The 72089-nt window shown below is 37.5% G+C and overlaps 3 protein-coding genes across 3 annotated transcripts; 2 read left to right on the forward strand and 1 right to left on the reverse strand.

Annotated features, from left to right (window-relative positions):
• The first annotated feature begins 9158 nt into the window (after positions 1 to 9158).
• LOC125238063 lies at positions 9159 to 22292 on the forward strand. The gene is made up of 4 exons (XM_048145352.1): positions 9159 to 9407; positions 14353 to 14542; positions 21246 to 21348; positions 22281 to 22292. The coding sequence occupies exons 1-4, from the start codon at positions 9278 to 9280 to the stop codon at positions 22290 to 22292; spliced, it is 435 nt and encodes a 144-aa protein (XP_048001309.1). The 5' UTR covers positions 9159 to 9277.
• Positions 22293 to 23095: 803 nt separating this feature from the next.
• LOC125238064 lies at positions 23096 to 29415 on the reverse strand. Its single transcript, XM_048145353.1, has 3 exons — positions 28909 to 29415; positions 27198 to 28437; positions 23096 to 23263 (listed from the first exon to the last, which is right to left on the reverse strand). Exons 2-3 carry the CDS (start codon positions 28251 to 28253, stop codon positions 23096 to 23098), a joined length of 1224 nt encoding a protein of 407 aa, XP_048001310.1. The 5' UTR covers positions 28254 to 28437; positions 28909 to 29415.
• A 36326-nt stretch (positions 29416 to 65741) lies between these two features.
• Positions 65742 to 67897, forward strand: LOC125237655 (leech-derived tryptase inhibitor C-like). The gene is made up of 3 exons (XM_048144784.1): positions 65742 to 65843; positions 66531 to 66651; positions 67760 to 67897. The coding sequence occupies exons 1-3, from the start codon at positions 65828 to 65830 to the stop codon at positions 67830 to 67832; spliced, it is 210 nt and encodes a 69-aa protein (XP_048000741.1). The 5' UTR covers positions 65742 to 65827; the 3' UTR covers positions 67833 to 67897.
• The last annotated feature ends 4192 nt before the right edge of the window (positions 67898 to 72089 follow it).

Raw genomic sequence — 72089 nt, forward strand, 5'->3', positions numbered from 1 at the left:
AAATTGATTAAAACACCATCTTTTGACAGATCCAACCCATATCGTACCCTTAGCCAATGTTTGTGGTGAATCAAAGTAAGAATCAGGCCCTTAGTTAAATATCCAATATTTGCGTCCGTATTTCCCTCGGAACTTGCGTTCGGCAAATACCGCCTTTTTGTTGACATTGTTTGACGTGACCCATATTCAACCGCGTTGCCGATCCAATTACCGAGGCGCTACCACGAGAATTTGACGTTTTAAAATATGTTATGCCAAAGAAGATCTAGTATTGGTATAGAGAATTACTGTCAAAGTAAATGTCACAGTGAATTGACTGCGATATCTCGACACAGGATTAAAACTCTTCAACCTCAGTTTAGACATGGGCCCTAGTAGTTTAAGTAACATACAGGTGTAGACTTTTCTTTTTTTATATTATTATGAATGGGCTTACTCTTGACCACAGACTAGCCAGACAAAGACGTGGCCTACGATGGAGTGAGCTCCTCCAGAAGATGCCTGTTCACCCTTGATTTGAAGGTCGCCTGGTTATATGAGCTCAGAAATGTAGCCGGCAAGGAATTCCACTCCTTGGCAGTGCGCTTAAGATAAGAAGAAGCAAAGCGCTTCGTGCGAATTCGCGGAATATCTACCAAGAAAGGATGGAAACCGGCCGTGCGTCTAAGAGTCCGATGGTAGAATGGGGACGGTGAAATAAGCTCGTGTAGCTCTTGAGCACACTCCCCGAAGTGCAACCTGTAAAACACCGACAGACTGGCGACTTTCCGCCGATGAGCCAAAGACTGTAGCTTAGCCGTTAGCTTGAACACCGAAGTTTTGCGGAGAGCCAAAGTAGGTGGGATCGAAGTTTATATTATGCGACGACAACTTCGTTGGGGCGGCCACGTTTCAAGAATGGCTGAGGGTCGGGTGGCTAAGCGCATCTTTTACTCGGAGCTAGAGGAGGGCAAGCGAAAGCATGGCGGGCAACTTCTCAGGTATAAAGATGTGCTTAAACGCCACATGAAGAGCTGTGACATTGACCCGTTTCTCTGGGAGAAGCAAGCCGCCGACCGCCCTGGGTGGAGATCTTTTGTCGCTAAGAAAACAAATGACTTTGAGTCCCGTCGACTTTTAGAACTGGATATCCGACGGGATGAGCTGAAGGCCCGCCCACCTGCGGTTATTCCATATAATTATTTTAACGGTGTGCTGTCATGCCCGTCGTGTGCACGGGTTTTCGCAAATAAAATCGGCTACGTGAGCCACATGCGAGCACATCAGCGTAATCAACAAAGGAGTTGAAAACAGTCACCATGGTCGGATACGGCCGGGAGAGATATATCGCCAATCATCCTCCTGGCTCTGCGCTCCACTGAGTCCAAAGCAGCGAGTTGGTATTTAGCTGTGCCGTCCCACAGGTGGCTGCAATACTGCATACAGGACGGACGTTAAACTTTCGTGAGACATGAGTCTGTTTCCACATGAGTACAATCCAGGTCTCTTTAAAGCAAGAGTAAATAGGTATCTCATAGGTAAGCGTGCTCCACCGTAGACCGCATCATCACTTACCATCAGGTGTGATCGTGGTCAAACGTCTACCTATTCATACTAAAATCATATTTGATCATACAGGATGATTTTGTAAGTACTTATTACTTATCAATAAATATTTGATCATACAGGATGATTTTGTAAGTACTTATTAGCCAAACTTTGTAATAGTGACTTTTGCGGTCATAATGAACAACTTTTAATAGGACCAATGATAAAATCGCGAAAAAAAATGTACTGTTTCATAGTACTTATAAAATACGCCTTTATAATTAAAGTCGTTTTCCGTGACCTGTACACTATCGTGTAAGGTACAGCGGGGCAAAACTCGACTGGGGGGCAATTATAACTGATCCTTTTTTCTATTATTACACTATGATGTTGAGTTCTACATAATATATCCACTGAACACGCCTACCATATATAACCGGCGGACACTCTATTTAATAATGCAAACATTGTAAAACATGGAAAAAATAGACCAGTTACATTTGCCCCCCAGTCGAGGTTTGCCCTGCTGTACCTTATCCAATTTCAAAACATGACAAACTAATCATCTGCAAGCTGCGGAAACTTTCCAAAAATTTCATGAAAAATTCACGAAACTTTCACGAAAAATAAAGGGAATTTAAATTTATGAAATGGAAAGTTTCCATCCATACAATTGTCCATACAAAGTATGGAATGTTTCCGAAGTTTTCCTATCTGAAAATTTCAGAATTTTTTAAACTTTCCGTCGGCACATCAGCACATCACCACAGTATAATAAAGAGTACTATTGTACAGTATGGCCACTCCGGCTCCCCGCTGAAAGTGTCAAAAACGCGAACAGTCGCCCTGTCATATTTCACTCATACAAGCATAGCACGCGTTCGCCTACACGAGCTTAGACTGTGTGCTAGGAACGCGCCTCTTTCATATATTTGATCTCCAGTGTCCGAGGTATGACATCAGAATGACAAACTCATGGTAGGACCTCTAGGGTAGGCTCACATAAACACTTCCCCTGATATTGGGAGTCGGGGTGTAAACTGATTCGCAAGGACATCGGATATCAGATATTGAGATTTTTATTTCAGAAAAATTCGTATTTCCATGTCAAAAGCTGGCGACGCACTTACAACCCTAGTTTTGAGTGTCCATGGGTAGCGGTAACCACTTGCCATCAGGGGAAACGACTGTTTATTATTTTAAAAATTCTAAGACGAAAATATTAACAATTATGTAATTTAATGACCATTAATTGTGAAAAAATACTGAAAATGTATGAAAAACTTCCGTTTCGATTTAAGATAATAATGTATAAGTATACTCTCAGTTTTTAAGTCTCTTAATATTGATATCTTTTCACAGATAAAAAAAAAATAGGAAGAAAAAAAATATACAGTGCCTTTGGCTAGTCTGTGGCCAAGAGAAAGCCAATTAAAAAAAATCTACGGCGGCTTAACTGGTAAATAATTATGTATACAAGAAAACAATACAAGAAAGGAGTCTTAAAAAAACATTTCAAGAAAAGCATGAGAGTACTTACTGAATGACTCAAAAATTAACGTCTAACCCCGGAGGATACAATTATACTTGAACTTCGACATCAAAGCTCTTGAGGATATAAAAGACTAGCAAGTTGCCACGGTACTATAATTCAATGTATAACATAGCCATAATATGCCGTACAGTGGAACTTTTAATTATTACAAAAATTAGGAGCAAAATGACGTTTTCATGCAATTTCTAAAATTACTTATACTAGCTTTTAAAATAATAAAATCGAAAAATAATAACGGTTGGGAGCGTATCTGGGGCGTATCTCATCTAATTGTTTCAAAATATTTCCATAAATATTATTTCCAGAGAAAAATGACGATTAGTGAGGATTTTCATGGGGTTTCGGACGTGGAATTCCTTGCCGGCGGCTATATTTCCGAGCTCATATAACCCCGCAACTTTAAAATCAAGAGTGAACAGGCATCTTCTGGGCGAGGTCACTCCATCGTAGGCCACGTCTTTGCCTTTGGCTAGTCTGTGGCTAAGAGTAAGCTCATTTATAATAAGTAATAAAAAAAATGCAAAATCGAAAAGATAGAACTCTCGTGGACTTTTTGTCGACCATTTGTTAAATCTCAAACGGTATAGGCAGTGTAATCGATTAAAGCTCTCAGCCAGCTTAAAATTTTCGACTTGATTAGTAAATTCTTTGTACATCAAAACAAAACCTTACTCAAGAATCACTCTTCCGATTAGTACAAATCCGTTAGGAAGTTTTTGAATTTATAACGAATAAACAAACAGACATGCAGACAAACGCATGGTTCTATTCGATAGACACCCAACTAGGTACTACATTTTGTGGTTTTTTCTTTGTTAAATCCTTTAGACTTGAATTAGTTCCGACGGACGGACGCCGCAAGCATTAATGTTGATCATGGGCATTTTCAGAATTTGGGTCCCCCCAATTAGCGTAATTTGTTAACAAAAACCGGCCAAGAGCGTGTCGGGCCACGCTCAGTGTAGGGTTCCGTAGTTTTCCGTAATTTTCTCAAAAACTACTGAACCTATCAAGTTCAAAACAATTTTCCTAGAAAGTCTTTATAAAGTTCTACTTTTGTGATTTTTTTCATATTTTTTAAACTTATGGTTCAAAAGTTAGAGGGGGGGGGACGCACTTTTTTTTCCTTTAGGAGCGATTATTTCCGAAAATATTCATATTATCAAAAAACGATCTTAGTAAACCCTTATTCATTTTTAAATACCTATCCAACAATATATCACACGTTGGGGTTGGAATGAAAAAAAAATCAGCCCCCACTTTACATGTAAGAGGGGTACCCTAAAAAAACATTTTTTTCCATTTTTTATTTTTGCACTTTATTGGCGTGATTGATATACATATTGGTACCAAATTTCAACTTTCTAGTGCTTACGGTTACTGAGATTATCCGCGGACGGACGGACGGACGGACGGACGGACGGACGGACAGACAGACATGGCGAAACTATAAGGGTTCCTAGTTGACTACGGAACCCTAAAAATTAACTCACTGTCAGTTTTGTGACGACAATCAAGCATAAAATCTGTCTAAAAATTTACTTTTTTCACATTCTGAATGCAGGTACATTATCGCTTAAAGTTTATGTTATTAACACAAAAACAATATTTTGATTGAAATTTCATGCTTAATTATCGTCACAAAACTGACAGTGAGTTAATTTTTGTTAACAACTTACGCTAATAGGGGGGTCCTAAATTCTGAAATTGCCCTCGTGCCCTTAAAATTACATTGTACTTGTGACAATTAGCTCCAGTCTTTCACGCACGTTGCCATTATTAGTATGTGTAGGTACATAGATATACATATATAGATGTCGTAGTAATAAAGAGTAGAGATGTATAAACAGATAGATAAAGATAAAAATGATAAGACGGACACGGTCCTTGCTTCCGGACATCGATCACGGGTGAAATTGAGTAGGAGAAAAAATGGACACCGAAAGTGTATGATAGATTATGAGATGGGATGGGAAAAACTAATTTACTGGAGCGCTAGTGCTAAAGATTGAGGGCTGGCTAGACTGTTAATAATCTAGATTAGGCCTTTGGGATAATTAGAACTAAAGATGAGAGATCAACTTACCTACTTCTAAGATTATACCTACCAAATTATTTTTACAACTAATTAACATAGGTCTAGATACCTTTTTTTTTTGAGACCTGAGGAAAACATAGGGGGTGAGGGCATTGATATAGGGTAGTTTTTATTAATCATAATAACGACGAAATGTCACTCTCGGACGACAATTGTACGGTCGATGTGGTGAAACAGGCCACTTGAATCGTAATATCGTGTCGCCTATATCACATTCGAATTATCAGTGTCTGGTCAATGTCACTGCGGAGAAATAGCCCAGTGACTGTTGTAAATAACCTAACAGCAAAATTAAAATTTTGAAAAAATCCCCGACCGTGACATAGTAGGCCGATTTTCATGAAACATGGCTAAGAACACTCCCGACTAACAGCTTTCAGACAAAAAAAAAACTAAATCTAAATTGGTTCATCCGTTCGGGAGCTACGATTCTACAGACAGACACACACACAGACAGACAGACACGTCAAACTTGTAACACCCCGTCGTTTTTGCGTCGGGGGTTAAAAATGAAATTTGACAAATCAACGCGTATTCGTGAATACGAAACTAACGTTATAAACTTTACAAATTAGGTATTCAAGAGAGCGATGTAACAGATTCGCTAAAGGATCCAATTCCACTGATTACTTACCGAAAATTATCAAACTTTGTTTAACTTTGACTTGCGAATGTCTTTATCATCGCTAATGGGTCTGAAAATTAAATTTATTGCTGAATCGAAGCATAGATCAAATAATAAGAAGATCCCATACACTATTACCATCACACACTACTACCACCACACTAATACCATCCCATACACTATTAAAAAAATAAAATTTTGAAAAAAAAAACCCCCGACCGCGACATACTGGACCGATTTCATGAAACATGACTAAGAACACTCCCGACTAACTCAGCTATCAAATAAAAAAAAACTAAATCGAAATCGATTGATCCGTTCGGGAGCTACGATGCCACAGACAGACATACACACAGACAGACAGACAAACAGACAGACAGACACGTCAAACTTATATAACACCCCGTCGTTTTTGCGTCGGTTGCGTTAAAAATGCGACCGTCTAAGAACACGCATACCTACACTACACAACACATAGATGGCGCCACAAAAAAAATGTCTTGCAGCTTTCGATTATACTTGTAGATGGCGTTAAGTGTCACTTTTGACATAGATTTATGGCTCGAAAGTGACACTTCACGCCAAACTACAAATAATCGATGGCAACAAGGCATTTTTTTGTGGCGCCATCTATGTGTGGTGTAGTGTATGCGCGTTCTTAGGCGGTCGCATTTTAATGTATGGGATGGTATGATCTTCTTATACACCGTGTTTTTTTGTTTTCCGTTAAATTCAACACGTCGCTAGGTTCATTATCAGGAACCATCCTGTATATCACTTATAGTTAAATTCGCAAATATTTTTTTTTCATAATTTTCATACATAATAAATGAATTTATTAGTGTGTGAGACCCTTAAGAATAACATTCAAGTTAGTGTCAAGTGATTGACGGCACATGTCAAAACAATTAACATTAGGAATTGGTAAAGGCTGTGACACACATGTTCAGCAATCATCTTTATTTTTTTAATAACTCGATAACCGTAAGAGTTAAGACGCTAGTTTCTTAGAGAAATTAATTGTGTTTGATGTAATGAATCTTCCCTTAAAGTTAACGGAATTCAATAAAAACGGGTTGTATTTAATCTATGATTGAAGCCGAACGCTGACGTTCAAAACATTTGAATTTATAATGTAGTATTCAGAAATCGACTTATTGATGATGAATGGGTAATGAGAGGGCAGGAGCTTATTGAAATGTTGGATGGATCGTTTGGCTCTGAAATCGTAATGATTGTGTTTTATAATATTAAGAAAAATAATCTAGTAATAGATTTTATTTAACCTTCAATTATTGAAAATGTATTATACATAAAAGAAATCCTTATAAGTATACCTGCACGGGAAGCATGGTCGCGCGATAGACGATAAAATATCAGGCCGTCCCTATCGCACTTACAAATAGTGCGATAGGGACGGCCTGCTATTTTATCGTCTATCGCGCGACCATACTTCCCGTGCTGATATTAAATTTAACACGTTCGCGGACGCTCAGTCACCCCTCTGGGACACTAATATTTTGTATGGGAATTTTTCGACTGCTATAGCATACCTGTCCTTAGACAGCTTATATTAGGGTTATTATGTGACGAGGAACGCTATAGCATTCGGATGCTATAGCATACCTGACAAAATACAGAGGTAAAATGTGATCTTATGTGACACCGTATGCTATAGCATACGATGCTATAGCATACCGTGACACAATACTGAGTCAAAATGTGATCTTATATGACACCGTATGCTATAGCATACGATCCATAGATGGTGATACAGCAGATTCATTCTGTAGAATCATATCAAATAAAACATTTAGTGTTTCTGGCTGCGGGGATGATGCCCACAAATAAAAGTATAAAGCTTGTTCATGAATACAGAGTTTTTTGATACAAGAAGAATTGTCTAAATGTGTATCTCCTACAGACTCTTTTGGAGTACCTAACTTTCGTCAGAACTGTAGTCACCCGTTTCGTCATTGAAACTAGAATAATGTTTGTTCAAACCTGCTGTTGTATAGGTGCTAAAGGCCTTCGTAACTACCTCTCACTACGCGATGATTCGCCCAGCTTTATATACTTTTTTACAAGCATCTAAACCAAGTTCAAGTAGTTAAACACCAAAAAAATTCACTCAAAAAGACTTAATTTAACGTAAACAGTCAGTATCAACCAGAAATAGGGTTTATTTACAATTATATGAGCAAAGCAATGACTAAGTACGAAGGAAATTACTCAAATAATAGGTATAAACATGCCTCGGTTTTCTTAATTTATCGCAACCAAAATCACGGTGTATTATTATAAAACGACGGTGGACATGTTTGTTAATAAAACCGCAACACAAAAATATATAGAAACTGTAAAAATAATTACTTATGATTTTTTAAACAATCCGTAAAATTGCGTTTGCGCTCGAAATTTGGCCACATTTCACGGGCCAACTCCCGGTGACACTCGAGGGGCTACTGAGCAAATTTCCATACAAAGAGGTATTCTATAGCATACGCGTCACAAAAAGGTGAACTCGATTTGTGACGCCACAGCATATTTTTTAACTGCGATAAAACTATGTAATGTTGCAGTATGCATACTATGATTCTAGTGAATGGTAGAGGAAATGTTGGTGAATAATATTATACTGTGAACAAGCAGATTTCTAAGCAAACAGACGCAGAAATTCAAACCAAATAACGTATTCTATAGCATACGCGTCACCAGAAGGAGTACAAAAACGTATGCTATAGAATACGCGTCCGCGAACGTGTTAACGTATTAAAATCCGAAACAGGGGGCCGATTTTTGAGTCTCACTGTCACTAAAATACCGGTTGAAATCGGTGAATTGCCTATTATTTTCAGTGACAATTTTCTGAATTCGAACTCCGTGAGACTCAAAAATCGGCCCCCAGGTCGTAAGTATCATATTTTTTGCACTCTCGCTTTGATTGAGCCATAAATAATAGAAAAAGAAACAGCCGATAACACAATCATAAAATGCTATTGCTAAATTATTTCAAAACCAAATAAAATATTAGTTTAGCAACGACCCGCATAACTCGATCGACATGTTGATATTTACTGTATTATATTTTTCATGTGTTTTTGCTGACAACAATACTTATGTGGAACCGTCCATTAGTAATATAGCTAGTAATTTAGTAGATATACTAGATATCAAAGGAGCAGAAAATCCAAAATTGAATGAGTTAAGAGAAAAACTAAAGACTATAGACAAATATGTTATTGATAAAGACAAGATGGCGGAACTGTTATTAAATGAAAGTAGAGATTACAGTTTAAATGAAACAAATTTCTACGAAGCATTGAATGATAACGATGGCTTCAGACTATTACAAAGCGGAGAACCTAAGAATCTATATTTGAAGTTAAAAGAAAAAATCAATCGTGATGATATACTTAAAATCTTTTCCGATAGAAACTCGGAAAGAATCATACAATCATATAGAAGGTCAATGAATATGAAGGAGGAAGTACCGGGACTTGAAGAGGAACTAATAGAAGAGGTGGCCGATAAAATGTTAGGAGAGAAGCTAACGGATGATCATAAGTTTGATGATAATAATTCAACCAGTATTTACTGGGGTGAGTTTAGTCTTTGATTTGAGGATAAGTCAAATATTATTGGTCGGCAAGAAAAGGCAAAAACTACAGAAAGCTATTGTTTTCTAAAGCAATATTTGTTCGTCCCAGCCGATAGTTTTTGGGATGTTTGCTTAAATATATTAGTTTCCCTCTATTTTTGTATTCATTCTATATACACGAACGCTTTTATGCAAGTACAGTAATTACTGTGGGCTATTTTTAACCCCCGACGCAAAAACGACGGGGTGTTATAAGTTTGACGTGTCTGTCTGTCTGTCTGTCTGTTTGTCTGTTTGTCTGTCTGTGTGTGTGTCTGTCTGTGGCACAATAGCTCCCGAATGGGCGAACCGATTTCTATTTAGTTTTTTTTTGTTTGCAAGCTGAGTTAGTCGGGAGTGTTCTTAGCCATGTTTCATGAAAATCGGCCCACTATGTCGCGATCGGGGGTTTTTTCAAAATTTTATTTTTGTGGTTATACCACAGTGACATTGACACTTGACACTGACAATTATGTGCCTATTTCTGAGTTGATAAGTAACATTGTTACTCAGCGTCAATATTTCCTTGTTGAACAGGCAATGGACGGCAAAGTGTCACTGTCGGGCGACAATTGTCACTATTATCACTATTCTTAAATAGGCCACTGGTGACTGGTAGAAAATGCCATGTAACATTAAGTTCGACCTTTGTAACTGCATATTCTACTATGCATTAAAATTTAAATTTATAAATGCCTTGGTATACGTGAATACAAATATCTGAACACAAATTGATTATTATGAGCATAAAACATGTTCAGATTTTTTTTCACGTAGGTAAGTATGAGTAAGATGTAACTAGTTGAGATTGTAAGTAGGTATGTGTGTACTGAATTACACCGTGTCCAATAAGTTTGAATACAGCACAAATAGCCAATAAAACAAAATGAACAAATAGTTACTACATTATTATTATATTTTATGAATGGCACTCTTATTTACTACATTCACAACAAATGTTTTGGAATAACTCCAGCATTAACTTGTTTACCAGCCTCAAACGCTTCTCAAACGGATTACACGCGGCACGCACCGTTTTCTTCACATTTCATCCCAAATACTCTCAATAATCTTTTTGAAATGATCTAGGTTTATGATTTTATAAAAATTTAGTCTTCAAAGCATGTATGACCATACAAAGTAGTCTAATACGCCTAAACCTGGAGGCCTGGGTGGCCACTCATGTTTCGGATAAAAAACTGCCAAATTAGTCTGAAACTACGCTAGAATACCATTTGCCGAATGTGCTGGAGGTGCGTCTTGTTGGGACACATGATACTCATTCCCAAGCATCCTTTTTAACTTTAAGGCATTTTTTTCTCCAAAACCTTGGTTTTAAAGAAAAAAACGTTGATTTTTAACGCTTTTATCTGTAAGTACTGAAGGTAGTTTACCTCGCTTACATACTGCATCCCACACCTGGGCCGATGGTGAGCTCTGGAACCTAGGCACATTTTTCTAGTTGCCCGGAACGTTATCTATCCTCGGTACCCATAATAGTTTATTTTGGACACGTGGCGTCTGTTTTATCACATACAGATTCTGCTTATAAAAAATAACTCGTCACCTCTGCGTGCCGAGCAAGTATTTTGTTGGCACTTTACCTCTTTGTTTTTCTTAGACACTTCGGAAATTTCATGAACTTTGTGCTTGTATTTTATTAAAAGGAATATACTCTTCAGTTTAAATAAGAATTTGATGGCCTGTGATCCCTATATCTTTAGAACTGAGGTAAAATGTGAGTATTCGGACTTATTGGACACGGTGTATAATAATGATAAAAGTCCATTTAATTTTTTTTGTACCACGTCGCTGGCAAACAGGTACACGGCCCGGCTGATGGAAAGTGGTCACCGTAACCTATCCATTAGAAACTTGTGCACTCCTTTTTTGAAGAACCCCATACTGTAGTTCATCTGGAATACCTCGGCAGGGATCAGTTCGTTCCACAGCCAGAGCGTCCGCGGGAGGAAATTCCTCTGAAACCGCACGGTGCGCGACCATTTAAGTTGCAAGGTGTGTGAATGAGCGCCCTCTCGATGGCGAGCGGTGCGATGATGAAAAGTGGCCGTTGGCATCATGTCAAACAGTTCTTTAAGTTAATTTCATAAAATTTCGTTGAAAGTAACAGTTTTGATTGTTTTCAGTAGAATGTCATGCTTTAGTAACATCAGAATCAGTGACTAATTCCAATTAAAAACTTTATCCAATTAAAAGTTCTACTTGTTATAAAGTTCAGTGTTAGTCAATTTACGTATAAATTTATTTGTCCCATTAAAGTTAATATAGTAATATAAACTATTTGTCTGTTCCTCAGTAACCATTACATTAACCTCTAAATTTAGTTGTCTGGAAGAGATCGCTCTTCAGCGATAAGGCCGCATGTTGTTTACCTCTGTAATAAAATTTATTATGCTGTCGAGTTCATAAACACACATACATTACATGTACATTTTTTCACCATATTGCAACAAATTAAGGTGAAGAAATGTACACATATTTGTGAACTCGACTGTAATGTGTGTTCCTATGTACATTTCTGAGGTTATGCAATAAAGTGTAAATTAAATTTCTCTGGCATATTTATACTTTTTCATCACACCCGCACTTTAAATGTGCTATTGCACGCAGGCGGAGCGCGAGTTATAGAAAAATCGTTCTCCCAAGGGAATAATTAAATTTCTTGTACCGTACTTAACTTTTTTACATCAGTTTACATGTTTTTTACATTGCGAGTGTGATGAAAAACATTGTGTGTAACTCGGGGAGTATGAATATTACAAACTCGAGTCTTTAAATCGCTCCGGCAAGCCGTCGCGATTTAACTTACTATCGTTAGTAATATTCAACTTCCTCCCCTTGTTGCACAATGTACTATTGTCTGCTGAGGAAGTAATGGTGCTCACATGTATTATACTCTATTATAAAATGCTAAAAAGATTAATATAACAGAGAAAACACGATAGTATCTATAGTGTTTTATCACGCTTGACCTAACTTGTCACACATGTTAAGTATGTATAAGGTACAGGGGGACAAATCTCGACTGGGGGGCAATTGTAACTGATCCATTTTTTCCATTATTGCACTATGATGTTGAGTTCTACATGTATCCACTGAACATGCCTACCATATATAACCGGTGGAAACCCTATTTGATAATGCAAACATTGTAAAACATGGAAAAATGTACCAGTTACATTTGCCCCCCAGTCGAGATTTGCCCCGCTGTACCTTATATAAAGCCACATAAAAAGGAATACAGAATTTATTGGTAAATAAGTACATTTACAAGTCATTCAGTTCATTACAAAAAATAAACAATATTGTTAACAATAATAAGTTAGGTATTAAATTATAACAATAATAAGTTAGATATCGTTTCGATATAGTTTTTCATAGACAATATAAATACGTCAATTGAATAAAAAGCCTTTTCGATAAGCAACAAAAATAGGGATATAATTTATTCCAAAAGTAACACAAATCTGCTCAGACAAATTCGTAAGCAAATAACTAAATTAAAAATAATGAATCAAAAAGTATCATCAGAAACTTTCTACAACAGAAGTTACAACTGCCGAGTGCTTGTCTTTGAACTTCTAATTGACAAAGACACATCCATTGGAACTCGATTGGCCAATATTGATGTTACCGAAACTTCTCGCCAATGGATACGACGTATTGTTTTAGGAGTCGTTCATTCTTCGTTTGATTAAGGAGCACTAATAAATAGATGGTTCTGCGAGAAACTTTTAAACGTATAAATTCTTAGGCATATCAATGTGGTGATTAGTATCGGATTGATCATTTAATAAATTCTGTAGAGGAGTGCATTGTGGAGAAACAATGTTTTCCCCTCACTAGCTCGGAAACACGCGTTTTATCCTTTAATGCCAGCGGGTAAAAACGCATTTTATCCACTAGCGGATAAAGTAATTTGACCTTGAATATAGTCAAATTTTATGCTTTAAAATTGATAAAAGTGGGTTAATCTAGTGATGAATATGATTTACAACATGTGGAATTACAGGAAGCAGTGATAAACGCGTTATAATATGCGTTGTACTTTCCTCGCTATAGTGAGGGTAAAAGTTTTGTGTTACACATGGGTGCAAATACTGCAAATCTACAACTAGCACCCTTGTATAACAGATAACTATTACATAATAGCTCTTCAGTCTCTTTATTATTCCACTCAATTTTTTTCCTCTTAGTTTTGAAATATAAACTCATGTATTCTTCTTTGGGAGTATCCCCCTCCCATACTTCATCTATGATAAACTGTTAATAAGCTTTATTGATACCCGTGCCAATATTGATACCCGAGCAAGCGAAATATTCCAATATTGAACCGCGAGCGTAGCGAGTGGTTCAAAAACTGGAATTTTGAGCGTTGCGAGGGTATCAAGGCACGAAGTTTCTTTGCCACCGAGTGAAACATAAAATTTTTCACCACACCAACACGAACAAAATACTGACTATAAAACATCAAAATAAATGAAATACATAAATTTATTTAACATTTATGATTCAAAATCATCATTTATAGGTAAAATCTAGTAGCAAGACTAAGACATCGAGTTGAAATTTGTATGAAATTAATTTGCCCCCTTTTGGATAAGCCTTTACCAGTTGGCGTGGTGAAAAAACACTGGCTGGTAATCAGAACAAATTTTAAATCTTTTTATGTTATGAAAGATAATTAGTAAACGGATCGCCTGATGGTAAAATATTACCACCGATCATAATCACCTTTAAGTTTAAGGCCTCAGTGGACGCTCGAAGCGGAGCGTCAGCAGGACATTTGAATGAGCTTCAATAATTATTTGACGGGCACGCCGCACCCCCCACCCCGCTGTACGCCCAATATAAGCGTGCACTCAGGCCTTACTCTCCGTTTTCAGATCCAAAACCAGAGCTAGAAGACCTCAAAGAGTACCACAGCCGTTCTGGCCGACGGATTTATAAGGGCGAGCGGACGGTTATCCAGAAGTACCCCTTCATGGTCTCCATACACATCATGGGTCGCTTCTGGTGCGGCGGAGTGCTGTATTGGCATGATCTGGTGCTGACGTCCGCGGCTTGTTTGCAACTGTGAGTGCATGATGATATTACACCCGTAAGAAGACCTGGGTTCAATCCCCGGCTAGACCATCGACGGATTTGGTCGCTTTTGGGAATTTTCTCGAAAGATTCGAAACCTTTTTTCATAATAGGTAAATTTAATGTTTTTCCTACTCAGAATCACGAGCCCTTTCGATCCCACTACGTAAAAAAAGCGTCCCAAATTTAATTTTTCCACTTCGTTACCATTTTTCAAACACTTTGTACAGCGGTTACAAAGTGGAAAGTACCTATGCAAAATAATAGAAAATTTTGGGACCATTTTTTCCCCGTTTTTTGTCCTAGATCGAAACGGCTCGTGATTTTGAGTAGGAAAAACATAAAATTTACCGACCTCAGAAAAAATTTTTTTGGTGATTGTTCTCGCGAAAATCTTTTTCGTTTGTGTTTGGTATTTATTTCCGTATATGATACTACAGGTTTAGTGTTTCAAATATAGTATATAGTCTTTGTGGCAACAATTTTATATTTAACGATGAGTATTTGCAATTAAATCAGTGGTATTTAGTTAGCATTATGGGCTAGGGTGACACTTCATAATGCAACATTCTCCCACCTTAATAATGAAATCAGTTCTGCTCACCACAATGCTCTTATTAGCTAAAGCAGTCAATCATAGCTACATACATACATAAACTCATGCCCGTGTACCCAAATGGGGTAGGCAGAGTACATGAAATTCAACCAGTCACCTATACTGTGGAATATAGGTATTTTGTCTTGTAATTGATTTCTAGACTGTATTTATATTCAATTCCATTTGTTTAACGTATTTCAGAAAAACAATAGTATCTGATTCAACCACCGAATGACCAATTCAATTTACGTATGATCCCTTTATTTATTTTCAATCAAACCTCATGTTATTGCCCTTTTATTGAAAACTAGCTTTTACCCGCTGCTTCGCTTGCGTTAGAAAGAGATAAAAAGTAGCCTTTGTCACTCTCCATCCCTTCAACTATCTCCACCTAAAAAATCACGTCAATTCGTCGCTCTGTTTTGCCGTGAAAGACGGCAGACACACACTTTTTTTTATGGGATAGGAGGCAAACGAGCAGACAGGTCGCCTGATGGTAAGCGATCACCGCCGCCCATGGACACCCGAAACACCAGAGGTGTTGGAGGTGCGTTGCCGGCCTTTAAGATGGGTGTACGCTCTTTTTTTGAAGATTTCTTTCGTATCGGTTCGGAAATACCGCAGGCGGCACTTTCCCATTTCTAATATTAGTATGGATTACTGTATGGATAATTCATTCAGAAGACAAGGAGCATGCCATAAAAGTTGATACCGTAGTCCGGTACAAACGTGAAAATTCTGAAAATCGACTGGTGTAAGAGGCTCTGAAATGAAATGAAATGAAATATTTATTTTCCAAGTAGGCATATTACAATGCGCTTATGAACGTCAAATAAAGCTACGCCGGCTCTAACCCTACGCCTCAGCCTCGAGAAGATTTCAGTCTCCCCTCAGTTGGAGGGGGGTATCCACTATGGGACCGGCAAGAAACTCGGCGGGCCACTTCTTTTCAAAACATTACATCTTATAATTAACATGCATTAAAAAACGAGATACAATTTAGTCAGCAAAAGTATTCATCAAAAAAAGAAATATTAAATTAACAGACTAGGTACCTACTCTGTGGAAATTCATTTCAATAGAGTAGGTACCTAGTCTGTTAACCTACTCTCTGGCAAAGCTACTAGGTCACAGGTTCGAGTCCTGCCGGAGGTAGGAATTTTTACATTTTTCCTTTAACAGAAGAGGATCTTTTTCTAAGGAATTGTGAAGAATTGTGCACAGAAAAATGATCGCCTGCTTTAAACTCCGAAATAAAATCGCAAGTCACAAAATATAATGCGTTTGTACGGGACAGTCCATGGAATGCTCCAAAACATTTTAATAAAAAACATTGATTCTATATCCCATGAATACTAACTAGGCTAAAGAACTTTGTCTAAGGAATAAATTCGAACTTAATAAATTCTTTTAATCTGATAAAGTTACAAGTTAATTAAGGTCTAAGCTGAAAAGTTCTTATAGACCGCGTGGCAAGCGAGAATTTCGTCAGTCATCGCGTCTCGCAAGATACTGCGTATAGTCATAGATTAAATATAAGAAAATCATACCATCCGATACATTAAAATGCGACCCTCTAACGCCGTGGCTTGCGTGGGCGACGGTCGCGCGATGGTCGCGCGACGGCGATGCGACGCATACGAAATCAAACCTTATCGATATGGAAGTATGAGACGCGACGGCGACGATCGCGCGACCGTCGCCCACGCAAGACACGGCGTAAGAACGCGCATACACTACACCACACATAGATGGCACCATGAAAAATGCCTTGTTGCCATCGATTATTTGCAGATCGGCGTTAAGTGTAACTTTTGACATAGATTTATGGCTCCAATACAAGACATTTTTTGTGGCGCCATCTATGTGTGGTGTAGTGTATGCGCGTTCTTAGGCGGTCGAATTTTAATGTATTGGATAGTATGATCTCCTTATATTTAATCTGTCATTTTACTGCGTATCCCGTTCAAGGCTCGGGGTCTATTACGTCTTGGACGTGGTTACGTAAAAAGATCCCAAGGGACAGACCAGTCTTATTTCGACTTTGTTAAGTGCTTGGAGACGTCTTCCACGTTTATTAGTTTTTTGCTGACTTTATCTCGACTGCAATAGCTTATATAAGCTTTGAACTAGTTTTATATTCCAGACAACAGAATTTTTACCTGAACTCTGCTATGTCTGTGTCCTTCCACGTCCCTGCGTCAATTTTCTTTTTAAATTATTTAATTATAAATGGGCTTACTCTTATTATTAAATTAAAACGGGACTTAATCGCGTAAAACTTACGTTTTATATTTAACCCGACGTTTCGGACATGACATTACGTCCGTGGTCACGGGTAGACTGGCTGGGAGTTGTATCAACATCTTCTAGCTGTACGAGTTTTTCGAACTACCCGCACTTGATTGTCATCAGTCACTTTTACGCTAGGGTTGCCACTCTGCCTACATACAACACTCACGACATCCGATGGTATGAGACGGGAAGTTTTCTCACGTTTACACTTGCTAATCACTGGATTCCACGAAGATGAAATCCCTTGCCCTTCATTTTGATTGAAATTACGATGTTTCCTGATTTCAATCGCTTCACGTACTTTCCTGCTATAGTAAAGACGTTCAGTTGAAAGGACTTTGGGATTTATTTTGGGCTTACTCTGCCGTGTCACGCCTATCTCATGTAACTCGAAAAACATAGTTTTGAGTAAAATCAGTTTAAAGTTTTTTTTGGTAATTCGATCTGCATTCAATACTGGTGTGGAAATATAAAGAAAAAACTACACAGTTACATTGTAGTAAGTGTAATGCTGATGTAGATGCACAAAAAAAACATATTTTTTGGATATATTTAAAATTATAGGCTATATAGTAGTTAGGCACGACAGGCTCCCCATACAAAGTCTGTTTTGCGACGTCTTGTAACTCAAGTTACAGTAGTTGGGCACGACACGTTAACTAAAATATTTTTCTCAGTTGGCTTAGATACAAGTTTATTAATTAAAACCAACAAGTTTATTGTTGTAGTAATGTTGTAATTCAATCAATTAATAATTATACATCGTGTTTTTTTCGTTTCCCGTTAAATTCAACACATAGTTAGGCCCATTAACAGAAAACACGCAGTATATATAAAATAAATTCTTTTTCGTTTTCATACATAATAAATTAATTAATTCGTGTTAATTGTCTGACGGCACATGTCAAAACAAATAACATTAGAAAGTGGTAAATGTTGAACCACCCGTGTTCAGTAATTTAATTATTTTTTGTGAATAAGAATTAACACAGCAGTTTCTTAAAAAAATGTATTTGACCTAATAAACAAACCTTCCCTTAAAGTTGTCGGAATTCAATAAAAGCACGTTGTACCTATATAGTATTTGAATGTTTGATCAGATAACTATATAGGTATGTAATCTAGATCACATCTAGATCTAGCCTTAATATGATGTTAAATTTATATTTATTACGTTCTTATAAATTACGGCATAAACTTAACAAAGGATTGTACTACTGACCTAAATTGTAGATAAACAATGCACCTTTTTTGTTAGCAGGTTGACCCAAATCTTTTGTTATCTATCCGTACTATTGTTTAGCGAAATATGGGTCAGTGACCTCCTTATTACTACTGGCCTAGTAACCCACATTCAACAATACAATGGGATGGATAGATAATAAAGAAAGGAGCAATGACTCGTAAGCTGTTGCGTTATCTGTTAAACAAAAGCCTTTGTTTCTATTATTCACGTGGCTAAGTCCCTTTTAAACGGCACGCGCTAAAGTCTCAGTGTAGTTAAAAAACAACTACCGTATAGCAATAAGGTTCAAATTTATGGAACAGTTCGCAGTATGCAGGTAACTTTTTTCGAAGATGATGACAAAACGTGTTATCTCCGAAATGACTTTTTATGGATTTGAACCTTATTACTATGATGATAGTTGCTTTTTAACCCCCGACGCAAAAACGAATGTATGTCTGTCTGTCTGTCTATCTGTCTGTCTGTTTGTCTGTGTGTGTGTCTGTCTGTGGCATCGTAGCGCTCGAACGGATGAACCGATTTTGATTTAGTTTTTTTTTGTCTGAAAGCTGAGTTAGTCGGGAGTGTTCTTAGCCATGTTTCCCATGTGGCCCGAACCAGAAACTACAAAAAACGAATAGCAATTAAAATAATTGTATTATATATAGAGGACACAGTTCAGATAAGAAAGCACATCAAATATTTTATATTTTATGTTGTGTAGGTAAATTACATATTTAATGATATTGAGATTCATATTATCTTTTTCTTCTGTGACAATTTGATATGTTTTCTCTGAAGAAGAACGACGTATTATTAAGCAATAATATAATTTATTGAAATTAATTTCCATAGAGTAGGTACCTAGTCTGTTTATATTCTTTGATGAATACTTTTGCATGTTAAATTGTATCTTGTTATTTAATGCATGTTAATTATAAGATGTAATGTTTTGAAAATAAGTTGCCCGCCGAGTTTCTTGCCGGTCCCATAGTGGATACCCCCCTCCCAACTGAGGGGGGACTGAAATCTTCTCGAGGCTGAGGCGTAGGGTTAGAGCCGGCGTAGCTTTATTTGACGTTCATATGCACATTGTAATATGCCTTCTTGAAAAATAAATATTTCATTTTCATTTTTCATTTTTTTTTTCATGAAAATCGGTCCACTAGGTCGCGGTCGGGGGTTTTTTAAAAATTTTAATTTTGTGGTTAGGTTATTAACTACACTGAGACTAAAACCGCGTGCCGTTTACGGTAGCTAGCTTCTTATCATATCGATAATATATTTGTCAATATTAAATTTTTTCAATCACTTTATTTTGCCACAAAAACTTCTATGTCTGCCTATAATATAAGGCAAAGTCTTCTATGACTGCCTATAATATAAGTCTAAGTCTGTCGTGCCTAAGTACTGTAACTGAGTTCCAAATTGCTCGATGCGTAAAAGGCGTGTCGTGGCTATCTACTGTAACTGTTAGTTACGGGAGATAGCCACAGCTCACTAGGGCAAAAACGGAGTTACACGAGTTTAGTGACAAGCTCGTATGAGGAATTGGTAAGATATTTATGATTTTTTTTTCACTTGGTAGGTAAAGACTTTCATAAAAACACGAATTAAACTTGTTACGCGTATATCATGTAACTCAAGTTACATGACATAGGTATGACACGGCAGTACTCTTGGCCACAGACTAGCCAAAGGCAAAGACGTGGCCTACGATGGAGTGAGCTCGCCCAGAAGATGCCTGTTCACTCTCAATTTTGAAGCGTTACTCGTTAACATATTTTATACTATTATATTCCAAATTGCAATTGAATTTTTGGATTTAAAAATGATCACTACAACAGCTTGCAGTTAATTTCATACCTAGTATAATGTAATTAGTTGTGTATATCTGTTTTAATTTCACGATTATCACATTATAAAATATATAATAGAATACTTCGTTGGATTAACGGGTGAATTATTGTCAGAGCTCAATACAAATTAAAACTGCGTATTATGAATGAATGAATGAATATTCCAGGTATAAATAAATAAATATTGGTAAAACTAACCGGTTGGATTTATTTCAACCCCTTTTTGCCAAGAGTGGCACTGAAACTTAGTAGTTCGCGTGCTCTGCCTACCCCTTTATGGGATACAGGCGTGATTATATTTTTTTTAGTATGAATAGGTAGACGTTTGACCACGATCACACCTGATGGTAAGTGAAGATGCGGTCTACCGTGGAGCACGCTTACCTATGACACAGTATAATAAATAGTACTATCGTACAGTATGGCCACTCCCGCTCCCCGCTGAAAGTGACGCCCACCCCCTCTCGGTTACCTCACAGTTACCGCCTGTCAAAAACGCGAACAGTCGACCTGTCATATCTCACTCATACAAGCTTAGTACGCGTTCACCTACACGAGCTAAGACTGTGTGCTAGGAACGCGCCTCTTTCATATATTTGATCGACAGTGTCCGAGATGTGCCTATGAGATACCTATTTACTCTTGCTTTAAAGATACCTAGATTGTATGTATGTATGTATGGTAAAACTAATTATAGTGATCATCGATTTTCCACAGTATGCACAACAATCGATTCTTCCGGGAAAACCCGCGCGTGCTCCAGGTGCGCATAGGCAGCAACCACAGCAGGATCAGCGGAGAACTTGTCGACGCACAAGAGGTAACCAATATAAATATCCTACATATTTATGGCAAGTTCAAATGTGTGTACGTGTATATAGAGTATCATAGGTGTTATAGGACTTATAAGTTATAGGTTAGTACTTGATTATATATATCAGACTATATAGAGGTACCTAACCAATATGGCGCCACTCGATAGTTTAAGACGCTACAGGAGCGAAAATGCTAAAATGGAAAGGAACCATTTCAATTTGGGAATTTTACTTACGTATACTAGTGTTATTAACTAGATTTATTGAAAAAAAAAATGTTCTTTTAGAACAACTCAGTTATAAGATATTGCGAAAAAATCTTTAAAATCGAGGTTCCGCTCTCGACTGTTTCCTCCTTCAAAACTTAATCAATCGTAACGAAATTTGAGAATCTGAATGACAATGAAATTATCTGTGTCGGGCCGTTTAGCTTTTTTGGCTAATTGTTACCAAATTTGAATAACACACCTTTTTTGAGCCATAACCAAGAAGGCCGTTTTTGGAAATTTTTGATGGGCTCTAGCGTCTTTAGAAATAAGAATATAAAAAAAATCAAAACGGTCCGACACAGATAAAAATAATAATAATCTGCGTTGATAAAAATTGTGATCTTCTTCAAAAATCAGAGAGAAAATAGTCGAGAGCGTTTGTATGGAGAATTGACCCCTCCTGTATCGTCTTAAGATTTTATTATTTCAATACTTACAGTTCATGGGTATATATTGTTTGCGTTATAGACTTACCTGCAAAAGAAATATACACGTATATAAGTACACACGTATTAAAATATCGACATTGTGTCAGACAGATTGGAAATTTTGGAAATTGGGTAATCAAAATTTGATTAATAGAAAGAATTTAAATTCTGATCCATTTTATTTAACCTTTGGGAGTCAATTACCGGACGATACTAACTTTTGATGTTGTAATTTCACAGATGATTTTTTAAAATGAATGTAATAAAAATGAAATAAGCCGCATATTTTCAGAATTAAGTATAAATCGATGAACACCAAAAATTTTTAAATTCATCCTGTTAGAAACAAAAATGTTGGAAACAAAGTTTAGTATTTCGTCACTACTTTGAAAAAATCTCGTATCTCTCGCTGCTTCTCAAAGTTAAAACGCAGTAAGTCTATATGCATGCCATACATACTTACTACAATTTTCTTTTCATTGACAGACGAAGATACAAGTTTTTTTAAAAGTAGTGACGATTTGATGCTGTTGCGCATTCAAGTATACTACTTACAAGGCGCTCACTGTCTGCAACTTACTGTCCGTGTCCATAAAGTCCATAATTATCCATAATTTTAAAGTTCGTGTTAAGTATGTATATTTATTCCAGATTTTGCCCGTGGCTTCGCACGCCTTAAATTCGAGCTCCATACAAACTTCCACCCCCCATGTTAGGGAAGCTGGGGGGGGGGGGGGGTAGAAAGAGACAAAAAGTAGCCTAATGTCATTCCATCCCTTCAACTATATCCACTGTCCAAGATGAGACAAACAAAAAGAAGTCGTGGTTTAAACTTGCAACTATTTAATTAAATCTAAATAAAAAATACAAAATTTGTATGACACGCAAAGTTCCGTTATTCGCTCTCGTAGAGACAAGTAGGTATTGACACTTGTACGATGATGTGGAGTAATTTTGACACTTGGTCAGTGACGTCGCTCTACTCGTTCGGGAGTCGGCTTTATACGTTCCGTTAGCGCGAACATACTCCCCGCCCTTGAAAGCTCCTGAAGCTTTCAAGACTCTGCGTCATCTGGGGACGAGAGTAAGCAGATGCGGTTGATGGCTCGACGAACGGTGCCTCGAGCTGTGGAAATATCGGCGACTCGAGGGATGCCATCAGTGCCTGGGAAGATTCGTGCAATCCTGCCGAGACGCCAGTTGAGTGGAGGCGTGAGATCTTCCTTTAACAGGACAAGGTCGTCTGGTTTGAGGGCCCTACACCTGAGCTTCCACTTCGTGCGCTGCTGCAGTTCAGGGACGTATTCAGAGCTCCAGCGTTTCCAAAAATGTTGCCGTATCTGTTCGAGACGCTGGAATCTGTCGAGGCGATTTGTGTTGGAGTCTAGTAGGCACGGCGAAGGTAACGCGGTGAGTGGCCTACCTATCAAAAAGTGTCCCGGGGTGAGAGGAGCGAAATCTTGGGGTGATGAGCTCAAAGGACAAAGGGGACGGCTGTTAAGGATGGCTTCGATCTGACTGAATAAGGAAGATAGTTCTTCGAACGTTAGGTGGGCGTTGCCTAAAACCCTGTTCAAATGAAATTTAGCCGATTTAACACCGGCCTCCCACAGCCCACCGAAGTTAGGAGCGTATGCTGGAGAGAAGCGAAATTCAATGCCCTTATCGGCCGCAAAATCGACAATACCATCCGTATTAAGTTTTAGAAATTCGTTGATTTCTCTAGCGGTTGCAACGAAATTTCTACCATTGTCGCAGAAGATTTGTTTAGGTTTGCCGCGACGGGAAATAAACCTTTGGAGGCATAGAGTGAACGCGTCTTTTGAAAGTTGACTCACTGCTTCAAGATGGATGCACTTATAACGGAAGCAGATGAAAATACAAAGATATGCTTTGGTTATCCTGCATCCTCGGCCTTTACGATCGGTAATTAAGAATGGACCAGCAAAGTCAGTGCCAGTTGTGTAAAATGGGTAGTCGGGAGTAACTCTCTCAGCGGGTAGATTGCCCATTTTATTGGTAAGAGTCTTACCTCTAAAACGCCTACAAATGAAGCAAATGTGATAAGTACGCCTAGCTAAGTTTCTTCCGCCTATAGGCCATATGCGATCCTTTATGGCACCTAGCAATAACTGTGGCGGAGCGTGAAATAATAGCTGATGCTCTTGTTGAAAGAGCAGCTTAGTAAAGTGGTGGTTCGCGTGCAAAATTATAGGGTGCTTTTTATCGAAGGTGTACACCGAAGCACCTGCCAAGCGGCCACCAACTCTAAGGATACCTTGAGTATCAAGGAAGGGATCGAGTGAGAGAATATTTGATCGTCGATTAAGGGTTTGTTTATTCTCTAATAGCTTTATGTCATTACCAAAAGACTCATTTTGAGAGAACTTGACTAGAGCGTCAAATGATTTGTTTAGTTCACTAACTTGGAGCGGACCGGATAGTTTGTTGTTAGGGTCTCGGCAATTGTTAATAAACCTGTAGACGAACGCTAAGGCTCTCTGCAATCGACGCAGTTTCGAAAAGTTGGAGAAGGGAATGAAAGGTTCCGTGATTGTGACGGTATTCACCTTCAATTCTGGCAGCTCTTGCGGATCCTGCTTGGGGGTGGAGTTCAGCGAAGGCCAGGATTCTTCGGAGCCTTGCAAGAAAGTAGGTCCTTGCCACCGAGCGGAGCAGCTGGCAATGCGGTTTGGTTCAACGCCGCGAGATAGCAGATCTGCTGGGTTTTCCAAAGTAGGAACGTGGCGCCAAGCAGTCACATCAGTTAGTTCTCCTATCTCGCTAACCCTGTTAGCCACAAATGTTTTTAATTTGTTTGAGCTTGTGTTTAGCCACGATAACACGACGCTAGAGTCAGTCCAATAGACATGACGCGATATTTGACAACGGAGGGCACCAGTCACTGAGACACTCAATTGAGCTGCAAGAAGGGCGCCGCATAATTCTAGACGCGGGATACTCACTGGGTTTATTGGAGCAACTCGGCTCTTAGCGCATAAAAGACGCACTAAGACTCGACCTTCAGCGTCTAGAGATCGCAGGTAAACAGCTGATCCATACGCCTTTTGAGAGGCGTCGCAGAAGACGTGCATTTCTACCGTTACATGGTTGTCAATCAATACTCGCCTAGGGATCGACAGCTCGGAGATGCTCTTGATATTGTCAGCAAACTTCTGCCAAGTAGTCTGTATGTCTTGAGGAGCAGGATCATCCCAATTTAGCCCCAAGGACCACAAACTTTGAATGATAAGTTTGGGTATGATTGTGCAAGGAGAGACTAGACCAAGCGGGTCAAATTTTTTAAACGTTGATGAAAGTATACTCCGCTTGGTTAGAGTTTCGGCTGGGTTCATTTCAATGGAGAAACGTAGGATGTCCACTGATGGATCCCAGTTAAGACCAAGGGTGTCAGTGGAAGAACTGAGCATCAGATTGCCCTCGGTATTGTTGACTTCCGCAGCGAGTATAGAAGGTAGATTAGACCTATACTTTCTTAAAGGAAAGCATCCTGCGGCTAAGCTTTGAGAGACAGACTTCTGAATAAAGCGAAGTTGCTCTTCATCATCATGTCCAGTCAAAAGATCATCGACGTAGAAGTCTTTCTGGATAATCGTTTTGGCTAGAGGATCTTGACACTCTTCACCAATCTGCCAGATGCAACGAGTGCTGAGGAAGCTAGCGCTAGCGAACCCATACGTGACTGTATTAAGTCTTAGAGTCCGCAAAGGCTGAGACTCGTCATCACGACATAGTATGAGCTGCAAATCGCGTTGAGACTCGTGAACCAAGACTTGGCGGTACATTTTCTCAATGTCTCCGGAAAGAACATAGCGATATTGCCGAAATCGAATTAGAATGTTGAAGAGTGAGTCTTGAATCGTAGCTCCCACCATCTGCAGGTCATTTACAGAGAGTCCAGAGGAAGTGCGCGCAGACGCGTCAAAGACAACCCGCAATTTAGTAGACTCACTTTTTTCCTTGATGACAGGATGGTGGGGCAAAAAAGAACGCATTGGGAGGCCTCGGAATGGTCGAAGGAGAAAGATGGCCAAGTTCCTCATATTCGTGAATGAACTTGGAATAACGTTCCTTGACTTCTGGCTGCTTCCTAAAACGACGTTCTAGATGAAGAAATCGCTTCTTGGCTGCTGTGTATGAGTCACCCAAGCAGTCGGGCTCGTCCTTTAGGGGAAGTTTGACAATAAAGCGCCCGTCATCTGAACGTTCGGTAGTAGCGATGAAACTTTGTTCGCACAAACGCTCTTGCTCGGTTAAAGCTTGTTTTTTATGAGGTAGGCTCTCTAATTCCCAAAATTTAGCGAGTTCGTCATGAAGATCGCTTGTGCGAGCAAGGTTGCAACGAATCGTGGAATTAGATTGAATGAATTGTTGGTTGGGTCCTACTACTATCCATCCTAATTTAGAGCTCCGTAATTTAGGATTGCCATCACCTAAAGATTGTTGTTGAGATCCTAATATGTCCCAAAAGAGGTCAGAACCTACGAGAATGTCGATTGGGGACGATTGGTTAAAGTTAGGATCTGCAAGTTCGAAGGGAGCTAGGTTGAGATGGCTGACGTCATAGCTGACCTTTGGTATAGGTTTCGTTATCTGTGGCAAGACTGTGCACGTCAAGATGGCACTGAAGGAACTTCGAAGAGACTGAATTTCTAGAATACAACGATCGACCTTGATACGAACTTCAATGTCACATACACCCTCTAGGTTCTGAGTAAGATTGTTAGGTGTAATAGACTTCAAGCCTAACCGTTGTTTGATGTCTTGAGTGATGAACGACGACTCACAGCCGTTGTCAAGAAAGCAACGCGCGGTAACTACCTTCTTTGTTGTCGGGTTTACCAAGTTGACCAAAGCTGTTGCAAGTAGACCCTTAGACGGGGTTGGCAGATTCAACTTTGAAAGGTTGACTTGAATAGCATCTTCACTAGGCCCAGTTTCTTGATGCAAAAGTGTGTTGTGACGCTGCTTACATGAACGACAGCTGCCTGGCAACCTGCAGCGTCGAACATCATGCCCTAGTCTAAGACAGTTGTGACATAATTTTAGAGTATTTGCCTGAGCGAGTCTGTCCTCAGACGATTTGGCCTTGAAAGACGCACAGTCAAAAATACGATGTTCGCCGCCACAACTCACGCATTGAAGTGGCTTGGAACCTGAGGGTTCACTGGTTTGAGCCATGAAGGTTTTAACGCTAGGTAGACTAGGTTTAGGCCGCTGCGGTAAAACAGGCGCGTCCGATTGACGCTTAAATGACTTGTCCTGTTTATTCCGCTGAACGGTTTCAAGGACATCTGCACGACCTTTTAGGAAAGAATGGAAGTTATCCAGCGTAGGCATGTCCGCGAGAGAATTTTTGTGCTCTTCCCATTTTACACTAGTGGTGCTATCCAATTTTGACGTCATCATAAAAATGATCAAGGTGTCCCACTGGTCTACGGGCTGACCTAACGTCTTGAGAGCACGCAGGTTCTTGCAAACGTGGTCAACAATATACCTAAGACTCTTATCAGACTCGCGCGTGATAGGTTCCAAATTAAATAATGATTTTAAATGGTTGTTGACTAATTGGCGTTTGTTGTCATATCGTTCGCGTAACAATTTCCACGCCTCGGGATAATTTTGATCAGAGACCTCTAAATTACAAATCACTCGAGCTGCCTCTCCCTCTAAATAGGAATTTAAATAATAGAATTTATGTATGTTTTTAATTTTATCGTTGTTATGTATCAAAGAGTGAAAACTTTCCCGGAATTCCAGCCAGCGATAATAAGTCCCGTCAAAAGTGGGAATTTTAATAACGGGGAGACGAAAACCCATAAGATCCCGGTCAGTATTATGAAGATTGGTCGTAGTCGAGTCATATTCACTTTCGCGGTCGGGGTTATTTCGCTTAAAATTGTCTAAAATATCGCGGGCCGTGGCAATACAATGGTAGAAATCTTGTTCTATTAAATCCCGTTCGGTTAACTCTGTGTTTAATGTGGCTTCATTTAATACTTCGATATCATCTTGCAAAGCCTCAAAGTCCTTAAATAACGCTTCAAAATTACTTAATTTGCAAGTTAATTTGCCAATTTCCACTGACGAAATAGTACTGTCTAGTGGCAGTGTAGATAGGTAGTTCTTAAATTTAGTTAAACGTCCTTTAATCGAACTACGTTTCACCAATAATTCCCTTAACTCGCCCATAGTAACAAATTAGCAAATTAGTACGTGCAAAAAAAGTTGTTTACTTCTTATAAGTAATAGGCATACGCTCGGTCCTCGTTCTGCTGATGCTGCAGTTGGCTGTGGTAGGCGAAACTGGCCCTTAGTAGCAGGCGGCCGGCGACGACAGATGCACGCTGCGCGAGCGCTCGGGAATAGGGAAATGCTGGAATAGATTGTTGAAAATATATAAGTATATAGGAAGCGTTATGTACTTTAGTTTGTGCGAAAGGCAGGCTTAGTGAGTGACTTCGTAAAATTAACCTTTAAATCAGATATAGGTATAACGAAAAGCAACAAAATTAAATAATAAAGTGCAATCGTTTAAAGCAAATGAGATCTTAATTATCGTTTGTACGCGTATTTATTAGCAGTGTAGGCGCGCAGTGTTTATTATGTTCTATAACGGTAAAAGTTGACTTTGCGTGTTTAATACTAGAAATATTTGTTAAATAGTGAATTTGTGTAAGTGAAAGTGATTAAAATGGATAGCTAAAGTGCTAGCAAATATAAATGAAGTGGCTAATTGATTGAAAGTAAATTTGATAGCCCAAAGCAAGTACAAAGAAGTAAGTTCTCGATTCCAGTCAGATCGAAGCGATAGTAAGAAGGAAGGAAAGAAATGGAACGGGCTCACTTTTTATCTAGGTGAACCAATGCTGCGGTGCTGGTAGCTCGTTGCTGGCCGGCTGGTCCCGGTGAGTCCAAGTTGTCCTTTCAAATAGTCCTTGTAGTCCTCCGAAGTTGAAAAAAGTGGATAAATAGCTCGTAGCTCGATCGTTCCTCGTATATCCAGGGTGAGCAGGGTGGTAGACTGCGCCTTTGTAGACCGATTTGGTATTTTAGTGTTGAGCGCCCTTTGACCTTCTGCTCTCCTTTGTCCGAAGCAGTGAATATTCGTAGTTCTCGTCGTGTAAACGGTCGCCAAATTTGTCCAAGATGAGACAAACAAAAAGAAGTCGTGGTTTAAACTTGCAACTATTTAATTAAATCTATATAAAAAATACAAAATTTGTATGACACGCAAAGTTCCGTTATTCGCTCTCGTAGAGACAAGTAGGTATTGACACTTGTACGATGATGTGGAGTAATTTTGACACTTGGTCAGTGACGTCGCTCTACTCGTTCGGGAGTCGGCTTTATACGTTCCGTTTAGCGCGAACACAGATTATTAATAAGTTACTAACGTAACAGATCCTTCACTTGCCCGCAAAATGAAAAATATCTACGCTATAACTATAAATTTAGATTAATACCTTTATTAAATAAAAATACCTAGAATGTAAACGAGCGACAAAGGCGGCAGATAAACCGTTAGCGGTTTTCGCTCGCTGTTCAAATGTAAAAAAAAATAATAAGTGGTTTTAGATAAATGATTTAAAAAAAACTAATACTAATAGTTACTACGTAAAACTCAGAAGAATAGGTACGATGCCACGCGACTATACAGCGGGCGCGTGGCGCCCCTCAGCCACTTGTTTATTCGAATGAACGGCTAGCGTGTAGGTACCTAACGCGCAACCGCGAGCGAGTGACTTAGCCTTGGTGTTATTAACATTGTCACGTATACTGACACCTATATATAAGTCACTGTCTCCTGAACCCAAAGTGTTCTAATTAACCCAAGCAGGCTTCTGATTGATATGATCAGTCGTATTGCTATCGGGAGTGAGTCGGGTTGGATTAACCACTGTAAGGTGAACTCATAATGTCATTTAGATCAAAAAAACATCTTACACAGCACTCAGCTAAAAGTCAGCTAGGCAAAAAACCTACTAACTTTCTCATTTGATGTATCAGTAATGCGATACAGAGAGTAAAAAATCGTAACTTAAAAGCACCACAGGGTGCGTAGCCGAATGGCACAAACGCTCACGAAACGCTCACGAAACGAAACGCTAGTAGACATCTATCCCTATCGCTCTTGCGTATTGGCGCGACAGAGCCGGACTACGTTTCGTTTTCGTTTGGCGTCGGAGAAATGCCATTCGGCTACGGGGCCTGGCCTCGTAGCCGAATGGCATTTCTGCGATGCGAAACGCCTACGAAACGCCGCAGAAAGTTAATCTGGCTCTGTTACGCCAATACGCAAGAGCGATAGAGATAGATAGCTACGAAAGAGATATTATCGTCAACGTTTCGTGAACAGAAACGTACTAGTACGATTCCTACTAGCATTGAAAAAATTGCCATTTATGATTCGCAAAGAAGGCACTTTTCAAAATTGTGATATTTTTGTCAGGTGATAATAATAATGTTATAATATCTCTGCCTGGAAGAGCTTCTGGTCCATGAAAGCGCTGAAGGGTGACCTTCCTAAGATGTGTCTTAAGCTCAGGCTCTGAAAAGGTCTCAAGGTTTACCAGCGAGCGATGGAGCGTAGTATATTAGGTGTTCGTAGAACTGATCGCATCAAGAACACAGAACTACTCGTATGCTCCAGAACTGGAGTTGTATATGTGGGCGTCAAGACCGCTAAGTTAAAGTGGGACTGGGCTGGACATGTCTGCACCTGGAAAAGTGGGCCAAAATGGTAACAGACTGGGACCCGCGGCACAATAGGCGATGCAGGCCGGGTTTACCTGTTAAAAAGCGGCGGGATGACCTGGATGCATTCTACTCAAAATGGTGGGAAAACGCTGACGACAGGGTCGAGTGAAAAAACAAGGGGAGGGCTTTGCCCAGCAGTGGGACACTAAAAGGGACGTCTTTGCCTTTGGCTAGTCTGTGGCCAAGAGTACGCCCATTTATAATTTAAAAAAAAAGGGGGCTAATAACAACAATCTGTTCTTGATTACTGTGAGTCGAACACAAGCCATTCTCAGAGCGACTATAATAACAAGCTATAGCGCGAACTCAGCTCCTCCGATGAGGGTACTCAACTCTGTGCCATCCAATTTATGGGCCAAGAGTTTAAATTTGTGTACCATTATGAATCTTGTTGCTTTTGTATAGGTTTCAATATTGTAAAATGATTTTAAGATCAAAGAAAAGGTGAGGTTGTTGTAGTATTTACTGTGCGGGATTTTGGAGCGACGATAAAAAAAAAACAAATCGTCACTACTTTTAAAAAAACTTGTATCTTCGTCTGTCACTGAAAAGAAAATTGTAGTAAGTATGTATGGAATGCATATAGACTTACTGCGTTTTAACTTTGAGGAGAAGCATGAGATACGAGATTTTTTTAAAGTAGTGACGAAATACTGCATTGTGTAATCCCAAGTCGTGAAATTAATATACAATAGGTATCTAGTAAATTTGATTTTTAAAAATTCTTATACAGTATTGATAAAATCAATTGTGTTATAATTTTATCAGCTTCAATTAAATATGGATATCATTTTTTCACTTGCGGGCGTAGCACAATAGTGTAACAAACCTTATCGCGTCGATGCGTCCCTATCGCGCTTACTAATAGTGCCAAATGGGCGGCCTGACGTGACGTGCTTGCCCGTCTGCATAGCTAATCAATAGAATTGAACTTGTAATTTATGATTCAGGTAGAATAGTACATTACATCAGAGGCCGGGAAAATGAGGATTTCCGGCCAAGTGGGTATATACCGGATAGGGATACGAGGCCGGGAATCCGTTTTCACGCCGAGGCATGTATAGTGCTTTTCTCAAACATACAATGAAATAAAAAAAAAATGCTCTGAAGGACAATATTTTATAAAAAAAAAGTTACTTTGCAGGCCTAGGCCTAAAAAATAATATGAAATCCCTTTACAGTCCTATCGAGTTGTTTCGCCCAAAAAGCGATACTTCCCAGCCCATTTTAAGGAACGTAAAGACAATATTTCATTGCATGTTTGAGAAAAGGTACTTTTCTTTATATTTGAGTTGTTGTTTAACAATAATGTTTCCTATACCTATTTGATTAGTTGAGAAACTAAGTTACATGTCACAAACAGTAAGCGCACTAAAACTTCACAAATCGTACCGTAACATCATGTTGTTGTTGTTGTCTTCCTATAATTAAATAGGTCTAGTCTAGTCGGCCGGCAATATGTTAGTTCGACGGCAACACGTAAGTGTGATCAGGGGTACTACGAAAACTCGACCAGAAGTTATATATGTACATCGTGTCTTTGGAAATGACGGCGATCTATCGTAATGGAGTGACAAGGTGGACCGAGGCTTAAAGATTTTTTTACTATTATTTTGGTGGCAATCAATCATACGACCCGGCTGATGTAAGCAGTTTCCGTAGCTAATAGACGCCTGGAACTCCAGAGATGTTACACGCTCATTTCCGAGTTAGATCTTTCGGAATCCGACCCTAGAATTCCGCACCGTCGTTTACCTCTCTCATCGACAGGAACACGACACTTTGTGTTACACTACACCACAGTATAATAAAGAGTACTATCGTACAGTACGGCCACTCCCGCTCCCCGCTGAAAGCGCCGCCCACCCCCTCTCGGTTACTTCACAGTTACGGCCTGTCAAACACGCGAACAGTAAACCTGTCATATCTCACTCATACAAGCATGGTACGCGTTCACCTACACGAGCTTAGAATGTGTGCTAGGAACGCGCCTCTTTCATATAATTTGATCGCCAGTGTCCGAGATGTGACTACACTACAGGTTCTAGGGACCGATTTTTGAATTTCGAATGCACGAATTCGCCGTTCGAATGTCTCTGGAAAACGACGAATTGCTACTCGTATTTTAGAAAAAGTACGGCTAGTAAATTAGTAGTGGAGATATTATTGAACGAAATTCGTGTAGCTTAACTTCAAACTTGGGTAAATCCATTCTGCTTTAAGGTTGATTATGTAAAAAAAATATTACGATCTGATAGATAATCAACCTTATAGCAGAATGGATTAAGTTAAGCTACACATTTATGAAATCGAATGGTCGACATTCAAAAATCGGCCCGTAGTATTCACAGTAGTAACGCCGCAAAGAAATCTAATCAAACTAAAGAAATCAACTCACGGCCGGCTCAATACGTTTTCCACTTATCACAGGAAATTATTTATTATCTAGTTATAGGAAGTGACAGACTAATTGTAGCAAAACTTTTGTCGTAATTTGTCATGAAATAATTATAATTGATCGAGGGTTGATATAACATAAAAATGTATACTGGGATTCGTCTTAATCTTAAATCAAAGATTATAAAAATAGGTGAAATGTTGTGGGTCAGTTGGAAGTGGAAGACCTGAGACGAACTTTTCTCGACTAAATCGGGGAAATATTGCAAAAAGGCCAGAAGGTCAGAAGTACCTAATACTCGAAGCCGACGAGCGTGTATGAGAAACGTTATGAAAGTGTGTGAAGCGAAAGTAGTTTGTCAGGATCGTAGTAAATGGAAATCCGTGATCTCTGCCTACCCCTCTGGGAAACAGGCGTGATTGTATGTATGTATGTATAAAATGTTTTTCACAAGCCTCAACGCTTTGTCGGCGGCCTAAATCGCTATCCCATAACGAGAACTAGGATTTGATAGAAATTGTAGATACGAAACTATACGATTTCAAAATCTCCAATTTCACAGATTGAAGTCGTTCAAAACTGTCGATTTTTCTACAAAAACCGATTTCTCAAATCTAATTTAAATAACTTTTATAGTATTTTATGCAACAGTCGTTTAAAAGAGGTCAAAAAAGACGAGTGGCGTGGGTAACAATTTGAGGCGAAGCCAAAAATTGTTATTAAGACGCCACGAGTATTTTTTTAATCAGATAAACACCGTTGCATATACTATTACATATATAATTTTGTTACGTTACATATATAATTTTCGAAATAAATATATTGAATTGAATTGAATTGAATATACGAGTAAGTATAATAGTTTTTCTACGACCATGCACTTAGTTTTTAATAGTTTTCTTGAATAACTTTCGTGAAATTCACAATGTTTCCTGTATTTTGACGCAAAGGTTTGCACTGTCAGCTCAGCTGCCAAAGCCTTCCCGCGCACGGGCGCAGTATCGTTATAACAATGCGTTGCCATGGTTACAGAACCAAACAATGCGTGTTCAGTTTTTTCGATACTGCGCGCATGCACGCAAAGCCGGCGGACGCTGGCTTTGGGAAATAGACTTTTATGTAGGGTTTTAAAGATCTAAGCACGACCCTGTAAATGACGAATAACAGTTCGGGAGTAGAAAAAATAGAATTCAATACAATTGTCCACGTCAATGATTAGTTATTCAAGAAAACTAAGTGCATGGTCGTAGAAAAACTATTATACTTATATGCAACGGTGTTTATCTGATTAAAAAAATACTCGTGGCGTCTTAATAACAATTTTCGGCTTCGCTTCAAATTGTTACCCACGCCACTCGTCTTTTTTGACCTCTTTTAAACGACTGTTGCATAAAATACTATTAAAAAATCGCTTCTTTTCCCTTTTCAACAGTTGGTGGAACTGAAATGCGACTGAAAACCTTTTACACAAGTGTTCGGTTTGAATGTATTCGTTTTACAAGCTTTTGTTACGAAAGTAATGTTCTTTTGCGTCAATGCTTATATTGGTGGTTGATTTATAATTTTTGTATTCAATTTTAAATAAAATTTATATCCTTAATAAAACAAAGTTGCAAACTTCTCAGAGAACGATTAAAAACTCTTTTTTACAATGTTCTTTTTAACCGTTTTAGGATGAATTTTCATAATAATCCTTTTTTAGGGTTCCGTAGCCAAACTTACAGGAATAGATCCCATACTTCCATCATGCCTGTCTGTCTCTCAGTATGTCACAGCCATTGAAAGTATGCCTAAGATGTACTGTAAGAGGTTTCACATACGGAATGAAACCTTTTACAGCATTTTTATGTTCGCTGACTGGCAGTCCCCGATTTGAATTTGGAATAATAGATAAACGTCAAGGAGAACGAACACTTGACGGGGCATTCAGATAGAAGCAGGGATTGAGAGTGAACGCTTGTTATTTAGCTCCTAAAAAAATAAAAAAAAGATATTGAGTCAAAGTGTGGTTTAAATGTATGGATGCCCTTCACCAATAGGCCGTCTCTCTTACAGTACCTACTCTTACTGTAAAGGTTGTGTTTAGTAGGTGTCTTATTATTCTTTAGAATGAACATTAAAAGTTTGAAACGTTTGAAACCTCTTTAAATTGTGTAATTGTTTGTGCAACAAAGCTTAAAAAATTTAGTTCAAAAGCAAGCTTATCTACAGCGCCAACTGCCAGCCTAGCCGAAGTGACAATCGTTGACGCAATGTGGCAATCGAAACGCAGTCTGGCTCTGTCGCGCCGCTACAGAAAAGCGAGAGATAGAGAGCTACGAAACGCTTACGAAGCATTAGCGATTGTTGGCAAGCTACCCAGCGTGCGTAGCCTAATACACAAACGCTCACGAAACGAAACGCTCGATATCTATCTCTATCGCTCTTGCGTATTTGCGCGACAAAGCCACACAAACGCGAAACGAAAACGAAACGCCGCGAAAAGTAGTCTAGCTCTGTCACGCCAATCCGCACGAGCGATAGAGATAGATATCTACTTGCGTTTCGTTTCGTGAGCGTTTGTGCCATTCGGCTACGGGGCCTGTGGGCGTAGCCGAATGGCACAAACGCTCACGAAACGAAACGCTCGGAGATATCTATCTATATTGCTTTTGCGTATTGGCGCGAAAGAGCCAGGCTAACTTTCGAGGCGTTTCGTTTTCGTTTCGCGTCGGAGAAATGCCATTCGGCAACGCACGCATAACACTTCAGCCGGCACCAGTAGCCAGAGGGACAGATACCGATCTAACGACACTGCCGGTATAGTTGCTAGTGTAATAAAAAAAAAAAAATTGAGCAAATGTACCGTACAGCCAGATGTGTAGGTCCCTGACTTCTGAGCTAGGTAAAACCTGTGTAATAGCCAGGGTACGTAGCCGAATGGCACAAACGCTCACAAAACGAAACGCTCGTATATATCTATCTCTATCGCTCTTGCGTATTGGCGTGAAAGAGCCAGGCTAACTTTCGCGGCGTTTCGTTTTCGTTTCGCGTCGGAGAAATGCCATTCGGCTACGGGGCCTGTATTCGAGGCAGCGAATTTCGCCGCCATTCTTGTTTGGTTTCCCCGCTCTAATTAATGTTTGTACATGTTAGCGCTCCGTTATTTATCACTGCCTATGTACCGTTATTTATGAAGAGAGATTTATTCTTATCAAACTAAAATATGGTAGGGCGTTGTATAAAAGATTGCTAAAACCCTCAAGTAAAAATATCACTTAAGATGAAAGTGCTCTGAGCATCTACCATTATGTTATGACGGTTTTTAGTATATGAATATTAGTGCGTTGTCACATTATCCGATCCGATATCGGATGTCGGACCGATATCCCATACATTACAGGCGCCATCTTTTTTTTCTTCTGTTGAAATCCTTGCAACATCCGATATCGGATCGGATAATGTGAAAACGCGCTTCCTTTACTGGAGTGAAGAAAATATCACGGAAAATTAATAAAGTTTTTACTAATATTTAACTGTTAGGCTGCTATTAGGGCATTTTTAGAATTTGGGTCCCCCAATCAGCAAAAGTTGTTAACAAAAATTAACTCGCTGTCAGTTATGTGACGACAATTAAGCATAACATCGTCTATAAAATATACTTTTTCACATTCTGAATGTAGATTATCGCTTCAAGTTTATACTTATGTAATTAACACAAAAACAATATTTTTATTGAAATTTCATGCTAAATTGTCGTCACAAAACTGACAGTGAGTTATTTTTCATTAATAACTTACACTAATCCCAAATTTTGAAAATGCCCATTAACGTGTTCTATAAAATTAATAGTAATTTTAACTAAAACTATTTTGAAATATTGTAAAAATTAATAGTGTAGTCGGACTATTTGATCTGATGTCTGTTTGATCTGATCAGCCTTTCTGTTATGTTTCGTGGACATTTTAAGAGTGGCACTGTCTAATAAACCATTTCCAGTTTCATATGCTCTGCCTACCCCTTTTGGTAATACAGGCTTTAATTTATGGAACCCCAGGGCCAGTCAAATGCACAAACGCTTAAGATGATATCGTAGGTACCTTAGCCGCTTTTCCTTAAGGCTGCTTTCAAAAAAAACGTCAAAAGAATGTAAAATTGATAGTTTTAGTCGGTGAAATACTACACTTTCCGTTATCCAATAGATTTATTTAATTCAAGTTCCAGTTAGAGCATCTTATTATCTTGATTTTTATAAGACTGGATTTTTGAAAACTAACTCATTAAATTAATTATGAATTTTTCTCTAATGCACGTTTAGAAAAACGCACGTATAGAGCTGAATCAGTCGATCTTATTTGTAAAATTTGGACAATTTTGAATATTAAAACGGGTAAATTTATAATTAGTATATCTTGTACCACAATCATTTCAGACTAGATTTTTATTTTAAGTTTTTGAAAAAGAGTAAACTAGCCTAAGGCGAATTCAATTTTTTTCAGAAATTACCTAAAATTAAGTGACATTTTCTTTAAAAATCTACATGACATCGAAGTAAGTTTTGTACTAAATTAATCTGCAACGTTTACTTAAATTGCTGTTATGCCTTAGTGATTATAAATTGCTATTATTGATTTTTGCCAATTTTTTGAAAACGAGCCTTCACCGGTACAATTATTACCACTTTTGGACATTTTCTCATATTTTGTTAGACCAAGTAGATAAAGTCCTATAATGTGATATATATTTATAAACTACTTGCAAAGCCCTTTAATTTGATACTACACACGGTATGATCGAGCGCTCGGTTGCGATTTCACTATTTTTAACACGAAAGCCCTCTTAATGCGTTTAGATCGGCGCGTAGCGTCAAAGATTGTCATTTCGACTAGGCCGGCCTCTCGCTCTTGTAGATCCAAACCGTACTTAAACAGAATAAGCCCAATTAGGTCTAGATTAAGACAAGTATTTTAAGCACCGTAGCTTTGGTGAAATATCGATTAGTTGAAGTGAAAAACGCTTTCACCTGTATCAAATAAAATGAATCAGAATTCAGCCCTTAGTGTCCTTTATCAAGCGACCAACGGTCGGGCCGAAACAAACGTTAATTGGGTATCCGTTACGCCCGATCGGATACCCAGGTTCACGGATACACGGGTCACGTATACCGGTCCTTGTTTATGATCCAATGGGTTTACTTTATGACTAATGCTGGTTAATTTAACCCCCGACGCAAAAACGAAGGGGTTATAAGTTTGACGTGTCTGTCTGTCTGTCTGTCTGTCTGTCTGTCTGTCTGTCTGTCTGTCTGTTTGTCTGTCTGTGTGTGTGTCTGTCTGTGTGTCTGTCTGTGGCATCGTAGCTCCCGAACGGATGAACCGATTTTGATTTAGTTTTTTTTGTTTGAAAGCTGAGTTAGTCGGGAGTGTTCTTAGCCATGTTTCATGAAAATCGGTCCACTATGTCACGGTCGGGGGTTTTTTCAAAATTTTAATTTTGTGGTTATACTTGGTAGTAATAAGGCATTGAAGAGAGAGAGAGAGAAAACCCGGGAGAGGAAAACCGAAGAAGCGGTGGATGGACTGTGTGAGACATGATATTGAACTAAAAATTAAAATTTGGAAAAACCCCCGACCGCGACATAGTAGACCGATTTTCATGAAACATGGCTAAGAACACTCCCGACTAACTCAGCTTTCAGACTAAAAAAAACTAAATCTAAATCGGTTCATCCGTTCGGGAGCTACAATGCCACAGACAGACACATACAGACAAACAGACAGATACGTGAAAAATAACACCCCTTCGTTTTTGCGTCGGGGGTTAAAAACAAGTTAATGATGAGATGACGAGTGATAGAGATGTATGGAAGAGAAAGACATGCTGCGCCGACCCCAAGTGACTGGGGTAAGGGCAAGATAACCTAATCACAAAATTAACATACATACATACATACAATCACGCCTGTATCCCATAAAGGGGTAGGCAGAGCACATGAAACTACTAAAGCTTCAGGGCCACTCTTGGCAAATAAGGGGTTAAAAGAAAACGAAACTGTGGCATTCAACGTGGCCACAAAATTAAAATTTTGAAAAAACCCCCGACCGCGACATAGTAGACCGATTTTCATGAAACACGGCTAAGAACACTCCCGACTAACTCAGCTTTCAGACTAAAAAAAACTAAATCTAAATCGGTTCATCCGTTCGGGAGCTACAATGCCACAGACAGACACACACACAGACAGACAGACAGACAGATACGTGAAAAATAACACCCCTTCGTTTTTGCGTCGGGGGTTAAAAACAAGTTAATGATGAGATGACGAGTGATAGAGATGTATGGAAGAGAAAGACATGCTGCGCCGACCCCAAGTGACTGGGGTAAGGGCAAGATAACCTAATCACAAAATTAAAATTTTGAAAAAACCCCCGACCGCGACCTAGTGGACCGATTTTCATGAAACATGGCTAAGAACACTCCCGACTAACACAGCTTTCAAATAAAAAAAACTAAATCGAAATCGGTTCATCCGTTCGGGAGCTACGATGCCACAGACAGACACACACACAGACAGACAGACAGATACGTGAAAAATAACACCCCTTCGTTTTTGCGTCGGGGATTAAAAACAAGTTAATGATGAGATGACGAGTGACAGAGATGTATGGAAGAGAAAGACATGCTGCGCCGACCCCAAGTGACTGGGGTAAGGGCAAGATAAGCTAACCACAAAATTAAAATTTTGAAAAAACCCCCGACCGCGACCTAGTGGACCGATTTTCATGAAACATGGCTAAGAACACTCCCGACTAACACAGCTTTCAAATAAAAAAAACTCGAAGCGAAAGCGCTTTGCTTCTTCTTTTCTTATGCGCACTGCCAAGGAGTGGAATTCCTTGCCGGCGGCTATATTTCCGAGCTCATATAACCCGGCAACCTTCAAATCAAGAGTGAACAGGCATCTTCCGGGCGAGCTCACTCCATCGTAGGCCACGTCTTTGCCTTTGGCTAGTCTGTGGTCAAGAGTAAGCCCATTTATAATTAAAAAAAAAAAAAAAAAAAAAAAACTAAATCGAAATCGGTTCATCTGTTCGGGAGCTACGATGCCACAGACAGACACACACACAGACAAACAGACAGACAGACAGACAGACAGACAGACACGTCAAACTTATAACACCCCTTCGTTTTTACGTCGGGGGTTAAAAATGATGATGAGTAATAAATTTAAGGCATTGACATTGTATTGAAGTAAAAGTTGCGCTGCTATCTCCTGGTGCTTTCCGTAGATAATCAGGCGCTAGAATCTCCAGCTTGACCCTTTATCTTTTCCTGAGCCATGTCTACAATTTGTGTCCTGTGTGCAAGTGCACACTCATATTGTGGGCGTGCAGCTGTGCTGGGCGTGCAGTGTCATAGCAAACAATTGAAGCTCATGCAAGTGTCCTAATTGGACGCTGCATGGAGGACGCACATATACGCCCGCCCTGCTGAACGATCCGCTCTGAGCGTCCACTTACGGCCCAGCCACGACATTGGTCTAAGCGCAACAGCGGTGAGCGGCGGCCATACGTGCGAATGAAAAGTCCCATCGCTGTGTCTCGCTCCAATGTACGGCCGCCGCTTACCGCTGTCGCGCTTAGACCAAAGTCGTGGCTGAGCCGGTATAGTCATGCTTACTACTGCTTGACGTAGAGGGCAATACCAGCCAATGAGAAGTTAAAAAACACCATAGCAACAGGTTTTTTTCGGCCTTGGAAATAGAAATACGTTGCACCATTTCTCCAAAAAATCCGCCTATAAGTAATTATGTATGATAATAGGTATAAACTTGCTGCAATATCAAGTGGTGACTGATGTCATAGTGCTATCCCTCTCTGTCTCCCTGTGTCTCCATTATCATGAAAGAGCAACATGACTTTTGTTGTTGTGCACTGCCCGGGAACAATACAAGGACCTAAACCTTCATTCACAATTAGCATAGCATCATCAGAGCATTCTCCATCTTTGTGATTTTTAGCTCTATACAAACTTTAAAGAAACAATATTACCGCTCAAACATCGACTCAAAGATAACACGTTCAACTACCCTCAACTTCTAGGTTAAACCAACAGACACTCGCAAATTTCAGTACAAAGCCGTTATTTGTCTTTGGCACCGTGCCAGAGCGCACAGTTTAGAACGTTTAGATAGTCTGGGTCGCGTCTGAGATTGGGGTTTATTACGTGTATGCAGCTTCTTGCATATAAAGGCAAACTTTGCTGAAAACCGCAAATAACACTACATCCTACATTTACAGTGTTGTCCTGTCAGTGAGTAAGGTTTGCAGAACTCAATCAACTCAGAAAAAATAAATAAAACTCAGCAAAGTCGAAGTCCGATCCTCCACGGGTGGAATGTCGATAGGGTGGGCTGACACCATGAAGAAAGCTTATGATATGATCCCATGTAGAGGGCAGTGCATTCGATCCATTCAACCGCGCGAAACGGAGGGACATCAGTGTCGGCTATGGCGAATAGTTAAGAAGACTAATCGCAAACACTAAGGGCCAGTTGCATCAGCCACAGTTAACACATAATATTTATTAAATAAAAATAAGGGGTTAAAAATATAGGGGTTTCAGTCCTGTGCGACTGCGGCGAGAAAGACCAGACCATGGAACACATAATCCAGCGCTGCCCCCTTCGTTCATATCGAGGGCTGCCAGAAGACTTGCTGCATCTAACACCCGATGCAGCTGACTGGCTAAGCTCCCTGAATATTGACATTTAAAATGTAGAAATAATTTGCCTATTTTTAAATTGATGCCATACGACTAAATAAATAAATAAAAATAAAAAAACGATAAACTCTGTAACGGACAGTTTGGTGCAACCGACCTTAAAGCTTGAGCTGCAGTTTCACGTGTTCTGTTCTACCATTTTTGGAATAACATAATACAGGTATGATTTTATGAATTTATTGTAACTATAAGGCCCATTTCTCTTTAAACTTTACATGGAAAAGTAAGTTAACATGCAACCTAGCATGTAGGAAGAAGTTTTTGCATACCACAGTTGCGCCAAAGTAATGCCTCCGGATATAGCGTGAGGCATGCTAAAGATATATTATGTTAGCCTAAAGAACTAGTTTTAGACTTAGTCATGTCACCTACTAAACCAAGTTGCATCACAAGCACAGACCAACCCCTATAGACATCCATTACAAGACGACTCGCGGTCACCAGCCTTACTTGTATTTGACATGAATCATGGCCCATGATATAAGCGCGGGCGCTCGCCGTGCCCGATCAGTATCGACCAAGTAACCGACCCGAAAGCAGCACGTGTTTTTCGCAATAAAAAAAATGAAAAAGGGTATTTTGATGCCTTAAAGATGTCCACCTGTAGTGTAAAATGGTGTGAAAAGGTAACAACAAGCTCAAATTTAAAAACAGACGGTATTACATTTCACAAATAAGTCATATTTATAATTTATTCAGAGCCGGCATAGGTCAACTTACACTGGCTACTTACGCGACAGTAGAGGGACAGTCATACTTAATATTCTGTCCCTTTTCATCTGGCGCGACTGCCCGCCGCCCTTGAAACGACCAATCGCAGCGCGCTAAACACATTCCCCTCCCGCTCCTCGCGCCCCAAGCACTGGTGATTTGTACCGCGCACAAAATTTACAATATTGGTACTCTAGGAGGTTCTCTGTGATCACAAGAAAGCAAAATGATATTTACAGTGAGGGTGTTCATTCAATTCTGAACGATGCGAAGGATGCAATCAAAGGTCATTTGCATGGGTGCTTAAAGCGGTTCACTAAATCTTTTTTTTTAATAGCCTTTAATGTGTCCCGCTGCTGGGCAAAGGCCTCCCCTGTTTTCCGCCACTCGACACGGTTTTGTGCATGCTCCCGCCATTCGCCAAAAAAACTATCGGAATCTTCCGGACAGAAAAACCCTGTCACTTAGGTAGAATTAAAAAGTAACACTGAAAAACTGATATCGTCACTACTTTTAAAAAAACTTGTATCTTCGTCTGTCAATGAAAAGAAAATTGTAGTAAGTATGTATGGAATGCATATAGGCTTACTGCGTTTTAACTTTGAGGAACAGCGTGAGATACGAGATTTTTTAAAAGTAGTGACGATATGCCGTGCTGTCCAGTAGACTTATCATCACAGATTTTTTATATCAAGCAAACGCATCTGCTTAGCGGGCCTGAACTCTATTAGGTCTAATCGTCTAGGTGGTGCGTCTGTACTCACAGCTTTCGCGCGACAATTTTTGGAGGTGGCAGTCAACGAATACATTAAAAAAGCCTCGTTGCGGGATATTTAATTCATTCTCACCATCTACAATAATAAATTCTACCTACTTACATATACATCGGTTTTTCGTCTTCGTATAGCGTTATCTCTTTCTTGCTTATGTGACGTTAATTGTCTATTTCTAAACATCGATGTGCACTTGTGCAATCTCTATTACTGCTATTGATCTCACAATAGCTTTATATAAGGTCACAAAAAGATGCACTATTGTATTTTTATGTTATGCTGATATTAGTCTGAAGTTCTTACAAAAGCATTTATTAAGGCTATTATAACATCAAATGATCCAATATCGCTCTAATATCTTACTAAACTACTGCTATTGATCTTATAATAGTTTTGAATAAGATGAAAAAGGCATGTACTTATAGTGTTTTTATGTTATGCAGATATTAGCCTGACATTCTTACAAGAGCATTTATTAGGACCATTATAAAATCAAATAAACTTAGAGAAGGGGACTATAAGAACATTTACTCTCAAGAACAATGAATCTACGTAAATGTTATTGTAGGAGTAAGAGGCTTATAATAGTATTATAAAATGCGCTTATATACACATATGAGACTAAGTAATGAGACAGAGAGATCTAGAGTGCGTACTAACTTGTCTATGGCTAATATAAGAGCATAACATTTTCTAAAACAAATATTAGAGTGCTATAAGCCCACTACTCTTATAAAGTGCGCAATCCAAGACTATTTTGCTAGTTGGGCGTATACTGTACAATCAACAACTTGGAACCCTAGGCCATTCTACAACTATGTCAAAATGACAAGCAGTAAGAGATTTCTTAGAATGTGATTTATAACGTCACTATGACATAGTTGTAACTATATTTAATATAAGTATAAATGCATATGCTTATGCATTCTATTGTGTTGCTTAATAGCAGACGCAGGAAATACAATGCATTGAATCGCATTCAGTCTCTATTGTCATATATTATTCTGCATTCCATTTCAATAATAATAGGTATTGAGTATTGAAAGGAAATTAATATACTTAGAACATTACTGTCAGAATATAATTCATGGTCTGGTACTATAGACTAGTTTCCTATACTTAAAATAGAATATTTTATGAAGTGCACAAAACAAAGCAACACCTAATTAGAAGAAAAATACCATAAAAATACGGACAGTAGTGTTATAACATAATTTATCCAAGTGTGTGTCTGTTTGCTTGTCCGTCTCTCACGGCAAAACGGAGCGACGAATTGACGTGATTGTTTTTTAGGTGGAGATAGTTGAAGGGATAGAGAGTGACATAGGCTACTTTTTGTCTCATTCTAACGCGAGCGAATCCGCAGGCAAAAGCTAGTATCTAATGTCAAAGAGAAAGATATAAAGTAAATGAATTGACCGTGACGTCACTCCTCAGTATTTCATAGTAATTCCATATAATACTCAGAATCGCGAGCTCTTTCGATCCTGATAGGAGAAAAAAAAATGTCCCAAGATTTCCGTACATTTTTTCAAACCTTCCATTCCGTTACCGCCATACAAAATGTATGAAAAAATGGTAACGGAATGGGAAAAAAACCTTGGGACACTTTTTTTCTCCTATTATAATTGAAAGAGCTCGTGATTCTGAGAGGAAACCACATAAAAATTTCCAAATCCAAAAAAGTGGGGTGGACAACTTTGAAAAAAAAAATGGCCCAAGTCATCACTGATACTACGCTACCTAACCGAGTCTCAACCAAAGTGTCTACCATCTAAATGAGCATATTTTTTAGGGTTTCTTGATATTTCCGAGGTACCTACGTATTTTCTTGGTCTTAATCGTATATCTATTACATTCCTAGATTAGTATTAAGTACTAAGCCTATCACCACAAAGGTGGCTCACTCGCATATCTACTATAAAGTTCTTCAAGACTGTAGCGAGTGTAAATGTGTGGTTTCATTTACCGCATCTTACTTAGTTGCAAGTTTTCATTCTAGTTTCACATTATTTGGTTTAAATAACATCGCTTGAAAATATCAAAAATTAATATTTTTGAGAACACAAGGACATTGCCGTCCTTGAAACGTCGGAAGTAATTAAAACATAACACATAATTAAGACATAATTATTTTAGTAAAATAATTCGGTCAAGTTTATTTCACAGCAAAAGGCAAATTTTATTTAGCTACTGCTTCATTTACTTACCCGTCGCATGCGATATTATGCATATTATTAAATGTGACATTCCACATAATAAGGTCCGTTCCACATGAAGTCCTTATTTCATATACACCGTGTAAAATGAGGAATCCGAATAATTTTAACAGCGTATTTCTAATCACTTTGCGAGAAGTTTTAGTCTTCTCTCTCTTTAGTCTTAGTTCTTTTTTGTCATTTAAGCTTTTCTGAATTCAGCCTAGTTTTGGAGATATTACCATTGAAAAGAACAACTCTTTCTACTCCAATCCTTGTTCATAGATGCCAAAAAGTGACAAAGAACACATTGCAAAGACAAAATAAATAAGATTTTAGTGCTATAATAACTTTTTCAGTACAGTTGGTGTTCTTTTTACGCACTAGTGCAAGAATTCGTAACTCGCACTTTTATCGTAATTCTTTTTTTATGTCAAAAGTTTTTAATACTGTATTTAAAAAAAAAAACATTTTTTTGTGACATTTGTTAATAGTTACATAACATTTGCCTCCTCACAAATGCGTGGTAAAAATTTTTCAGGTTCCTCATAGCACACTGTATACAATAATATTAACACGTACCTTTAAACAAGAATGACGCATATATATTATACATGCAAGCTTGTTATTATCGTCGTCCATTTTATTTGCATATGCATACTCCCGTTGCTCGTACTTACCTGAAATAGAAATGATATTTGAATATGTTATGAATATTAAGTTTTATGCATAGTTTTCTCGCATGACGGGTTAAGAATGTGGGATTATCTGGGTATATCCGACTTCAAAAATAGATGACAGTGACATCAATAAAATAATTGTAATTAAACCAAAAATTAATGATTCTCCGATGACTCAGTAAGATCAAAGAGGATCAAGTAAGGTAAACGCAGCTATTAACGCCCCTCTTAAGGCAATTTTTCAATCAATCGTTATTTTTAAGTATACAGATTGCCCTAAAATATTGTTTTTTAATTTTATATGCTAATTGAATGTCTATGAAAGATAAATATTAAGTTACCTGTGCTTAAATCGTAAATTTAGGTGTAAAAAACATAACATAAAGTTGAAAAGTCGAATGTTAATATTACCGCCCCATAATAATGGACGTGAGTCTATTAACGATTTTTAAGCAGCTATTTCCGACCCTATGTGAGAGAAGGTATTTGTAGCTGTAGCTGTGTAATCTTTATAGCTGTAGGTGGCACAGTGACTCCATTTTATACCTGTTATACCTACCTATGGATAAATAGCTTATTTTTCACGTTTAAAACATACTGTAAGGGTGGGTAAGTGAAACAACGGGGCAACTAAAACACTTAAATATATCTCATGCAATCATTTCAATAAGCTGTACAAAAAATCTATTATAATGAAATTGTCGGTGATGATGATACGATCATCATCAAAACAAATTAATATAAATTAAAATATTTGCTTGCATATAAATTTTTATATTCAATTCTTAAGAATTCTTTTTTTGTTTTTGGTTCGTAACATTGTACTTCGCATCAACTTATTTAATTCCATATTTTCAGAAAAAAGTGATTGATTGTATATTTTTTAATGAAATGAATATAAATGGTCTGCAATACATTCATATGGCTGTTGTTAGCGATTCCTATGAGACGGTAATAAAATTTCTAAGTACGGACGGAAAATCTATTACCGATTTATAAAAAAAAATATGTTTTATTTATTTTATTGGCCTTCCATTTATAAAACCGTTTGTTATGTTCCTACATTTTAGATAAGAAGCACATATACGTGGTTTTAAATAATAAAAACTTATCATTAACTTTGGTGTTTTCAACATGATGCATAGTTGCTTCGAAAATATTAGAACTTTCGTCAACTTTACGACACCAGAAAAAGAAAATTACATGACAAAGTGTAGGTCGTTAATAGTTTTTTCATAAGATTAGCCTGTTTGGATTTGTACAAGTCCATAAAAACACTTCTCTTGACAATAACATAAAATCTTGATAATAACATAAAAGAAAGAAAAACTAAACATAACGTTGATGTTATTGCCGACTCACGGGTCGTTGATAGCTGCTACAACTAGAAACGGTGAAGCTATCACCGCTTTGTTTTAATTTCATGTTTTACGGTTGTAAATAACTTTTTTCTTGTACATTCTCATATAAAATTAAAAGTTTATAAATAAGTAAATACATTTTGTATGAAAAGATAAATCACAGTACTCAATTTTTCAAATAAATGTCTTAACAAGATATGGCACTTGCTTACTTGAAAGCATAAGCGTTACTATGAGATGATCTGCGTTCTCGCCACTTGGGCATTTATTGGAGTAAATTTTACTTTTATCGAAGTACCCCTCAAAGTAATGTAAATGTACTCGATACTCAAGAAACCGCGCTTGCAGAAGATCATCTACCTACTACTGCAATATTTCTGGCAACCGCAATATATCTAATTAATAAAATAGATCGGTAATACCTTCCTATTTTCGATGGGGCGTTAATAGCTGCGTTTACCTTACTATAGAGAGTTACTGTCAAAGTAAAATGTGTAATCACAGTGCATACACAGACTGCCATCTCTCGACACAGGCTTTAAACTTTTGAACCTCAGTTTTGACAATTTGGCCCATGTTCTTATCTTGATATGTGTTAAAATGTCAAATATTAATATTAGCGCCATCTGCCCGAGCGTCGTAGAAGGCGACTATGGGATATGGGTTAAATTGTGGCGTAGGCGAGAGGCTGGCAACCTGTCACTGCAATGTCACAGTTTCGTTTTCTTTCAACCCCTTATTTGCCAAGAGTGGCACTGAAGCTTTAGTAGTTTCATGTGTTCTGCCTACCCCTTTATGGGATACAGGCGTGATTGTATGTATGTATGTACCCGAGCGTCCCCCAAAGGTGTAACGCCATCTAGGCCACCGTACGTTTTTCTTTATGGTTCTGTGGTAGGGGAGATAGGGGAGCATTGGGCACTTTTTTACTTAAGCCTTAATAAAAATGCAATTTTTTAACAAAATCAACTTTTTACTCCTTATATTAGTAGCACATATATTTGGCTTCAATTATAACGAAGAACACTTATACAATTATAATCCGTCTCAAAATTGCAAGAGATTTTCTGAATACTGTCAAAAGTGCCCAAACCTCCCAATGGTCGGGAGGTTTGGACACCTCAATGGGAGGTTTGGGCACTGTATTAAATAGGCCACTTAATGGTAAATTACTTGAATATTAAATAATATAATCATAAAAACTTGCAATAAAATCAACAAACAATAAACTGTTTTAAACTATAAGTACTCAAAACAAAAAAATACTAAAGATTTAGTACTCAATACCTACTCAGTATTCTTACTGGTATTTTTTTATTTATTGCACATGCATAGTCATAAGCCAACTGACGCGTTTGCACTTTTGAAAGTCCATAATTCAATTTAGAAGATGTTATGAGGTATACTCTGACAGTTTTGCTTCTTCATCTTCAGCGAATATTTGGCAAGATATGAATTTAGAAGAAACATCTTTTACAGTGCCTTGTTTTAAATATCTTTGGAGATTTGATCTAGGTATGTCGTATTTATTTGCAGTCGCTTTAATTTTTGCTCCCTTTTTAATTTCTTATATGGCACGTAATATTATTTCTTTTGGGATTTCGCGTCGCTTATTTTTCTTTTTAAATTCAAACGGCATTTTTCTAGAAAAAATAATATAATAATTAGTAACACAAACAATAATAAAACATCAAAAGTATTTAGTATTCAAATTTAATATTTACATGCAATTTAAACCCGTCACAGAACTTAATTTTTACAGCGATTGCCGAAACAAACAATAGTGGCGGGAGCATTGGGCATGCCCAAACCTCCCTTTAAAATTAGTGCTCAATGCTCCCCACCCCTTCATTTCACAAATAAATTCAAATATGTTTTTTGTAGTCTAATGTTTTACCTTAATTTATACGTTAATATTAGCTTTCGTAAACACATAACTAGATGACAATACAGAAACTTATGGCTTTACGCAGATCACGTTGTTATTTCCTTCGAAATCACATCAAAATATTTACTTTTGCACGCACGAAACGGTCGACACCATGTGACACTGACAACTAATCAAAATGGCAGATGACATTAGCCTGAGCGGTGTTGCCAGTTAGTAAGCTAAACTACCACAGTATACAAAATTAAGTACCTTTCATACGACCCGACTTACAAGGTCGTGCCCGAACCTCCCGACTGCCCAATGCTCCCCTATCTCCCCTACGTTTTTTTCTAAGACTATACGTCTGTTACGCGCGGAGTTACATATTATGTCTTTGGTAAGATGTAACTACGATATAACACCGATCTGTCAGTTTCAAAAGTGACATTTCTTTAACCAAAATAGTCAATGGACACGACATATCCGATCCATATATCGTTAATAAATCTTATATTTGACGTAATATAACAGACAATAAGAATAAGTTGCGTACATTTTAAAAACTGGTCGCTTATCGCGGATTTGCTAATAAACGTCGAAAAATAAGTGATTATACAACTGTTGACAAATACAAGAAACAGTGGAGGCGAATAAGGATTTCATTTGAAAACATGTTTTTCACCTTAGCTTTATTTTATAAACTAAAATAGATATCATACACGGTAGAAATAATGATAAGGCCCATTGGTGGCCGAGCCGGGAATCGAACCCGGGTCTTCAGCTTACGCGGCTAACGTCCTTACCACTAGAACCACCACTACTGGTAAGGACGTTAGCTGCGTAAGCTGAAGATCCGGGTTCGATTCCCGGCTCGGCCACCAGTGGGCCTTGTCGTTTTTTCTTGATATCTTCCGCTATATTCCAGATTCCAGGCTTTTTTAAACGAGCTTAACGACGTGTCAAAATTGATATAAATAAAAAAAAAACACGGTGTTTAATTGTGTAGACTTTAAAGTGTGATTAGCATTCACTGTATTAGGTTTAATCAACTTTTTCTTGCCTGTTATTGCCATGATTACGGTCCCCTAAGTCACACTGGTTTTATGCAAAAAATATGATATTTAAATTATTTAAGCATGCATGTAGTAAATGTTTGTAGGTGTCAAATTAAGGAAAGGGCTTGTTAACACAGGAAAAATTCATGTTTGCATAGTTTAAAGTAGCATAATTTTTCATAAAACCAGCGTGACTCAGGGGACCGTAACCATGGCAATAACAGGCAAGAGAAAGTAGATTCACCCATTAGTATTCTACTTCTAATTTATGAAACCCTTTTCAAGTCAAATTAATAAATCCAAAGAAAACATGTTCGCCAGCATTTTATTAATATCCGAACGTGTGCATACATGATAGATGGCGTGTCATCCTGATTTATATGGCAGCCTCCAGGATACGTAGCCAAACGTACAACACTCACGATAATATCTGATTCGTATTTATCCATCTCTATCGCTCTTGCGTATTGGCGCGACAGAGCTAGACTGCATTTCTGTCGGCGTCTGGCGTCGACGATTGCCATTCAGGCAGATACGCTTTTTAAGTGATTTTGTGAAGAGAAATTGGTTGAAAGGCATTTTGAGGCATTTGTGCCTAATTTCCTGTGATGTATTCGTGTTTTAGAAAGATAAGGAAGGCTTGGGTAGGGCTTTAAAGGCGTCTAAATTTTCCATGACTTGTAATTTGTTTGATAAAAATACCTACAAAAAGTTAGCTTCTTTCATGCGTTTTTGACGCTTTAGAAAATGTTATCTAATCCATGGCGTCAACGTTAAAATGTACCTTTGTAATTTTAATATTAGGTATTAAATAGCAATAGGTGTACAACTAACCACAAAATTGAAATTTTGAAAAAAACCCCGACCGCGACATAGAAGACTGATTTTTATTTTACATGGCTAAGAACACTCCCGACTTACTCAGCTTTCAGACAAAAAAAAAACTAAATCTAAATCGGTTCATCCGTTCGGGAGCTACGGTGCCACAGACAGACACACACAGACAGACAGACAAACAGACAGACAGACAGACACACACAGACAGACACGTCAAACTTATAACACCCCGTCGTTTTTGCGTCGGGGGTTAAAAACAATATTTTTCAAGCATTATCTATCAAAAATTCAGTTACTCTTCATATGTAATTCCTATTCATACATTGAAAGTACCTGCTCAACATTTGAAACCAATAATATACACAAAAGCACTGAAAGCATGTTCAACTCTTACAGAACCCTAAAAGTCCACGAATGAATTATGTCACCTATCACCGACATAAGGTGTCGTTCACACGAGCCGTATTGCATGCCGTGAATAACGACCGGTGTAGCGCGGCCTTTATGTCTCGTTTTGTGGTCGTTGAAAATGCTGAGCATTTTAAAGAGCGGACGTCTTTTTCTTGGTATTTAAAGAACATTTTGCATTCAAAATCAAAAAATCAAAATAATTTATTCAGCAAATAGGCCACAGGGGCACTTTTACACGTCACATGCACATAGGTATTTAAAAAAATATTTAAAATTGAGTTGAAATTACAATTGATACTATTATATACTAATTCTAAGTTCTAACTAAAGTTAACTCTATACAATTAATTAGAGATGTAGAAGATCTCTAAATGTCGAATTACAACCAAGAACTACACTAAATTTTAATATAAAAAGTACAAATACAAAAAAAAAAAGTCTAAAATTACTTTAGAGGTGCAAATGACTCTAAATGTCACAACTAAAAATAAAATGTATATCTACTTAATCTAATTCTCCTTAGAGATGTATATGGTCTCCATGAGTCAAAATCATATATTTAAAATATTCACTAAAAGAAAGGAAACAAACGACAACCGAACAAAGTGTCCTAATTTAATAAAAATTAGAATTAAAGTTACTAAGTTATAACAGCCCCAGTAAGCTTAAACAGACCGGTCTTCACAGACGGCACCCGTTCACGAGTATGACGCGTATCTCAGCCATCGCCTCCCTCAACCTTTATTCGGGAAGGTGGCATTTAAACATCTTCTTGCTTACCTGAGGCAGATAGGTATCATTTCCGCTAATACTAAGTATAAGTATATGTCTTATATCTATCATCCTTCTTATAAAGTATATGAAATAATTTTTAAGAAAAAAAAAACCGTCGCCTTTCGAGTTCTGGTGAAAGGTAGGTACTTGCGAATGTTGGATTATGTAGAAATGTGTAGGTATTTTTTAAAACTGCTTTTAATGCTTTAATTATTAGATGGCAACACAAATGAATATACGTATAACGTTAAGGTTTGAGGAGTTTCCTCAATTCCTCATGAATCCGATTTAAATATTATAAGAAATCGAAGCTTGACAAACTTTGACTTGAAAACTCAATATGCTTAACAAACATAACTAAATAAATGTCACTGTTCTGGACGTAAGTGCATGCTGTTCTTATAAAAATACCAAAGTCACTATAAACGTGCCGTTCAGATTTGAGGAGTTCGGTTCTGACCATCATCAGCAGTTCCACTGTACCAAATGTCACTGTTCTAGACGTAAGCGCATGCTGTTCTTATAAAAATGGCAAAGTCACTATAAGCGTGCCGTTCAGATTTAAGGAGTTTGGTTCTGACCATCATCAGCAGTTCCACTGCACCAAATGTCACTGTTCTGGACGAAAGTGCATGCTGTTCTTATAAAAATATCAAAGTCACTATAAGCGTGCCGTTCAGATTTGAGGAGTTCGGTTCTGACCATCATCAGCAATTCCACTACACCAAATGTCACTGTTCTGGACGAAAGTGCATGCTGTTCTTATAAAAATACCAAAGTCACTATAAGCGTGCCGTTCAGATTTGAAGAGTTCCGTTCTGGCCATCATCAGCAGTTCTACTGCACCAAATGTCACTGTTCCGTACCTAAATGCATGCTGTTCCTTTAAAAACACAAAAATCGCCATATGTATGCCTTTCAGATTCGAGGAGTTCCCTCGATTTCTCCAGGATCCCATCATCAGAACTGGGTTCTGAGAAAAATGGGACCAATCTGTATGCATATACATTCAATAAAAAAAAATTTCAAAATCGGTCCAGTAACGACGGAGACATCGAGGAACAAACATTAAAAAAAAACAAAAAAAAAACATACAGACGACTTGATAACCGTCCTTCTTGAGAGATATGAGGCGACGGTTAAAAAGAGTGGAAGGGTCAGTTGGAACTGGAAGACCCAGGCGAACTTTTCTTGTTCAAATCGGGGAAATACAAAAAGGCCAGGTCAGAAGTACTCGAAACCGACGAGCGTGTATGAGAAACGTTATGAAAGTGTGTGAAGCGAAAGTGGTTTGTCAGGATCGTAGTAAATGGAAATCCGTGATCTCTGCCTACCCCTCTGGGAAACAGGCGAGATTGTATGTATTTATGTATCATCCTTCTTGCGTTATCCCGGCATTTGCCACGGCTCACGGGAGCCTGGGGTCCGCTGTGACAACTAATCCCAACATTTGGCGTAGGCTAGTTTTACTAAAGCGACTGCCATCTGACCTTCCAACCCGAAGGGTAACTACGCCTTGGTTGAATTCCATGTTGGCCAGAGTCAATCACTGTTGATGTTTTCATTGCGATTGCTGTCTGCATTTATAATTTGCAAATGTTAGAAGCATTTTTCGAATACGGCAGATTGCCATAGAAAGGTACCTACAATACATATTAATATACACTTTCACAATAGACCGGTGCCACATCTCGGACACTGGCGATGAAATATATGAAAGAGGCGCGTTCCTAGCACACATTCTAAGTTCGTGTAGGTGAACGCGTAACATGCTTGTATGAGTGAGATATGACAGGTCGATTGTTCGCGTTTTTGACAGGCGGTAACTGTCAGGTAACCGAGAGGGGGTGGGCGGCACTTTCAGCGGGGAGCGGGAGTGGCCATACTGTACGATAGTACTCTTTATTATACTGTGCCGGTGCTATGTAACCGGATTACACAAATGTTCTATCTCCGTGAAATTCATTACTATTCTCTAGACTTCGCCGTAATCGAGTAAAAAAAGAAAAATCGTCAATCGCAATCTCCCATCCTCAAACAGAAGGCAAATTCAAATCGAATAACCAGCTGAAGCGAGTTTCCGCCGGTTTGAACCAGTCCAAACCAGTTTAAACCGGTTTAAGGCTAGGGATTGAAAAACGGATTGATCCGGTTGAATTTTGTCGTGATCTCCCTGGACCCGGTTTTTAAAAATGAAGTATTAAAAATATACATATATAGAAGTTAAACTTTCGTGAGATATTTTGGATATTAAGAAGCAAGGTTCTACCGCCGCCGATACCTTACCCTGTATTAGATAGGCATATTTTGAATCATTTGGTGATTCTTCTTCAAGCTTGAGTGTTCACGGTGGCTACACTCCATTGCAATTAACAAATCATCTCAAACGCACAGAGTATGCTGTATCATAACATACTTTTTTTTAAAGATATGCCCGGCCCTGATCCGTAACATCCAGTAGGCCTAGCACATGATGGCCGCGAGAGTATGTCGCCGCGAGATAGACTACCCGTCCTTATGTCATTAATACAGTTAGAAGAAGACGTGTCATCTATCTCGCGGCGACATACTCTCGCGGCCATCATGTGCTAGGCCTGCATGAGGTCCTAAAAACCGTCGGGCCCAGCCGGATAACCGGATCCGCCGGACCGGATCGCAATCCCTATTTACGGCAAACGTCTCCAATCTAATTTGCCTAAACAATGACTTCGATTCGATGTAGTTTGCGAACTTGTGAAGTACCTCGTAAAAATTTGGATTAGCAAAGTTTTCGAGTTAAACATTTTGAATAAAGTTTAGGGCCTAATAAAATCTGGAGTATTCTGGAGCTTGCGCGTCCCGCGTTGAATATATTCTAAGTTACGGCCTAACTTCTAGATTCCCTTTGAATTCCACGCAGATATGGAAGAGTAAGGCCTGACCGGCTATTATGCTTCAAATTTTTTCACTTATCCACGTGGATAAGACATCTGTCACTCTCACACTTACATACTTGCCAGAACGTGACGGACGCTTTATCCACGTAGATGTGATAAAATTGGAAGCATAATAGCCGGGCTGAGCGAAGCGTTCGGCGGGACGGACTCGCCTGCGTCCACCCTATTGCAGCGACAACTCAGGACACTTTGAATGAGCTTCAATTGTTTCACATGCACGCAGCACGTCTCGTCTGGATCACTCTCAATATGAGCTTGCACGAGGGCGTTACACATAAACATAAGCAGGGCAATTCCACGTAACTGTAATGTAAGTGACCACTTCATTGCGTGTCTTTTTTATTTATGGTGCAAGTTGGAGTCTTAATTTGTCTCTAGATAAGCCTACTTTTAATCCTTAGATATATTGATATTTAAATTGGCACCATGAATGAAGAAACATGCGAGTAATTGGTCACTTACATTACTCTGTTGCATGGAATTACCCAGCATTTCGTTGTTACTGACTAAGCCGGCTGCTTGTGAACAATAGGTTAGTTTCCTATACTTAAAATAAAATATTTTATGCAGTGCACGAAATAAAGTACCACATAATTAGAAGTTATGTTTAAACGTAATTTCTATTTAATAGGTCAAAGTGAAAGATATAAAGTAAATGAATTGACTGTGACGTCACTCCTCAGTATTTCATAGTAATTCCATGGATCTCTATTGGTTCCCATATTTTTTGAAGTCCGATTTCGACTATCTATAATGTTTTCCGTCATAATTTTTCTTAGTCATATTATCACTAGTCATAAAATAAAACGTTAGAAATTGTAGTCGGATTTTTGAAATTCATAATTATTGTTAGTCATAAATGATTATCTTATCTTATCTTATCTTATCTATCTTATCATAATGTTGAAGGAAATAAACTTAATTGGAATAATTCTTCTAAGGACTTGTCTTTATCACAAGTCATAATGATTAATAACCATGTGTTTCTTCACTAATAGAATTCAATGGGATCTCTATTGTTTCCCATAAAAAAAATGTTGTAATGTTTTTTTCGTCTGCATTTTTGTAAGTTCTAATTTGGCTTACTAACTTCCCCAGTATTTATCAAATTTTCATGGCACCTATTAAACCAATTGGTCTCGCCAAGGAGCCAACGTCGACGACTTCTATATCTGCTCTTAAGGACAAATAGTAACTAGCAAAAGAAAACTAACGAACCTTCACGAGGCAAAAGGACCCTTCATGAAACAATTTTGTTCCGCCAATAAGTCGACGGAGCCCCGCTACGCGGGCCTCCTATTTCCGCTCTAATGAGTCAAAGGAAACTAACAAACCTACTTACCTGAGGAATAGGGTTACTTTTTGTTTGGAAGTCATAAATAGTATTTTATGTCTAAATTTTTTCTGTGTAATTATATGTATGTCTGAAAGATAATATACTTTAGGAATTTTAGACATTAAATCTATATGCAGAACAGTCATTAGGGCGTTAAACTATATTATGCCTTATAATATTTCTGAATCATTATTGATAATATGGTTTAAAAATTTATACACGTCAACTTTATGACTTTTAAGGTTATGGCATCCAATATGATGGGTCGTTAATGTTAGAACCATTAAGCGTTATTCGTAACAAAAAATATGACTAGTGATGTTTATGGCCACAAAATATATGAATAACTACTTCTGAGTACCTAACGAAATTCTGAACAATAAGTTTATGGGAATGAAAGGGATCCCTAATTCCATATTAGCAAATCGTTTTGACGGTTCTTAAAAAGAATCTGATATGTCTAGTAGGAAACTAGCCTATTCCACCATAATATACATCCTTGGATGTCTCAAAAACTTGCTAACGGTAGATAAAACCAACTCCAGTACAAAGTTGGATGCATCGACAGGTTATTCATCACATGTAGTCAAGTTTCGTTGTACGCTACATACTAGATACGCGGATCACATGTGTTCGCTGGCTGGATGCCAAATATACGATTGATTTAAAGTTTTGGCAACGTGCAACTACAATGGGGATATACCCCGACCTGAATTAATAGTTATTTGTTTTACAGGGGGGCAAAGTAGTTGTTTAACCGCACGTGCCAATATTGATACCTGAGCAAGCGAAAGATTCCAATATTGAACCGCGAGCGTAGCGAGTGGTTCAAAAAGTGGAATCTTGAGCGTTGCGAGGGTATCAAGGCACGAAGGTTAAACAAACTTTGCCACCGAGTGAAACACAAAATTTTTCACCACACCAACACGAACAAAATACAGTACTGACTATAAAACATCAAAATAAATCAAATACATCAATTTATTCAATATTTATGATTCAAAATCATCATTTATAGGTAAAATCTAGCAGCCAGATTAAGACATCGAGTTAAAATTTGTATGAAATTACTTTGCCCCCTTGTGGATAAAATGAAATTTTGCTATCTGTTTTTGGATAGCAAAGAAAGCCTTTACCAGTTGGTGTGGTGAAAAAATATTATTTATTCAATACTAACAAATAGTCCGGTTGAGGTAACTGATGACCGAAAGAGCAGCTGGCGACTTCCTCGCACAATATATCAGCATTGCGATACAGCGAAAAAATGTCGCCAGCATCCTTGGTACAATGTGTCAAGGGCTTATTTAAGATGTTAATAATAATTCTGTTTTAAAATTACCAAGAATTACTTTTATTGACACGTTACACAGCGTGTAAAGCAAATCCGGTCGAATCACTTAGCCCTTTAACCATTTTGACGTTTGTTCTAGTCATTCGATTTTGAACTGTAGTTCTTATCGATACCTCTGGGTTCAATTGGCGTAAAGGACATTTTGGCGAAAATAAAGATAAAGATAAAAAAAGATAAAAGACATTTATTCATGACGCTCACAAACACGTACGTACATGTACACACAAGAATAGGACAAAAAACAGAGAACAGAACATTAAGTAAGTGCGCATCACGAAATGGACCCAACTCAGCATAATGCTAGCTGGAAGCCAGCGCTGGTCTTCCGTAGGGCCCATTCGGTGATGCCACGACAGATAACAAACACACAACAATAAAAAGAAAAAGAAAATGAAGAAAAGAGACAGAAAAAATAAAACTATTTACATAAAAAAACCAAGAATACACATAAATCACAAAAAACGGGAAAAAAAGGAAAACATAACAGAACACAAATTTTAATAAAACATTGTCAACTACATTACATTGAACGCGACCACATCAGCTGTCAGCCCAGCCTGCCGCATCTAGCGCCACGCCACCCAGCCCGGTGGCAACAAACGTAACTAACGTGTTATTGGTGCAATTCGCAGCGAAAAAGGCTACAAAGCACAAGCAAATATAATTTGTTTTACTGATGTGGTCGCGTCATGTAACAAACATCCTTAAGACTATTATATCGGTGTATATGCGGTTGCGGTAATGTTACAGCCTCAAGTAAAATGGGCATTCCGCGACACAGAAAGCAGCGTGGTCTAACCTAAAAAACATACATAAATTAACAAGCTGGAGTGATATGGCAATGCAAATGGGACAAAAACGACTGGTACGGATATATTATATGATTAGATCATATGCAACTAGTGTCATGACTCAAAGTTTCCTGCGTTCTTTGATGTTGAAGCATGAAGCATGAAAATGAGTTATATATACAGTTTTGTTCAGAATTTCAAGCGCTATCGATCTGTGTAGTTAAAATTTCGATATCTCTTAAAAAGTTGCCTTTACGACCAAGATTTTCTACTATGGACTTGCAAAAATAGCTTTTCTGAAGGGGCGTAAATATCAAGTCATTAATTATAAATTATTATTTGTGTCGTAAAGGAAATCTACAAATAAAAATATAGTCGTAAGTCACCTTGATATATATTGTTGCCCTTTAAGCCCTTACTTTCTAAGGATCACTTTCTATAGTAGTGTGATAAAGTTGGGCGTAAAGGACAAGTTTTTTTGTTCTTCGTCCTTTACGACCAGCACTAAAAATATTTTATCCGCAACTGTAATCGATATCTTTGGGTTCAATTGTCGTAAAGGACATATAATGCAGGTTTCCAAGAGAAAGATAAACCCACTTTTTTTGTTTTTTTGACCTATATTTGTGAAAAATTTGAAATTTGTATGTTGTGTGTGTATAAGAAAAATATGCAGATTACGAGTACCTTTAACCTAGTGTAGCAACCGTAGTGATAAACTAAACGATCTAGAAGATAGATGGTTGTAAAGGACACGTCAAAATGCTATTAACGTCCTTTACACCCATGATTTGATAGGGTTTGACGGTCTTAGATGATTTTTATACAAAGTCGTGGCGTAATTGTAACCGAAATCGTACAAATGTTGTGCTAAGTTTACAATTAAAAACTGGAAAAATGTATCAAAACGTACTTAATATGGCATAGAACAGCTACATTAGTTTAATGCAGTGTATTATTTATCTAAGCTATCTTAGGACCAAAAAAGAACAAGACTAATATTATCCAGTTTTGTAATAAAGAAACAATATTTGCTTAAAAACTATCTAATACTTTGGCAACAAATTCAAAGTTATTTTTTTAGTATTCGCCGCTGTCTGAATAGTCAGTAGGTTACGCATTCAGTCTTTAATTCTAGCAGGGAAATGCTTTCGTAGTATTATTATACTGCGGCGAGATGTAGGTAATTAAAAAAAACACTATGGTAATCAGGGTACGTACCCAAATGCACAAACGCTCACGATAATATCTATTTCGTAGCTATATATCTTTATCGCTCTTGCGTATTGCACCAGACTGCATTTTTGTCGGCGTCTGGCGTCGACGATTAATTGCCATTCAGCTACGCCGGCAGTAAACTTTAACAGTAGACTATACTAACATTTAGTGCGACAATAACAGGTGCGTTTCGCTAGCGAATGAGCGTTAGCGTTTGGTGACTTGGCTATGTACCCAGGTACTTAAAGCATTGACTATAATATTTCTAGGATTGAACTCATAATTAAGATTATTCTTATTTAACAGGTTTAAGACTAAATAACAATCTTCTGTTTTAAAATTGTCAAAAATATGAATCAACATAGTAGGTAGTCTTGACTACAGTTTGTATACGCGTCCTAACTTGCGTTTATAAATAAGTACTTAACTCTTAGTTATTCTTAAAACTTCTTTCTACTTTAGACTTAAAATTACTGTCGTATTAATATAGTCTACTATTCACAGTTGCTGATTAAAGTTTACGTGATTACCATTAGTGTTTTTAAATTTACTTAAACTACGAAAGCGTTTCCCTGCTAGAATTACATACTGAATGCGTAACTTATTGAGACAGCGGCGAGTACTAAAATAATAAATTTCCAAAATATTAGATAGTTTTTAAGCAAATGTTGTTTCTTTATTGCAAAACTGGATATAAAATAGTCTTGTTCTTTGTCTTTGCTAAATATTTAGATAAATATACACTGTAACACTAATGTGGCTATTCTATGCCATATTAACTACGTTTTGATACATTTTTCAAGTTTCTCAATTGTAAACTAAGCTAAAAACAGTTGCCATTTGTACCATTCCGGTTACATTTACGCCCCGAATTTGTATAAAAATCATCTAAGACCGTTATTTACGACCCTATCAACTCTAATTGTTCAAAAAAATCGTGGGTGTAAAGGACGTCCATAGCATTTTGACGTGTCCTTTACAACCATCTAACTTCTAAACCGTTTAGTTTATCACTACGGTTGCTACACTAGGTTAAGGATACTAAAAATCTACATATTTTTCTATATACGTCACAAATATAGGTCAAAAAACAAAAAAGATATAAACATTTTTCTAAAAAAAAAGTTGTTTTTTGCTTCTCCTGAAAACCTGCATTTTGTCCTTTACGCCAATTGAACCCAAAGGTATCGTATATGGCAGAGATGCGGTTGTGTTTTAAGTATGATGGCAATTTTTTGCCGCTACCGATTAAAGGGTTAATGGTGGTATAGGACATAAGGATTTCAAAGCCAAAAATCAAAGATGGCGGCTTAAATATATGGGATATCAGTCCTACCTCCGATATCGGGTCGGATAATGTGAAAACACACTAAGACTTACACGTTGTATTTTATACATACATACATACATACATACAATCACGCCTGTATCCCATAAAGGGGTAGGCAGAACACACGAAACTACTAAAGCTTCAGTGCCACTCTTGGCAAATAAGGGGTTGAAAGAAAACGAAACTGTGACAAAACACACTAAGACTTACACGTTGTATTTTATGAATTTGATAATTCAAAGTAGAGATGGGCCGAATATGGACTTTGCCGAATACGAATATTCGGCCGAACATTCGGTTCAGCTCTTATCGAACCGAACATTCGGCGGAATATTCGGTTACGCCATATTTTTAAGGGGATTCATTAAAATTATTAAATGATTGATAATCGTTACATATGTTAATACAACTATGTTTTTATGATTTAGTGGATAACTAAATTTAGTTAAAACAACTCTGAATTCTTCTCAACTCTTAAACTACAGTTTTTTTAACTAAAAAAAAAAACAATTGTATTTATATTTTGACGCATAGGTTTCTCTTTTTTAGCAGTTCCTTAAAAAACTACTAAAATAGGAGCTTATAATCCAATGGAATACGTAAGATCTTCATTAATTATTTACTTTGTTTATTCGGTAAATATTCGGCAATGCAACCGAATAATTCGGCCGAATACGAACAATTAAAAACTTGCCGAATATGCCGAATACCGAATATTTACCGAATATTCGGCCCATCTCTAATTCAAAGGCTGAAGCAGTAAAGACATTGTATTCATTTTAAGTATTCTAATATTATATAACGCTCAATATTCCTTAACGTAATTTAAAATTGTATTAACATATTTCGACATAATTATCTAATTTCGAATACTAATACAATAATTTTAATTTTAATATACCATATAATAATTATGTACCTAAATCAATTGTGACGTGCAATATGTAACAATATTATAAATAAACGAGTATGAGACACATGAATAATGTAAATTAAATTAAATTAAGACAAGATTATTCTTTATCGAAGAAACATAATAAATGCAGTAGGTATAGGTATTGTTATCACCAGTTGTGTTGACTCTTACTTTTTCAAGACTATTTTGTGCGTAAGGCTTTGCTTGCTGATCATTCTGTAATAGCTATAAATGGAAACTGTTTTGGCTTATGAGCAACGCGCATGTGACACTGCTGGAGTTGCAGGCGTCCATAGGTAACGGTGACCGCTTTCCATCAGTCGGACCGTATTGTTTGAAACTGACGTAGTATTTATTTATTTATTTAAACTTTATTGCACAGTAAAAAAAATGTACAAAAAGCGAACTTAATACCAAAAGCTCTACCAGCTAACCTTTGGGCCAAACAGAGATCAATAAGAGCTAATAGGTGCAAGAAATATAACAAATTGAATATCTACTTAATAAACCTAAATGGTTACATACATATTACACTATACAAACGTTTACAAAAATAAAACTACATAATACGAGTATACCTACTTACAAATTTACATAAATATACTTACATAATACATATACTATACATATATACATATTATATACCTGCCCTATAACTATTACGACGCTTGATTAAGAAACTTTTCTAAAATATTGTGCGCAACTTGATCCTGAGTATTCTATGTTTGTTTACCTTAATTTATTATGATGTGCTGTATGTTTCCCAAATAAATAAAAAATGTTTTCAAAATTAGATTCCAATTTTGCTTTAGCCCATGTTATCCAGAAACTAAATAGAGAGGACAAAAAAAATTGAAAAAAGTTTTTTTTAAATAAGTGTCATACGATCATGCGAGATTGAAATCGAACGAGTTCAATATTTTGATTTTTATTAAAAAAATGTGTATATTTATAAGGTAGTTTAAATAATTCCCAAAATTCTCAAACACCTGGCAAAATACAGCGTATGTTTTCCATACACGCGAATATCTTAGGAGCTAAGGAGCCTCATAAACGGTTTTTTTTAAATATATGAGATATATTTTTTTTATACATTCAGGACGCAATGTATTATGTCCACATCAATTAGCGTACCTACCTACACGTGATTACGACATGAGGTTTATGTCAAATTAAGGATGGCGTACGTTGCAGCTTGGCCAGATTAAAAAAAAAACACTCTTAATTAATAACACTTTTTAACAAAATTATTATATACGCTATAACTGGATACATTATTCGCCCGTATGAAATCCACACGCTGTATAAAAGTATCAAAAGATAAGCAACCTACTTGCAGTGACACCCGTTATGTTAATTGAAATGTTATATTTTTGCATACTTGCACGAAACTCGAACTTTAATATCATTATTCGCGTTCAAACGTTAATTAAAACCGAAATAAATTACACATATGAAAGAAAAAGTGACCAGTGGTTCGTTTCCAGCCTCAGGCACCAGAGGACTTGGTCACTTTTAAACTCATAATTTAAACGTATTTGGATATAAAAAGCGCCTATTTGTTGTCAGTGGATTTATTATTAATTCCAAGTAAAGTATGTAATACTTTTCTGATTCCAGAAGAAAATGCGCCCACGAGGAGTTTGCCTATGATGGAAGATGAAAATAAACAGCAATAACCTGAATGTAACAGAAATTCACATAATTCGAATATTAAACTTTTCAACTACTTAAATATTTTCGAAGTGAAACTTCTAATGAGACTTCGAACTGACAGTGTCAAACGTTTAACGTTCAGCGTTGTCAACTCGAATTTTGAAAAACAAAACATTACGAAGTTTCACTTCTTCTGCGCGGACGCACAATTTTTTTGTATAATTAAAAATCTTAAGTATATCGTCTATGTAGTATATATATGTCGGAGACAGACCGGATATTGGCACGGATAGTCAATTGTAGCGAAGCGCGCGAAGAGTTGCAGCTGGACAGCTGACGTCACAACCAACCAGTTGTCCACCTAACGAGTTGTCCCCACTTCGTGCGCTAGGACGGAGCCGGGATACCTGAGACCCAGCACTCTCTGGCGGACCACGCTAGAGACAAGAAGTCTTAGAGCTACCTCGGAACTGTCCACGCTATAATTGTTCTAAATCAAGTTGTTAACCCATCAGTTATTGTAAAATTAAGTGTGTAAAATAAATCGTTGATTACTATCGTTGTCGTCTCAATCCTCGATGACCCAGCAACGCCCTGATGTCTGAAAATGGTGCCAATCCTGACCTATCCCCGTCATAATATATGTATATAGTGTAATAATTTAGGTAACTATAATAAAAAGGTACAACAATTGTTGATTTATTTATGTTTACATATTTGAATACATTAAAATAATATGAAAAAGACGTAAGCATTCATTATTTTTTCAATCATAATATTTTCAATAAATACGTAGACTTCGCAAACAAAGAAATTGTAAACTCTTTTCATTTAACACTGTGCAATATTATAACAGCTGCCTTTTTAGGGTTTCGCATACTGTTAAAATAATTACAATTTTTCATTGTTCTGTAATCCGACCTCTCAAATTATATATTATAAGCTATATCCAAATCAACGGTTATGAGAAGCGTGCCGATATGAGACCTGAAGATATCGCAACATGACAGTAAAGACATATGTAACTCCGTATAGACGGATAAAGTCTAAGAAAAAAACGTACCTCAAAACCTTACAGAAAAAGGTACGCTGACCTAGATGGCGATACACCTTATGCAACAAACGTCTATAACAGATGCCAATGCCAATGATGTTGATGTATACGTATACCGCTTAATGTTGTCGGTTATAACAATTTGGTGCAAAATGATCTGGCCTGATAAAAATAAATTAAATCCATTTGTGAAAATGTAACGTACTTATACAGTGAGCTTCAAAAGTGCATGGCGAATTCATCATAATTTTGCAGCTCACTATTCATAGTACACACAAAAGACTATACACACTGGTGTTGCGAGTGTCCATGGGTGGCGTTGATCGCTTACCAACTCATAAAAACAATCATAATAGTCTGGTTGTTTGCCTCCTATCTCATTAAAAAACCTATTACAGAACCTTTGAAACGCAAGGATGGATATATTTATATAATTTCCTTCTTGTTTTTTTTTTTATTTTATTGTGATACTTTTTAATAATAACACGTAAGTGAGACATGCGACATTAGTTTAGCTGTATCATAGTTAGCAACGTCTTTGAAAAATACATTTATAAATAATATTAATTTATTTTTTTGTTGCTACCATGAAATTAATTTATCGTAAGTATAGTCATGAAATTTATTTTAAATTCTTCGCTTTTTTTTTACAAATTAGTTTTTTTTTTTTAAATATATAATACATATTTTTCAATTAAAGGAAAAATGGAAAAAAGGAACCTGTGACCACCGTTTTGACGGAGCCATCTCTCTCACCAATTGAGCCACGGAGGCCTGCTGGATAAGCCTATGGCCTAAGGCGTTTAAGAATTGAGGAAAGGCATGGATAAATTCGCAAACATACAGCAGGCCTCCGTGCCTCAGTTGGTGAGAGCGATGGCTGTCACAGGTTTGAGTCCTGCCGGAGGTGCGAATTTTTCCATTTTTCCTACATACATACATACATATAATCACGCCTCTATCCCATAAAGGGGCAGGCAGAGCACATGAACTACTAAGTTTCAGTGCCACTCTTGGCAAAAAGGGGTTGAAAGAAATTCGAATTGTGACATTGCAGTGACAGGTTGCCAGCCTCTCGCCTACGCCACAATTTAACCCATATCCCTCAGTCGACTTCACCCACGGGAAGAAAGGGGGTGGTGAAATTCTTAACCCGTCACCACACGGGCCATTTTTCCTTTAATTTAAAAATATAAATGAATTTTTAAATCACTATTGATTAGACTTATATTGACCGGGATATAGACCGTGATTATTACTATTGATTATTTTTTACCTTTGATATTTCAGTAATTGTCTTCATTGCCAGTCTGGCGGCCATCTTTGTTTACGCAGAAGCCAGTTGCCAGTGTCCCCAAGATTACCTACCAGTTTGCTCAGCCAGCAACCGCACTTATAGCAATAATTGTTCGTAAGTGACCAACATGATACTCTAAGATTTCTTCTAGATATTAGAGTAGAACAAGGTGAGTTGTGACGGAGGCGAGTTGTGACAGCATCGATTTTTGGGAATCGCGCGTTTGCTTGAAAACTTGAACTAAAAACACCTGCCCTGTTGCAAGCGGGCATTTTCGCCCAAAAAGATTCAAAAACTTTTTCTTCTTAAATAGTTATATTAAATGTTTTCCATACTCAGAATCACGAGCGCTTTCTAACCTACTACGTAAAAAAAAGCGTGTCAAATTTAATTTTTTCAATTCGTTACTATTTTTGAAACACTTTGTACAGCGGTTACAAAATGGAAAGAATGCAAAATAATAGAAAAATTGTGACCATTTTTTTGTCTCTTGTTTTTTGTCCTAGATCGAAAGGGCTCGTGATTCTAAGTAGGAAAAACATAAAATTTACCTACCTTAGAAAAAATATTTTTGGTGATTTTTCTCGCGAAAATGCCCAGAGGCGAGTTGTGACTACATCGATTTTTGGGCATCGCGCGTTCACTGAGAGAAAATACAACCAGTTTTCATGTTCGTTCAACAAGTTTTTTGGTTAAAATAGCGCCTACGTGCTCTTTGGTTCAAACAACAAGCTACTTGTCATTTGAATCGGCAATATTTTTGAATCAACAAGTCGATTTTATAAAAACAACCTGACACATATTGTTTTAAACATACGTTTGGCTGATTCAAACGGATAAACCGCAACAAGTCGAACTTGTTAAATTCACAATGCAAATTTCTCTCAGTGTTTGCTTGAAGATTTGAACTAAAAACAATTTTTCGATCCTGATAAGAGAAAAATAATATCCCAAGATTTCCTCTCATTTTTCAAACCTTCTATTTCGTTACCACCATAAAAAATGTATGAAAAGATGGTAACGAAATGGGAAAAAACCTTGGGACACTCATTTTCTCCTATAAGGATTGAAAAAGCTCGCGATTCTGTGTGTAAACAACATAAAAATTTACAAGTCCAAAAAAAAAGTGAGGGGGACAACCTTGAAAAAAAAATGGCATGGGTGCGTGCCGCAAAAGTAATTTTGTTTTGTTTCGCTTGTGACTTTTTATTTTATGTTTCAGGCGAGGTTGTGCCGGTGACCCGTACGCTCATGCCGGCACATGCGACGGATCTGGAGGTTACTCCGATTACTAAACACATTTTTTTTATACAAGGTGCTCGCGAGGAACCCGCATAACTTGAACCACGCGTTTCTGAGGCAAAAAGAAAGAAAAAATGTTATATGAATTTTAAAATTTTTCGCCAAAAAAAATATTTTTTTTTTCTTTTTACTTTTTTGGACGTATTTTCACATAAATCTTTTTTTTTTTCCATAAAGTTGGCAATTAAAATGAGTTCCTTCATTTATTTTTCTAAAAACCAAATTATTTGGAAGTTTTTCTTGTCACATTTTGACATCTATCAATGACTACTGTGAGACTATGCTCCACAATTGCGCATCAGCGCCGTTAAGAAACCTTTTCTACTGAGTAACAATACGGAAATGTTTTTTTTTAAATTGGCAATAACTCTGAAACTAGACGAAATCTAGAAAAGTTTATATGACATTTTAGTCTTAAAATGTGACCAAGAATATGCCGTTAAAGTTATATGGGTTCCTCGCGAGCACCTTGTATAGCCTATAATGTGTCCCACTGCTGGGCAAAGCTCCCCTGTTTTCCGCCACTCCTCGCGACTCTGTGCATGCTCTCGCCAGGCGCCAAAAAATGAGTCCAGGTCTTTCCGCCATCTCATCTTTGGTCTACCTCGGCCTCTGGTAATTTGTGGCGCCCATTCGGTCGCTACTTTGGCCCATTTCTCTGGATGCATCCGACAGACGTGTCCCACCAAATCCCACTTCAGCTTGGCTGCCTTTCACACCAACTATGGCTTTAAAAAGTTGTCAAATGATGTAAAGCCCGACCTGTAGCACAACTCGCCTTGTCGCGCGCGAGACCATACTTGAAGTCGCGCTTGTACACTGAGAGAAATTTGCATTGTGAATTTAACAAGTTCGACTTGTTGCGGTTTATCCGTTTGAATCAGCCAAACGTATGTTTAAAACAATACTGCCGTCCTAAGGTAAAAGGCAGCTATTCGACATTTTGCCGAAATTGACTTATTGTAATATTCGTAATGTACAGGTTAAGCTGCATCGACCACTTTTTTCCGTTTTTCGATATGTTGCCTAGTTTCCGAGAAAATTTCTCTAAAAAGGCAGTATTTGCACTAATTTTCCAAGATTTCCTAGCCAAAAAAGCAGCTATTTAACAAAACTAAGCTAAATCAACGTATATGCAGATATACGTTTTTTTACGCTCTGGTTAGGTTGACATGTTATCCAGTATTACTAGCCTAAAAGTACGTAAAAGTGAAAAACTAGGCTAAAAATACGTACAAGACGTTATACGTAGTTTTAGCGTAGGATTTTGATCAATTTTTTAAACTGATACTAGTCTAAAAAAGCGTATATACATTTTTTCTGTAAAAAATGTCAAATACGTCATTTAAGCCTAGTATCGCTCGATTGTTTTACAACACAATATTAGTCTATAAAAACGAATAAGTGTTATACGTTCTTCTTATTTTGTATGGGTGTCATATTAAACGTAAAAAAACTTTTAAAATGAGTGAAAGTGCTGCAAACTAGCCTATAAAACAGTATATGCTCCAACCTTTGTCAATCCACCCGCCAGCCGAAAGATACTTTATGCTATGGAAAAGCCATCAGTGACGAGCTGCGAGCACCGGCGCAGCTTGTGGCTGACAGTACGAGAGCGCAGCTGGCTTTTTCGCGCGAAATATTGATCGAAACCAAACGAAGTTAGGAAAAATACTGAATGATTGCATTTTTGATACGTTTTAACAATAATAACTATTGTTTACATTTCCTACATCATTTCTATTGTCATTTTTATTCGAGATACAAACATTTAACTCGATTTTCAGATATTATTTCTCGAAAGCAAATACGTCTTTTTAGCGTAGTTTGCGGTGGGAAAGTTGTTCGTATATAGTTTTTTTTTGCAGCAAACACTATATGAGGTATATTAATATTCCACGGTTTAAGTATTTAACGTTATCCTTTTTGGTTTAATTTACAGTAAAACAAGTAAATAATTTGCAATTAATGAATGAGAACGTTAGAGATGAATGTTGATATAGAGAGGGAGGGGTAAATCCAAACAACGATGAATGGATTATGTGAAATAGGATATTAGAAAGAAAGAAATGAGTGTTGAGATGACGAAAGAGGAGAATGAAAGAGGAAGACCTGTTCTACCTACCCCACATAAAATGAGATAAGGGTATGAGGAATAAGAAGGAGAAGTATTGGCAGTAGTCTCCATTTTCAACTATGTTTTATTTTACAAACATGGAATATTAATATGAATATAATAGGAAATTGAATATGAAAATAACCATATTTTTGATAACCAGTATCAAAAAGCATAGGCATGTTCGTGTGAAAGTTAGGCCTTTATAATAAACGTACGGGGTCATCTGCCACTGTTTCCAGAAAATCCATTAAATGACTATTTTGTTGTAGTCGAATTCAATTTATAACTAATTATTTTGATTGACTTTGATTTTGATACTCTCTATAAACTTTTGGATCGCAATTTTTGTATTGTAGCATTGTTGAAGATTTTTATGGTTACTAATCCAGTCATTTCTGAATTGCTCGATGTTATCTGTTTCTTAGCTTAATTCATTTCAGGGTAGTTCGACGGATTTAATGTTTTCGCAACAAACTCGACATCATTCTCTTTATACCAGACCGGTACTTGGCGAGCGTAGTGAAAAGCAGCTTAATCAGACCAGAAGAATATTTGATCCCTGTACTTTCATATACTTAAGCAGAACCTGCTTATGAAGGCATTCCTTCTTGTAAATCTAGGAATGTAAGTTTCCTTAAACAAAAAACGAATGGACAAATTGCTTGACAAACCACTTTTTGCCCAAATTTTTCGTAAAAAATCATTTTATCGTAGGTATTTGAACCCTATCAGAGGTTGAGGTACCTCTTGGTCGTTTAACTTCCGAGCTCAAGTTTTGACGGGAGATTCCTGAGTTTGGATGCGTTTTGGATGTATTTGTTTCATGTATATAACCAGCCGCAGTGAATGACGCTCTTTAGCTTACTGAACTATTACTACATATTCGCACAATCTCTAATAGAAATTGGTAAAATTGTTTTTTGTTTGCAAACTGTTCGTCACATAATAATTATATTATCTTTTTCTCTAAATTTTTTTATAGAAAAGAGCCAGGTTTTTGGAGCGACCATGAAATTCTTCTAAACTGTATGTATAATTCATGCGAAACCATTTGGTAGTAGGTAGTGTAAACTGCTTTCTAACTCACATCTTGTGCGGCCAATTTCATAGTCATCCAAATCCTTTGCAGATAGATTGGTCACAATTAAAACCCGTTGTTGTTCTACCTCTCATCTTGGCATTAAAATTACATAATTATAATTTATTTTGCCTCCAATTCTCAGAAGTGACGCGATAGATTGACATATGACATATGATATAAAAATTGACCTTTTTTTCAAAGCAAAATAACAAATTGACCTTTTTTATCATTACTTACTAACTTGTTTCCATTAGCAACGTAAGAAAGTTTCCACAAAACTCCGAATTAGTACACGTATGTTTAGTATACAGACGGCACTCTTATCATCTAGGCTTTGAGGAAAAATGACGATTAGATACTAATAATTGACTACTTACTGACTAATTTAAAAGAGCAGGTATTATTGTGTACTGTAAAAGTTTATTATATTATATTTATCACTATCCAAAAAGTTTTTTTTTTAAGTAAATAGGGACAGAATGGCGTTTTCTTGTTTCTTTAATACATACGTTTTTAAACGACGTAAATATTTGCATTTTGTTCCAATTTCTTCCAAATATACTAATCTATAAAGCCGTATATACGATTTTTTTGATAGTATGCGTTCTTTTAGACTAGCAGTACAGTCGAAAATCTGGAAAACTCACTAGGATACTAATTAAAAAGGCCGAATAACTACGATACTGCCTTTAACTTAGAATCTCGAGTGCTAGATGGGCATTGTTGCTAAGCAATAAGATAGTATGTGATTATATACGGCGTTATAGCCTAGTTTAAGAGAAAATCCTAGATTAGAACACCGTATAAAGCATGTTTTACCGCTTTCTTGACTAGTAATATCTACCATTTTTGAAGCTTAATACTATGCAAAAAGGCTTTTATCGAATTAAAAAAAAACCAGTCGCTGTACAAACACACAAATAATGTCTAAAATAAGTAAACACTTATACCTACTATATACAAAAAGAAATAATGAAAAAAGTTAATCCGTTTTGTAGAAATTCAAAAAAGAAGGTTTTTTGCGATTATCTCAAAACTAGCTTTTGTCGA

This window comes from Leguminivora glycinivorella, chromosome 22 (genome assembly GCF_023078275.1).
Source record: "Leguminivora glycinivorella isolate SPB_JAAS2020 chromosome 22, LegGlyc_1.1, whole genome shotgun sequence".
NCBI classification, from domain to species: domain Eukaryota; kingdom Metazoa; phylum Arthropoda; class Insecta; order Lepidoptera; family Tortricidae; genus Leguminivora; species Leguminivora glycinivorella.

What these genes read in the sequence shown, in the direction of transcription:
- LOC125238063 (XM_048145352.1), top strand. Translation starts at nt 9,278, where the DNA reads ATGAATATGAAGGAGGAAGTACCGGGACTTGAAGAGGAACTAATAGAA. An exon ending in TTCAACCAGTATTTACTGGG is followed by an intron (nt 9,408 to 14,352) that starts GTGAGTTTAGTC and finishes CTCCGTTTTCAG; the next exon opens with ATCCAAAACCAGAGCTAGAA. An exon ending in TCCGCGGCTTGTTTGCAACT is followed by an intron (nt 14,543 to 21,245) that starts GTGAGTGCATGA and finishes GATTTTCCACAG; the next exon opens with TATGCACAACAATCGATTCT.
- LOC125238064 (XM_048145353.1), bottom strand. Translation starts at nt 28,253, where the DNA reads ATGGGCGAGTTAAGGGAATTATTGGTGAAACGTAGTTCGATTAAAGGA. An exon ending in GTTCCAAGCCACTTCAATGC is followed by an intron (nt 23,264 to 27,197) that starts GTGAGTTGTGGC and finishes GTCCTGTTAAAG; the next exon opens with GAAGATCTCACGCCTCCACT.
- LOC125237655 (XM_048144784.1), top strand. An exon ending in ACTTATAGCAATAATTGTTC is followed by an intron (nt 66,652 to 67,759) that starts GTAAGTGACCAA and finishes TTTATGTTTCAG; the next exon opens with GCGAGGTTGTGCCGGTGACC.